Source organism: Mytilus galloprovincialis, chromosome 8 (genome assembly GCF_965363235.1).
Source record: "Mytilus galloprovincialis chromosome 8, xbMytGall1.hap1.1, whole genome shotgun sequence".
Lineage (NCBI taxonomy): Eukaryota > Metazoa > Mollusca > Bivalvia > Mytilida > Mytilidae > Mytilus > Mytilus galloprovincialis.
In genome coordinates, this window is record NC_134845.1 from 4751218 (window position 1) to 4823306 (window position 72089).

Consider the following 72089-nt stretch of genomic DNA (forward strand, 5'->3'; position numbering starts at 1 on the left):
ACTTACCATTTTAATCATGTGAATATCCATTATCAGGTCACATAGTTTGGCGTCTTCCGAAATAAAAGCTTCGTCGAATTGAAATGCTGCTTTACTTCCAAGAATGGATGCGTGGTAATGTTTCGCTGTATATATACACCATAACAGTTAACTTGCCTTAGTTATGCCATATTAAAAATAAAGCTTTTAAATTTATACATTTTAGATAAATATAAAAAATAAAATGACTTAACTAAGTTGGATTTATCTATCATAAGTTAGTAAATGAACTTAATTAAAACAATTTAAGGTGGTACCTAACACTTTCACTAAAATTAATTTGGCTCGTTTAATTTTGATAAAATTTTGACAAAGTATTTACTTTGACCCTTTAACAAAAATATAAAAATTTCAAAAATTTTGAACCAACTGTTTTGTCAGAAAAATTACACTGGTTATATAGCAGTTTGACAAACTCTAATTTTGATCTTTCAGAAGCTTATTATTCCCTTTACAACACAACGTAATTAAAACGTTTAGCTGATTTTACAGAGTTATCTCCCTGTAGTGTTAGGTACCACCTTAAAACAGTATAATTGATGAAAACTCCTTAATTAAGTTTCCTTAACATTAAAGTGTTTTATTTAATGCAACTTAATAAATTCTAAAAAATAAAGATATTTAACTTAACATCCATAAAATTAGTAAGAATTAATATTGCCATAAATAAAGGAGTTAAATCTCTTATAAGTGAGTAAATTATCTAAATTAAAACAATTTAATGCATTATAGTACACGATATTGTATTAATTAAGTTTTCTTAAGCATTGTTAACTAATTAATATAAGGCCCCTATACGCTTCCGTAGTAAAATAGTTAGATAAAAAAAAAAACTAAACAAAAAAAAAGTATTACTAAATAAATGCATTTTTTTAAAGTTTCAAACATACTCTAGAAAGTTACTTTAAAAAAGTTGACTTTTCCAAACAGTGTTTATTATGCATATTGTTGAATGATTTTTTGTTTCGATTCGTCCATATTTAAATATTTTACTTCTCTGTTGAGGCATATGATAGAAAGATTTTATATCGAATGAACTACATTTGGAGTCCGACGTCCGTTAACTTTTCATTCTTTGAACTTATATTTGGGAATCACGTAAAAGGATCAATATATGAAGCTAGCTGTTATTTTTCTCCCTTGTTGAAGCAAACGCTCTTGTGCTGATTTGAACCTAGGGCTATTAATACATGCGATATGAAAAATGCCACGTAATAATCTGATAATTTCGAATGAACCATACATTTTTTGTAGTTGATTAATTTTGACATTGTTTTATCTTTTAGAGTTTGTAAAAATAAGATAAAAACTGTTTGTTTATATTTGTTTAGAGAAACAGTGAAGGTCATTATGGAGATACACAATTAGGAATGAAGGTCGTTATGGAGATACACAATTAGGAATGAAGGTCGTTATGTGGTTACACAATTAGGAATGAAGGTCGTTATGGAGATACACAATTAGGAATGAAGGTCGTTATGGGGTTACACAATTAGAAATGAAGGTCGTTATGGAGATATACAAATAGGACTGAAGGTCGTTATGGGGTTACACAATTAAGAATGAAGGTCGTTATGGAGATATACAAATAGGAATGAAGGTCGTTATGGAGTTACACAATTAGAAATGAAGGTCGTTATGGAGATACACAATTAGGAATGAAGGTCGTTATGGGGTTACACAATTAGAAATGAAGGTCGTTATGGAGATACACAATTAGAAATGAAGGTCGTTATGGGGTTACACAATTAGGAATGAAGGTCGTTATGGAGATACACAAATAGGAATGAAGGTCGTTATGGAGATACACAATTAGAAATGAAGGTCGTTATGGAGATACACAAATAGGAATGAAGGTCGTTATGGAGATACACAATTAGAAATGAAGGTCGTTATGGAGATACACAATTAGAAATGAAGGTCGTTATGGGGTTACACAATTAGGAATGAAGGTCGTTATGGAGATACACAAATAGGAATGAAGGTCGTTATGGAGATACACAATTAGAAATGAAGGTCGTTATGGAGATACACAATTAGAAATGAAGGTCGTTATGGAGATACACAATTAGAAATGAAGGTCGTTATGGAGATACACAATTAGAAATGAAGGTCGTTATGGAGATACACAAATAGGAATGAAGGTCGTTATGGAGATACACAATTAGAAATGAAGGTCGTTATGGAGATACACAATTAGAAATGAAGGTCGTTATGGAGATACACAATTAGAAATGAAGGTCGTTATGGAGATACACAATTAGAAATGAAGGTCGTTATGGAGATACACAATTAGAAATGAAGGTCGTTATGGAGATACACAATTAGAAATGAAGGTCGTTATGGAGATACACAAATAGGAATGAAGGTCGTTATGGGGTTACACAATTGGAACAGAAGAAGTTACCCAATGTTACACAGTCCATTATGTGCAGATGTTATAAAAACGTCAGAATGACAAGAGAATTAAATTGCATGTTACATATCGTATCTAGATATTAAAGTCAATGTATTGCCAACTTAAAACTATATTTGTTTTTGTTTCCAACATGGATTATTATATCTACAATGAAAATATAAAATAAAATGTGAATATGTCATTTTCTAAGTATGCAACAGAAATGTACAGAAATGTACAATACAGGTTCAATTAAACTCGTAATAGCTGAAGTCAGAACTAGATAAAAGAACGGATGATAGGATTGGATTTTTTTTTTTTTTTTTTTTTTTTTTTTTTTTTTTTCATGTATGAAAGGAATGAGATTTCGTATGATTGTCAAAGAGGCTATTATCTAGCACGTATGTTTAGAAATGTGGATTACCGAAAGCACGACTTCAACCATTTCTAGTTGCCTCTATAGATAGTGTTCTTTCGGCAAATTGTGCTCGGGTATTTTTAGGTTTCAATTTCCAATAATTTAATTGTACCTTAATAATGTAGTACACAAGTTTGGTTGTAGTAAGTAACTACACTTATCTTACCTCCTATACATTTCTAGGAATGTGATTGGTTAAAAGCGCCCTCGTGGAGACCGTGTATATTTCATATTAGGTTAGTAGGGAGGCGGGGCTTATCTCATACACGGTTAGTAGTGGTGTTACGTCCCTTTATATTCCACATAAGGTAGTTAGGTAGGCGGGGCTTATTTCATACACGGTGAGTATAGTGGTGTTACGTCCCTTTATTAAAACAAAACGGTACTGCGAAAAAATCCTTAAAGTTTCAACAGACGAAGAAATTGATGATAAAGATTGTAATAAATTCATAAAACACATTTAAACCTAAAAGTTGTTATTGTTGGTATCTATTTTTATAGGATCAATGGAAATATATAGTTTCTTAATGCTAACAGTATTGAACATTGTTGAAAACTTGTTCATTTTGATAGGTCACTAGTCAAAATTTCACACGTTAAGATAGTCGGTAATATAAATTCGTAACATAGTGTTCTAGTGATTTGATACGGTATATATGGGGTCAATAAATTCCATATGGGGATTCGAGCTTCGCTCTCACCCCATATGGAATTTACTGACCCCATATATACCGTATTAGGTCACTAACACACTATGTAACTAATAATATGTGTTGTTATTTGTTGTGTTCTGTATACTGTTGTTTATCTTGTGGTCGTGTTCTGTATATTGTTGTTTGTCTTGTGGTCATGTTCTGTATACTGTTGTTTGTCTTGTGGTCGTGTTTTGTATACTGTTGTTTGTCTTGTGGTCGTGTTTTGTATACTGTTGTTTGTCTTGTGGTCGTTTTTTTTTGTATACTGTTGTTTATCTAGTGGTCGTGTTTTGTTTTAAACCATGGCATTGTTATATCGTTTTCGACTTGGATTATCCCTTTGTTTTCTTTTGCCTCTCTTTTATTTTAAACGACACATAAGAAATAAACAATTGTAACAGTTACTGTAAGTTTGTAAATTAATGTACAAATATTGGACTGTATATGTGCATTACTTTTGAAAAAAAACCCAAGAAACTGAATTGCAATTTATTATTTAGATACACTGTCAGTAGTTTAGAGTACACATTAGAAATATTACGAAATACTCTAGGGCATGTGTGGCCGAGTGAACGAAATAGTTCATCTATAATAATCACTAGAGAGTCAATAATGAGATCATAGGTTCCTGCTAGTGTGCTCAACTGTAATCACTAGAAAGTCAATAATGAGATCGTACGTTCCTGTGGGTGTGCTCGACTGTTCTTACTAGAGAGTAAATAATGAGATCGTAGGTTCCTGTGGGTGTGCTCTTCCTCCTGGTGTGCTCTACTGTAATCACTAGAGAGTCAATAATGAGATCGTAGGTTCTTCCTGGTGTGCTCGACTGTATAAATCACGAGAGAGTCAATAATGAGATCGTAGGTTCCTCCTGGTATGCTCGACTGTAATCACTGAAGAGTCAATAATGAGATCGTAGGTTCCTGTGGGTGTGCTCGACTGTAATTACTAGAGAGTCAAAATTGAGATCGTAGGTTCCTGCTGGTGTGCTCGACTGTAATTACTAGAGAGTCAATAATGAGATCGTAGGTTCCTCCTGGTGTGCTCGACTGTAATCACAAAAGAGTCAATAATGAGATCGTAGGTTCCTGTTGGTGTGCTCGACTGTAATTACTAGAGAGTCAATAATGAGATCGTAGGTTCCTGTTGGTGTGCTCGACTGTAATTACTAGAGAGTCAATAATGAGATCGTAGGTTCCTCCTGGTGTGCTCGACTGTATAAATCACTAGATAGTCAATAATGAAATCGTAGGTTCCTGCGGGTTTGCTCGACTGTAATCACTAGATAGTCAATAATGAGATCGTAGGTTCCTCCTTGTGTGCTCGACTGTAATCACTAGAGAGTCAATAATGAGATCGTAGGTTCCTCCTGGTGTGCTCGACTGTAATCAGTACAGAGTCAATAATGAGATCGTAGGTTCCTGTGGATGTGCTCGACTGTAATTACTAGAGAGTCAATAATGAGATCGTAGGTTCCTGCTGGTGTGCTCGACTGTAATCACTAGAGAGTCAATAATGAGATCGTAGGTTCCTGCTGGTGTGCTCGACTGATATTATTATTAACAAAGGTTGTCAGTTTTGCTGCAGAAGATCGATGGCTCTATCACTATATCTCCTACAACATTTTAAATTGGACATAAGGCAAAATAATTTAAAAAAAAAAAGTAAAACGAACCGAAGCTACGGACAAAAAGCAAAAGTGTCGGACCAAAAGCAAAATAGTCGGACAAAAAGCAAAACGGACCAAAAGCAAAAGTGTGGGACGGAAGGCAAAATTATTGGTAGAAAATCAAAACGGACTGAAAGCAACGGACAAAAAGCAACGGTCAAAAAGCAAAAGTTTCAGACAAAAAACAAAACTATCGGACAAAAAACAAAACCTGACAAAAAGCAAATGTCGGACAAAAAGCACCGTATCATTGGATCTCTACACAACTCACTGTTAAATATTGAGGTATGATATGATTGACATAAGGACACCAAACCTTCTCTTTACTGAGCAAACATAATCATTTTTTTTTTTAATTTATATGATATAATAAAAGTTAGTGTACTGTATAAACGCAACATGAATACTTCAGTAGTAATCTGTAACACATGAATATAAAAATCCACAAACTAATATTAATCTTAATATGGTAGATAAGCTGATTCGAATTGGTCACATTTAAACAGTTGTATATTCTAAAGAAAACTTCCCTTCATCACGATTAAGATCGAGCTCAAGACTTATGGGTTATGATAAGATTTAACTTTAGACCTGACAGACTCCTTAAGTTGATCATTACATTATTTGCTGTTGGACGAGTAACTAATTGCCTTTCTTGATTTAGGTCAGAAATGTATCTTGGATTGTAAAATAGATGAACAAAAGTCTAGATTTTTAATTAATTGAAATCCAGGAGTGCAAATTACCAATAAATTGTTGATGTAAATGAACACAATTATGTATTGTTCAATTTTAAATGAATCAAAATTGTTTACGTAAAAAGGATATTTTTACTTGGTTTGATCTTTTATTCCTTCAGCGATTTGAGAAGAGGTAGCTAAAACAAAGTCTAAATTTCCATTGTATGTAACAGCAGGGGGAAAACGTCATGTGATCCTATGTTGTTCTTTAAATATTGTAAAAACATAAAACAATCTATCATCTGATATATGTTTTGGTTTTTGTTCTATTCATATAATTGATTCATATTGCATTGAAGACCTGTTGGTGACCTTCTGCTGTTGTCTGCTTTATGGTCGGGTTGTTGTCTCTTTGGCACATTCCCCATTTCCATTCTCAATTATAATGATGTTTTTTCACTGTATAATCCAAACAAAATGTGTCTTTTTTGTAGTATCTGTAGATTGGAATCAAACAAGATGACCTACCACTTTAATTATATCTTTGAACATAACACAATATGTATACACTAGCACGGTTTGATAAAGTAGGAAACAATTATAATTCATATTCTTGTATGTAATACAAGAAAAATAATATACATATAATGAATTTATAAAAAAAAATGAAAAAAATCATTTTTGTTTATTGTAACAGATATACAATGGTTCAAGTGTATCACACGATGATTGCCTTGGGCAAAAACGTTAGGTTTATGCATTGTTTTCCATGTGATTATGTTATAGTTCAAGTCATATCTTGGTGGTTACATATGCGTTTTTGGTTCAATTGATGAATACACATGGTCTTCAGTGTATTTGAATATAGCAATTTCCCCGCCATCAAATCCAATCCACACATAGTCCTGACTGCTTACAGTACAACAGACAGGGGTATTTCTAAGTTTATCCTTCTGAATACACTGCCCGTCAATGTTAACTAAATACTGCTCACGTTTTGATCGACTTGTTATGGTGAGCAAAGATCTATTTAGAAATCCGGCACCTGCAATATCGTAGTCTTCTGTTTCTCCAGGATTTAGAACCGAAGGAAAACGAAATCGCTGATTTCCATTTTTATCAACAACAAGGACCCACGATTCCTTTGCAGGGCGACATATAATGCAGAACAGGCCATCTTTATTTTCACTTATTTGAACAGGGTTGGTAATGTCAACTTTATCTGTGTAAAGGGAAAGTTCTCTAGCAACTGACTTTCCACTGGAGTGCCGCCGTATTACATACCTTCCACGATCACCTGCAGACTTGTCAAAAAGACATACTATGAGCTCGTCTTCGCTCGTACCAGCCTTACAAATGCAACATAAACTTAGCTCTCCTATGTTAATACTAGATGAAAGTGAAAACGAGGTTTTCCTTGTGACTGCTGAAGTAGAACAAGTCAACTGTTTTAAAGATTTCTTGTTCGCGAAGCCGATGACCAAACTATTTTTAGTATTAACACTAGCTGTGATTGGAACCTGGTCTAGGTTTTTCAATGTTTTTAAAGTTATATTGGCTCCTCTGCAATCTAAGTCATTTACTTCACGAGCGATCAACCAAGCGCATAATTCTATCTCTTGGGGGATAATCCAAACCACGTCTTTTCCACTGGCAAAGGACACCACTAACTGGAGTTCTTCCCTATTCCATTTAATTGCATTTACATAAGAGATGTTGTCTTCTTCGTTTATTTTTAATGTTTCGTTTTGAGGTGCCATAATCCCGGAATCCTCGCTTTTAACACTTGCCGTCTCTTGACTTTTGATAGGTTGTAGCATTTCATATATTCCAGCTTCAGTATGTCCCATAATGTGCCGCAGTTTACTTTTGGTTGCAAATTCTTCGTTAAACTGATAGATGGGTACTTGTAAGTTTGGTATGGTATCGGTATATGGGTCGTGTTCTAGCAGTTTCTTCAAAATCACGTGGTACTTAGCAATGTCCGTGTCGGGAATATCATTGCTATTCGTTTGGCAGGTTTCAAGTATTGTCTGAATATCGACTATACGTTTTTCTTGTGTTCTAATGAACCGTTTATACTCGTTTTCAGCAATCTTTTCTTCTGAATTTAGATTTTCAATTAATTCATTCTGTAATTCATCAAATGTATCATCGATCATCTGCCGCTTCGTTCTTATGAGCTCGACTTGCTCACTGACGGACGACTTTAGTATGGTCTGTACGTCTGATGCTTTTGATATTGATTCTTTTATTTGAGGAATTTTGGAATCTTCTGCATCTGTAATGGCCTTAAGAAGAGAGTTTCTGCATTTGGTTCCAAATTCTTTCAGTTTCATGAACTTGTGACTTTTATGCGGTCCTGTGATGCAGTCATCACAGACCAACAATTTACAGTCCTGACAAAAGAAACGAACTTCTTCATGTTCGTGTTGCTCACAACCGGAAATTAAAACCGACATGTTTTCTGAAATAAAGTTTTAAATTTAATACAAAAAAGTAATCAAAACGTCTTGTCATGCATATTTAAATTTGATACGAAATATAAATCAAATTTTAGATCATATAATTTATAAAATATAGTTTTTGTGAGAACTAGTGATGCAACAACATTGACGATAGCTAAGGTCTCTTCAGACATGCACGAGGCCAAAATAATTGTAAAAAAAAGAGCTAAATTAATAAATAAACAAAATTTGACAAAAAGTAATGCAAAGCTGTGAAGGAAACACGATCTTTGTATGCTGAGAGAAATAGTTTAGTCGATTGAACATTTTGTAACATTGTATTAACACAATATCCGTACTTTCGCGTCAAAAGTGCAGTACTAAAATTACTGGGCTGATAATATCATTACGAGCTTACAGTCCACTAGTAGAAGAAATGGAACTCTTTAGAAATACATAATATTCTCTGCAAAAAACCGATAAATCAAATGTAATAAATTTAGGCAGAAATGTTTCTGGGATGGGCCTTCATACAATGTATAAATTGGTTGAATATCTAACATAGGCACAATGACCAATAATTGGTACTGTTTGGCTAATACTTCAAACATCTTATCAGAAACCATACAATTTAATAGACTTCAAATTTGCAAGCATTATTATATTTACCAAAAATGTAATTTTCGTGCCGATTGATAATTTAAAGTTAGGTACATAGTCAACATATGAACTTATGAGAAATACACACACACAACTGTTTCTTCGAAAACATTTGACAGATTGCAGTGCTACATGTACAAAATGTATATGCCATGATAAATGCATTATGGTCCTGTACTAAGTTTTTTGTATGTTCATGTTGATTGGAAATTAAAGATAGTTGCAGGACATGTTTCATTTACACGGGACTAACTTAAATATTCAATTTCAAATCATCCCCTTACAATGATTCAGATGATTGGATGGATAAGTTTGTTTGGATGATCATATTGTAGTTAACTACTAAATGTATAACTTAATATAGTAATCGGATATCAACGATGACTGTACATAGTCAACATAGGAGAACCAAGACCCTATTGGAAGTTCCTACTCATTTTTCAGTTCATCACTGTATGACAGATTTAATTGATAATGTCCCTAAATTACCAGAATTATGTTTTTTCGTTGATCTAAAGTCTAATAAGATTGTTACAACTGCAAAGTAAATATTAAACATGAGCTGTATGATACCATGCCTGAATAGTTAGATCAAAGTTCTGAACGATATTTTACTTTTTGTTGGTATTGATAACAAAATAACCAAAACGACTGCCACTATCTTACAAAAGTAGCATAAAACCTTTCTTTTTGCATTTCAATCTTCTTCCCCGTCAACACTCGATCAATTGAAACGAAATTGGTTTAAAAATTGTTTCCGAAAGCACCACTCCTCATTTAAAATTTCGCCGTTTATTAGAATACATTGTTTTGTTTACAATTTCCCTTCACAACAAGACTTGAAATTACAAGTATTTTTGCGTTGTGTATTTTTTTTAATCAGTATGAAAATTGTCTCATAGTTGTTAATTCAGTTGTATTCTAGACTACTGCGAATCAGTTGAGCGATGACAGACTGAAGGAAGTCTATGGTTCAATGACAACATGTACGTAATAAACGTGAGAATACGTAAATCTCGTTTGATTCCAGTTATTCAAGCAGTTAAAAAAGAAAGGACAAAAAAGTAAAACATAAAAAATGAACAGATTGAGACTAAAGTGACTGATGGCGTGTGTGCTTGCATAAAAACAATTTGTTAAAATTCACATGCTGTGACTACTTGTTAACGTTGTTTGTTATTGAGTCTAACTTAAGGAGTAGAGTACTCGTAGTTGGTGTCCTGTGTTGGACTGTCCACTACATTGGTTATTCTTTTAATTTTTTTTATTGGTGTACGATTTTAAACTTATAGAACACTTTCATAAAAAAAAAAGTAAAAAATACAACTGAATGAAAAAACCAACCTTATAGAGTTAATCTGTCATCGTATGATATCAAATGGGACAAGCGAACCTTCGATCTTCCTCTTTGATTATAGTATTTGTTTAAATAACGTGTACAAAATGTTCATCATTATGTAAGTGCAGATAAAGACAGATAGTGCATTAGTAAAAAGACGTAGAAATTGTACAAAAGTTTCAATCGGAAAGAATTCTTTTTTAAATTGATTTCATGTTTTTCTAAGGTATACGTATTTGGTTTAAACTAGTTATCTTATTTAAACAAATTAATTTGACATTTTTCATAAACGACGAACGTTAAATACCACTTGCAGGAATAAATAAAACAAAGAGCAATTTCATTTATATATTTGAGTTCTTATTATTTATCAAGCAAAATTAAAATACAATGTTATTGTCCTCCGCCTACCTCTTTACCACTGAGGCTTATAACGCGAACGCACGTTTCGCCTACAATAAGAAACAATAATGTCTTAAATAGCATAAATTATTTAAAATCAAAAGTTACAAAATGTGGCACAATTACAGATAAGACCATATAACTGGGGTAGAAATACCTTTAGTGTTTGATAAAACAATAACAATTCTATAAACAGTACAAAGCTTTTGTAATTTATGACTTGTTATTCATACAAAAATACCGCCGGGAGATCCCGAGGAGGTAAATAAAATACACTTTCCTTCAGTGTCTTACCATAATACATTTGCAAGTATCTTTGTAAAGGTACACGGGAGATAACTCAATTTGAACAATGTACAAATGTTTTTACTATAGTTAAATATTGAACCACTAATTCAGGCCCGTCGGAAAGAACATACAAGAAAGTAATACATGATATTTCAAACAAAATAGTTCCTACATGTACGCATATCTGTATCTTTGTCCATAGTGGGAATATTTGGGTAGTTTTGGTATCAAATGAAAGTTTTAATTCGACCTATTATAGTTTATTTTTACAAAGTGTGACTTGGATGTAGAGTTGTCTCCTTGGCACTTATACCACATCTTATATCTATAGAAAACTAAATTCTGAGAAACAAGAATGCCCACCAAATACTTCAGAAGGATAGCCAGGCCAGGCCCATTCTCTTAATGTCACACTCGTCTTTTTCCACGGTAATAAAAACATAACTGACATTGTCAATTGTTTTCTGTCAAGGATATAGTAGACTACAACCGAAAAGTAATTACGTGAATCATGTATTCTAAGTCAGGAACCTGATGTCACTTGTAGTTTTTTGATGTGGTTCATAAGTGTTTCCCGTTTTTATATGGATTCGTCCGAAGGTTTCCTGTTTTAAAATGGTTTTACGTGAGTCATTATGCGCTTTATAGCATGCTGTATGTGTGAGTCAAGGCTCCGTGTTAAAGGCCATACTTTAGGTGTCAGACCACCAATTACTCCTTCCAATTTAGAACGTAAAAGTAGCCCTACTCTGTCACGAAAAAGTGCCTCAGATGTCCTTGTTTACTCAAACTAACCAACAAATTTGCAGAAATGTAATTTTTGGTGAAAGAGAGATGTATTTAGACCATTTTGAGCAAAAATTTACTTGTCTATGAGTTTGCATTAAAAAATGAGGATTAATGCGCTACATAGTATAATAATTTAAGATTTCCAGAAAACCAGATGTCAATTTTTTCTAAGAAGGTTTTAAAAGTATGTTGACAATTGGCATGTAGAAATCTGAAATATGTAAAATTTAGGATATACCTGGTTTCTATGATGTTAAACTTAAGGTAAAGTATTTAGAAAACTGTGAGAATATGGTTAAACAGACAGGGATTTTAAATTGGTGGTCTGACACCTTTAAACCTGTTATGATTTAATTTCACAAATTCAGACTTGGATGGAAAGATGTCTCATTGGCACTCATACCACATCTATTTATATATATGCACGCGACAAATACATGTAAGTGAATGTATCACACAAGTTTGATCAAACAAATGAAAATAAAGAAAAAGTCGGTCGATGTGTTCACCTTTATTAACTTAGATAATATAATTATGATTATTGTACCACATTACAGCACGTGTCTTGATAACCCATAAATTGTATTAGAAAAATACTGCACCATGACCGAGGTGTTCTTACATCTAGACTAACAATGTTTCGCCAATATCGTTAATTTGGTTATGATTCATTCTAAAACCACCAAGAGGTTGTCTTGATTACAACAAAATATAACAGTGGGGAGTTGTAAGCATGAAAAACTGCATATGACGTCGATTTATATATATATATATATATATCCTTGTTAGTCAAACCTCTATTGGTAAATCATGCAATTCGAGGAAGCAAATATATTATCTATGACTTTTAAGAGATATTTTTCAAGGTCGACTGAGATTTACCGTAGTGTATTTGAATAGCCACATGAAACAGAACCTTTGTTTGTTCCACTCTTATAACACCCTCAACAACGCTTGTAGTGGCTTATCTATACATCCTACAAATTAAAACGAATGCCTCTCAGAGTAGATCTATTACAGAAGGTGACAACAATTATGAAACCAGTCAACCTTCAGGTTATAGAACTTTTACTATTAAATAATGTTTACATCTTTTTAGAACGAAAACATCTTACGTATGCAATTGGTGTACAATAGAAATTTGGAAAATGTCCTTCTGCTTATTCCCAATTCTTTTTCTTATAACTAATTGACAATCAAACAACTTAAGTAAAATTCTGTAAAATTACTTCTGACGTTTAATTTTTATCTAGAATTTAGAATAAGCTGAGTTCTTAGAATGCAATAGAAATAGCAAATAATTTCCCTGTTGGTAATTCTAGATTGGATCCCAGATAAATAAGAATTTAAGTGTACAAAGCATTTAAACAAAGGCAACAGTAGTATACCGCTGTTCGAAATTCAGAAATCGATTGAGAAAAAAAATCGGGGTTACAGACTAAAGGTGTAAGACATCCAATTAAAATTCCTTATCTGTTCAACCAAATTTTGCAATTTTCACAGCTTTCTAAATATTTCACCTCAAGTTTAACTTCATAGAAATCAGGTATATTCCGAATTGCTAATATAACAGCTTTCTTTATGCCAATTTTCAACATATCTTTAAAGCCTTCTAAGAAAAAAACTTACCTTCCAACAGAGGTACTCCAAAAATAACCTCTGGTTTTCAGGTACTAATCTTAAATTAATCCTCAATTTTTAATGCTAACTCATAGACAAGTAAATGTTGGCTCAAAATGATCTAAATATATTTCTCTTTCACTAAAAGTTCCATATTTCTGCAAATTTGTTAGTTAGTTTACGAAAAAAAGCACAACAAAAGCACAATTTTGTGTCAGAGTAGGGCTACTTTTACGTTCTAAACTGAAGGAAGAAATTGGTTGTCTGACACCTAAAACTGAGGGAAACACATTTATTATAATTGGAGAACAACGACACAACAGAAACACTAAAATAAACACACAGAGAAACGAACTCTAATATAACAAAAGGCCATGTTCCATGTTAAATAATTTTTTTTACCTTATATCAAATTGCATATATTTACAACAAATACTGTTCGAAATACATATTGATTTATAGAGTTATAATCATGATATCATAAATGACACATACCATGTCTGTATATTTAATTAAAATTGAATACAAATATTCTTAGTCTGATCGTAATAAGGAAATCCTATTGACGGCACGCGACATGTTTGGTACATTTTATAACCGAAGTCAAGTATCACAGATCTTATTCCTCTTCCTCTTCCACTGACGGCATTAACGATGTTTTAGGAATGTTTTGTCTATGAAAACGAACTCCTGGTTTTCCTGGTTTTAACAAATGTCTGGAATTATGCAGAAAAGCTATCCATTCCTCGGCATCTGATTTAGAATTAGCAACAAAAGTTACTTTTCCACCGTCAATACTGTTCGGCACTATCCTGATTTCATTTGTATCTCCTCTGGAAACCTGACAGTTTTTAAGACTTAAGTACAATCCAGAATTGGTGAATAATTGGTCCTTATGTACAATAGCATAATGTTCAAATCTGGTCTTGTAAACTCTGAGTAACACTGGTACCGTCAAAGCTGTGTTGTTATAAGTATGCACCATATGTAACCGTCCACTTTTAATTTCCGATTCTCTCTGGTCACAATCTGAATTCATACCAATGGTATTGTTTTTAGCTGTTAAAACCATATTTGATACTATCCTTTTCTTGTGAAATTCAAAGTAAGGTTAAATAACCAACAAACGTGTGCTTATATATCATATATGCACTTTTCACTGACTATTTACATGACATATATAGATATGTGGTGTTGTAATCATCGAGCGATTGATACCGACTACACACAGTGACACAGAGTTGATCAGAAAGTTTAATTAACATTTTGAAAGAATAAAAAAGTCTTTTACACAATGCAATTAAAATAGTTTAATGATTAAAGAAATGAATGTTTTATGTGAAAGGTGAAATAGTACCTGTAACATTTACAATACATTATAAAGAGGGAATTTCATCCATGTAAATGTTTCTCTCTGATAGGTACACATCACTGTGTAGGTTGTATTGTGTGGTGTTGTTGGCTTTTAGGAAATTATTCCAAAGTGTAAAAGTTTGCTAAAGTGTTTGGAAAACCCCTAAATGAAAGACTCTTTTTTATCTGAAGATGTCTAAAGCGGTCATGAATAATTAAAATTATGTATAACAAGTCTTTTCATTTTTTACAGGACAGTCTGCTTCATCGGACTACGTTCTAAAGTTGTACCATTGTCAATACCGTAAATTAAGTAACTATTCCTCAGAACCAACACAAAATTATTGAAACATATTGGTTTGTATCATTGTTGAAGTCCGTATGGAGATCTATAGGTTTCTTAATCTGCTTCATTGGACAACATTGTAAAGTTGTGTCATTGTCAATCATAACATATACATGTATATCCCTATTTTATGTCAAATAACTTTTCCTCAGAGCCAATACAAAAAATTGGGAAACCATTTATTTCTAGCTTCAAAATCTTTGAACAATGGCTTACTTTTACGTCACCAAGTTTTACTGAAAGGGTTGTAACACCAACGAATGGTTTGGTTACATTAGAGTTAATTTTTGGTGCTGCTTCTTATTATTTATTGCATGCTGCATGCCTTGTTTTATTTGTTATTGCATATGTTTTTATATTCGGTGAAAAGCTCATTAGAGCTTATGTTTGTATTGTTTGTAAATATGCCGAATCCAAATAAAGTTTTACTTACTTACTTACTTACTTATTATCAAATGTTTTCCTCTTTTTTTGTGAATTGTCTGTATTAGAATTTTACATGCACTCTTTTTTGAAACATAATAATTTTGACGTTTACAGAAAAACAAAAGGTATATATATAGAGAATATTTCATGTAATTAAAGGAATAAATTGTAAGTTGAATAGCGACACATAACTGTTTGCTCTACAGGGATTACAATGAATGTAGGTACCTTTTGCTAGTACTGATTCTTCGCTTCGAGGCTACTGATATCCGGAGGTGTTGCTATACAGTGTTAACTTGTTTATATTTGAAAATTCAGAGACACATCGTATCGTTCAACCTATGTGTGATGTTGACCAAAAAACTTCTGAACAGTTAATTTCTGGTAGTTTTCCGCAAAACCAACCTGATGAAGTTTTAGCATTATAAGCACACCCCTGTTTAAGAAGGTCGTATTTTTCTAAAAAGAAATGAGAGAATTTTGCAGCTGAACATGTTATATAATATGATAATTATATTTCAGTAATTGAGGAATAATATCGTGAATATGAAAAAGAATATGCGGTATGATTGCCAACAAATGTCCGTAATCTAGAGCTTGTCCGTGATACAGTATAATTATGGTAGTGTTTATAAATAAATATGTTGGTCCTTTATTTATCATAAGTTACATATATGATAATTTTTATGAATCAGTGTTACATCATATACAGGTTACAATGTATAACAAGAATTCAATTTAGTCTAGATACTATACGACAGCCAGATGATCGATTTGAACAGGCGCTGTCACATGAACGCCTTTCATAGAGGTTTAAATGTTGTGAAGCACAATATAAAAATAAGAAGATGTGGTATAAATGCCAATGAGACAATTCTCCACAAGAGACAACTATAGGACCTTTTATAATGATTAAAACCCTTTTAAAAGCAATAAACATTTATAAAAAAATCATGCATCTAAGACTAAAATACCAATCAATACAAATCCATCATCAAAGGAATAATCTTTACGTCTTTCGTTAACCCGTTCGCATATTGGACCTTCGACCACACACACTGGCGACATCTACAGAACACCGAGGTGGTTTTTGTAAAAATAATATTTTCGTAATACTTTGAAGGAGACTAACATGAGTGACAAAGAATCATGACGTACATGTACACCACGGAGGTGGTTTAGGTACAAACAATAGTTCCTTAATGATTTGAAGGAGACTTAAATGAACGCTAAAGATTCATATTGTACTGCAAAGTATATAGCTATTACTTTAAAAACAAATTTGCAGTTACCACGATGCAATGTTACAAACATTACAACGCACTATTTAAACGCGGCCAAAATAATTGAAGCGGAAGTTGGCTAATAGAATGATAATCATTTTATATATGCGTAATACGGGTAGGCAAAACTGTGGACGTCGGATATGAAGGTTAAAAAAAAAGTGTGATCAGAGATAAAAGAGTGGAAAAAGTGAGGAAAAAACATACAATGAAAAAATAGCAAACCCATTGTTTTTCCGCTTAAAAACGCTTACGTTTTTGAGTCAACATTAGAACATTACATGTTTGACATGAAGTAACTGACCTAGGCGTGTTATCACTAACTAAACATATATAATTCTTCTATAACCATAAACAGAAGAAACGGTCTTGATAAGATGGGATAATGGCGACCGCCATGTATTTGACTAGGATTTTTTCTTTTGTTTTATTTTCATCAAGTAAGTTTGTTGTGTTATAGGTAATTTTCTTATTTCGTACATTTGTATGTTAACATTATATAATCGCATACCGACATGTCATAGCTTTAATTGTGTATAATTGTTTGTGTATGCTACATGTAAAGAAATAAGCACCTTTGAACCTTCAGGGCATAGGCACTGATGCCAATTGTTAAATATGGCCACTATAAACCCACTGAAAAATCCATTTATTGCCTTGTGTCTCTGTAACCGAGTTAGACAGTGCAAATCACACAATAATTGGAATGTAAAAATCCACCTTTATTTCATTTATACACTTCAAATATCAGATTGTTTATAATAGACTGAAGTTATTTACCAGGTAAGAGGATGTTTTACTATTTTTTTTAGCATCAATATTTTACATGACATAGGTAGAAAATGTGAAATACGTATAGATTATAACATGCCCTTTTCCATATTGGCCCTGGTATCATCCCGAGACTCTCATATCGGCCTCGAGGCTTTAGCCGAGAGCCGATATGGGTCGAGGGATGATACCCGGGCCAATATGGAAAAGACATGTTATAATCTTTTTATCACATGTTTAAGTGCTGCAGAAAACAGAAAAAAGGTCAATATTATAACAATTTAAACATAAATAAAAGGTAAAATCTTAAGCAATTTATCACAAACGTGTCGTTAAGGATGCAATGACGTCACTTCATTAGGAACAATATCAATATCTCTTTTTTGTCCCGGGCAATTTTAAGGTTATTGCATATGCAAAACCTAAGGTATTCATAACAAATATGTGATAAATGTAGTTATTATTTATTCTAATGCAACAACGTTTGTTACGTTCATTTTGATTGGATAACGTCACTTTCTTACATGGCATCAATTGACAATTGATATTGGTGCTATGGGACGTACGCGCAAGCGCAGACGGCATATGACAGATTTTTAATACATGTTTTAACGTTTTTTTCTGTCAGTTTCATTAGAATGAAGATAACAATATTGTATTTTAAGCTCCGACGGCATCAATTTAGGATTTGATGGTCGTAAATACCCGTTTACTGTCTCCGCTAACGCGTCGCCAGTAAACTTAATTTGCCACCATCAAATCCCCAATTTATGCCATCGGAGCTTAGAATACAATACAGTTATCTCCTAAGCGTAACCATTTTATAAGATGATTTCTTATATGAGTTATGGCCCCCAAACATGCTAAATGACGATTTATTGTCAATTACATTTTGTACTTATATCTCGAAAACTATAATATTTATAGATAAAAATTGTAATCACCAAAAAGAGACCTTTGATTATATTTTCATGTTTTTACTGGTAACTCGAATATTGTTATATATATGATAGATACTAGATTGATTGAAAAGTTATTCAGCTAAAACAGAAAACAAAACAAAACAAAAAAACAACAAAAACGATACAAGTGAAATAAAGAAAAATATTCGGCGATTCCTTATTATCTTTATAGCCCTTAACTGATAATTCAGGAACAATATTCGCGTTTTTGCATATCAGATAGACAACTATATACTATATATAGATTGTAAGAATCTGTTAACAGTCCACTTGTAAAATGATCAACATACAAGAACTGTAAAAATACACCACAGAATGACTCCTTTAGCATGTTTAGGAGTTATTATACGACGATTTTGACTAATCTTTTGATTAATCATTAGATCAAGACTATGATGGATATCAACATGACAAATTATACGTTCGACAAATTATGGTTGCTAACTTTTATCTCATATTTATCAGTGCATTTTTTATGAAGTACTTAAATATACTAGTAGTTAACATCGGAAACTAATAAATTTAACAGAAAAAGTTAGAATTTTTAATATGTATCTAATAATCTGTCAGATTAAGACAATCGTTAAATAATAACGAAATAGGCAATCATATGTTAAGTTATAGATATTTCATATCTTTTGGATAGTTTTGTGGTGTATCGTAAATTATACCATAGCTTTTGTTGAAACCCCCGGCAATAACCTCACGAGACGAAGTCGAGTGAGGTTGCCGAGGGGTTTCTACAAAAGCTATGGTATAATTTACGATACACCACAAAACTATCCAAAAGATATGAAATATCTGTTTTAACCTATCGCATATATTGCTGTTAAAAAATGTGTATTTCATATATGTTTGTTAGTTTACTTTAAAAATACTTTTATAAGAATCAGTCAAATTACCCTTTTTGGACCTTACACATTAAGCTCCGCCTTCTTTCTAAAATAAGCCCGGGCTTCTGAAACAGCGGGAACATCAGTAAGATAAGATTTTTCGACAGCGATGGATGCACATCTACATTGGTGACGGGTAAAAGAAATTGGATGTTCTGCATATGGCTGCAAGAAATATTTAAAAAGTTTTCCGGAACCCCAGATTAAAAGTTGAACTGCAAAGGGTTAGTGTATTTTTTTTATTTTATCAAAATGTTAAATGTTCGAAATGTTAAAATTTTTATTGTTAATTAATTTTATAATTCTGTGGAAATTTGAATCTCAAGAATCTTTTAGTGAGTTTGGATGAAAAATTCCACGTTTTAATTTGTACCAGAAGCCCAAGTGACGCATTAATTAACAAGGATTTCAAAATGTCGACGATTAAAATCGCATGTGATGTATATTCTAGAAAATTTAAACAAAATGTTCAGCTTCATTTAAAGAAACCTATGTTCAGCTTCATTTAAAGAAACCTATGTTCAGCTTCATTTAAAGGAACCTATCTATTTTTAATTCTCAAACATAATTGTTATTACTTAAGCAACCTCGTTTAGATTTATATCAAATCGGATGAGAATCCAGGATTTTTTAAAGGGGGAGGGGTCTAGCAAGTCAACTTTATTTTAAAAAAAAAAATGGACTACGCATCAACCATACATGAAGCTCCTTGAAAAGGGCGTGCCTTTCGCTCCCTTTTACCCCAAAAAAATCTGCCTCAGCAATTTTAAAACCTTTTACGCAATATATTCATGTAGTGGAGGCTATTGGACTACAATCTAAGTAGACATCTGAATCACCGAAAATCAACTTATATTTTCATGTATAATTTGATTATTAAATTTTAACACATTTGTACCTTTTTTAAAATTTGTTCTTGACAATTTTTTGTTCATTTAAAAATATAGGGACAACGGAGTTGGTGTACGTGGGTTCGATTCCCACCCTAGGCATTCATTTATATCGGCTGGTGCAAAGCGGGCAGTTTAGCTTAGTGGCCCCACATTGACTCTGTTGTTCATATGTCAATTAAGAAATTCAGGCGGCCTCGTTCAGGTCTTGCCATCTTTGTTTTTCTTTCGAAAATAATACACAACAAAACCATGGTATAATTGTGAAAATTATACCATAGATAGCTATGGTATAATTTTCGGTTATTGAGATTTATACTCTTGTTGCATTCTCATAGGTTACATTGTACAGCTATAGGTTAAATAAATAAAAATTAAAACTAGAAAATAAGAATTCGTGTGATAGAGACAAAAGTATGCATTACACCATACCAGTTATGGACTTACCCGATGGATTAATTTAACTACACGAACCATTGAATTCACGTATACCTAATTCGTCCGGACAAAAACTTATATATTACTCCTTTACATTGGCGCCTGATTTAGATAATCCTCTAAACATTGGCGCCTGATTTAGATATACCCCTTAACATTGGCGCCTGATTTAGATATTCCTCTAAACATTGGCGCCTGATTAAGATATACCCTTTAACATTGGCGCCTGATTTAGATATGCCTCTAAACTTTAGCGCTTTATTTAGATATTTGTCAAACACATGCGCCTAATTTAGATATTCTTCCAAACATTGACGCCTGGTTTAGATATACCCTTTAACATAAGCACCTGGTTAAGATATTCTTAAAAAAAATTGGCGTCTTTTTTAGATATTTGTCAAACACAGGCACCTAATTTATATATTCTTCCAAACATTGACGCCTTACTTAAATATACCTCTAACAATGGCGCCTTATTTAGATATTCCTCTAAACTTGGTGTCTGATTGAGATATAAATCGTGTAAACATTAGCGCATATTTTAGATATTAAGAGATGATATTCTAAATATTAGCATCTGATTTAGATATTCCTCTAAAACATTGCCTCCTGATTTGGAAATTTAAATAAAAACCTCAATTGTTACTGCATTAGGCGTCAAAATTAAAAGAAGCTGGTTATCAAAATGAGTAAAAGTAAACAATGTTTTAATGGTCGCTTTAATTCTATTTCAGTTTCAAATGGAGATGAAATATTTCCATTAACTGGTAATCCTGTGACTAGAGGTGAAGACAAAATAAATCACAAAGTCACACTTCCGTCTAACATCAAATTTCCATTCATGGGAACCATATACAAAGATCTTTATGTATGTTTAAACACATTACTATCTTTAATGATATATTTGATTTAAATAGCATATTCGTATGCTGTAATATTAGAACATATTGGACATACATGTATTCAAAATATCTTCTATATGCCATGGCATTGTCAGTTTATTGTCGATTAATGAGTTTGACTGTCCCTCTGGTATCGTTCTTCCCTCTTTTCTAAATATGAACAATTCGGATTAATTCTCACCTGGAAATAAAAGGCACATTTTCCATTTAAAAAGGTGTTTTAATGAAAGAGCAATTGAAGATTAAACGTAATACATTTTCTATATATATAACATAAAAAGAACAACACTAAAACAGACCACCACCACCGACTCCTCTAAGCAAATGAACCTACAAACAAAGTTGAAGAAAACATCGAACAAGATATGGTTTAGATATGTTTATTTGACAAATTCACAACATATGGGGTTAAATCATTTTTACGTCATTCTTATATCACCTTTGAAAATCTAGATCATGTTTTGTAAAAGTAAAATTTACAATTTAAATCTAGATGTGTACCTTAATCTTTGTAAACAGCTTTTAATATGATTCTGAATTTGCTTTCATTGTTTACATTTTATTCTATTAAGGTATCTAAAGATGGTCTTGTTGGATTTGCTTCCCAGACACTTCATCAAACCGAAATATTTACTGAAACTCTGACCAAAGATGACCCGGCTTTCGCTGCTCCGTATTATTTTCCTGCCCAGGACATTGGTTCTAAATTGAATAAAAAGCCGTACGCTGGTCAGGTTTTGTATAGAGAAGGATCTGATATACCTGCAGGGGAATTATCAAACTACTCCTCTATCATTAGGGAATCTATGGTGGGGTTGGAATACCAGTTCGAGGCTTCATATGCTTTGGTGGTCACGTGGAAGGAAGTCATTTCTAAAACTGACGTTGTTAAAGGTTGTAGCTCGTGCAAGGTACTTTGGGAATTAGCAAGTATTGTACATCTATTATGATACTTTTCAACCAATTAAGTGAAAGGTTACATCGTACAAGAAGCAAGGTTTATACCAACAAAAAAGCCTTAAAGGGTGATGCAGATGGCATATTCATAACAGAAAACTTAACACAGTACAGAACTGGTCTTACACAAAAGTTAGCCGATCTCAAGTATAACCATAAAATTTTCGCATACTGGACATCCGATGGTCGCATATTTGCCAAAACAACAGATAGAGGCACCAAAAAACTAATCAAAAACTATGACGACATAACAGCTCTTGATACAACCACAGACGACGACAATCAACATCTATCCCCAAGTACCACCAATCAGAACAGCGATGAGAACCACAGTAATGGCACAGATTAGATTACAAAAACATAAATAGTGTAAATATATGTATCTTAGACAGTTGTCACTTGTTCTTTAAATGTCTCTAATGTACATTTTAAAAATTGCTTCATGTGTTATTAATATTGCTAGCAAGTAAATCTAGTATAACTTACTTGCATCAAAATGTGTCAAACAATTTAAAACGTCTGAATAAATTCATAAACTCGGGTTACAATAAGTCCTATGGTATGGGACTCTGGAGGTTCATGTCATTTGCATTCAACGTTTTTTATCTGGAGTTCAACATTGATAGTAAAAAAAAAAATACAGAAAGCGTCGAATGTAGGTGATGTGGGCCTCCGGAGTCTTATCTTATAGGACTAGGTTACAATGAGAAAATAGTATATAAAAAATCAAGTTATACGTTTTTCTTTCTTTTTCCATTTGACATATTTTCCTAATATCGATTTTGTTGTTGGTATTTCTTTTATTTTCTATTAATTTAATCAAATATATATAATTCTTGAAACCTCGTTTAAAGAATATTTGAAATGGCATCTGTATGTCAGTTATAGTTTCTACAAGAAGCAAATTTAAATAAACAACAACTTATAATTGTCCCAAAAAATTTATACCTGTATAAAACTATTATACTGCTATCAAATATTGCAATTGAGTTTATCATAGTTGTAGGAAATCAATTTCAAGTCATGTTATCAGATGTTATATGTATATTTCATGTGCAGCTAAAGAACACCCCTTTTATATATTAAAGCTTTGATCAAAATCAAATAATCAAAAAAGAGATTTGCTATAGATAATAGCATAAAGTATTGAATAGTTTTGTTAAAAAAAGAAAAAAAAAACCCGGAATTTATATTTAAATTTTGTTTGTGAACTAATTTTCCCATTTTATGAGTCGAAAATTATTTCCTTCAATTTAATGTGTTTTACAATGTACTTTTATCTTCTTTGTGTATATATGTTTAATACCTGTATGACTTTGAATGATGATGTGTGTGATCTATTTTTTGTGTGTAACCTGAATGGCAACCTGTCTTATAACATGTTATTGTTTGTTGTACTTTTACCTAATGGGTAACTGTATCGAACAATACAGGTTAGCCATAGGGTTATTTAACTCAGGTAAATTTCATTTTTCCGGATCAGATAATTTTTGTAACGGAGAAACTTTTTCGGAAATTCTACTTACCAATTGTCGTTGTTCATTTCTCGTCGTCTCCTTGTCGCTTCTTCAAAGCCTTGATCCAAACATAAATGTTTTATTCCTTCTATTTGTGTTACATTTTATCCTTATAATTGGAAGCGTTGAACAAAATCCTGGTCCAATTGAACATGAAAACGATTTTTCTCGTGAAACTGATAACTCCATATCAATATGTAATATTAACATTCGTAGTTTACGAAATAAGATTGATTTCATTCAAAATTTCGCAGAAGAGTTTGATATTGTTACAGTCACTGAAACGCACTTAGATCCAAACATAAATAACGAAGAATTAATGATAGATTCATTTTCACAAAATATATTCCGTAAAGATCGTAATAACGCCGGAGGAGGCTTACTCATTTATACAAAAGATGATATGTCAGTCACCAGAAAAGGTGTACTCGAAAACCACATTGACGAAACTATCTGGGTGGAGATCAGAGGTAAAGGTCAAACTTTTTTATTATGTTGTACTTATCGACCGGAATGGTCAGGTGTTGAATATTGGACACGGCTAAATCATGCTATAGAACTTGGTTATCAGTATACAGAAAACATTGTGATTTCTGGAGACTTGAATTCAGATTTATTTTCGTATAATAATAATAAGTTATATGATATAATTCATCAATTGAATTTAAAAAACGTAATTAATAAACCAACAAGGGTAACTGATCACAGTAGTACTTTGCTTGATCCAATCATTTTAAGTGATGCTATACAATTTTCTTTTTCTGATGTACTGAATGTACCTGATAACATCAGTGATCACGATGCCTCTATTATTTTTTTACAATGTCCAAAGTCCGAAACAAAGTCGTTTAAACGGGAAATATGGTTATATGAAAAAACAGATGTTGAAAAGTTTTCAAATATGTTGAATGCAATTGAATGGAATGAACTCTTTTCCAATGTTGAGGAAGTAGACGAAATGGTCACTATATTCACTGAAAAAATCCTCAGCATTGCAAGAGAGAGCATTCCAACCAAAATAGTAACTATACGTGGTAATGACAAACACTGGTTTAACAGTAATATCAGAAAAGCAATTCGAATAAGGGATAGATTACGAAAAAAATCAATTAAATCTAAAAAAGAAACGGATATTAATAAATATAAGAAACAGAGGAATAAAGTGAACAATATGAAAAAGGAAGCGAAAGAAAATTTTGAGAAAAACTTGGAAAATATAATACTAGATAACGCTTCAGATTCTAAGACTTATTGGAAAATTATGAAGATGCTGATTAAGCCAAATAGAGGATCTAATAACATACCCCCATTAAAAAATATTCTTAATGACAATCGTTTTGAGGAGTTCGCCGATAGAGACGACGAGAAATGCGACATTCTAAATAAGTATTTTTGTTTCATTTCATCGCTAGCAGATGTTGATGCTCAATTACCCGATTTCGACAAAAAAACTAACAATTTATTGAATGATATAGTGATTAGTACTAGTGAAATTGTTGATATCATAAAAACTATAAATCCCAAAAAAGCGTCCGGCCCGGATGTCATTAGTCATAAGATGCTTAAAATTTGTCCCGACAAAATTGCAATTCCATTATGTATTATATTTAATAAATCCTTGCATCAGTGCAAATATCCTTCCAGCTGGAAAATTGCAAATGTTATAGCCTTATTTAAAAAGGGGGATAGTTCATTACCTTCAAATTATAGACCTATATCACTCATAAGTTGCATAGGCAAAGTCATGGAACGTGTAGTATATAAATATGTTTACAACCACTTACAAAGATTTAAATTAATTTATGAGTATCAATCGGGTTTTCTTCCTAAATGTTCAACGGTTCACCAACTGTTAGAAATATATAATTGCATATTGAACTCACTTGAAAAGAAAGAGATAAGTTGTTTTGTTTTTTGCGATTTCTCTAGAGCCTTTGATAAAGTTTGGCATGATGGTTTATTACATAAAATGAAGGCTTATGGTATAAATGGAAATCTGTTAAAATGGTTTAGAAGCTACTTAAGTGATAGAAAACAAAGGGTGGTTATCAAGCAATCTTCTTCAAAACTTTGCAGTATTTCAGCTGGAGTTCCTCAAGGGTCGGTCCTTGGACCATTACTTTTTATAATATATATAAATGATATTGCAGAAAGACTTATTTCACTGTGCAGACTCTTCGCAGATGACACATCGTTCAGCTGTGCGGATCGTGATGCTTTTCAGATAGAAACTGTGATAAACCATGATCTAGAACAGCTGAACGAATGGTCCAAAAAATGGTTAATGTCTTTTAATCCAGATAAAACAGAAATTATGTTATTTTCTAATGTTGAAACCCCAGAAATGAACTTTATATTCAATGGTAAAAATATACCTATTACAAATATGCATAAACATTTAGGGGTTACATTTAGCAACGATGCTAAATGGAATGCCCACGTTGATAATATTATCGTAAGCACGTCTAAACATATAAATATGCTAAGGAAGTTGAAATATAAACTGAGCAGGAAAAATTTAGAAAAACTCTATTTAGTTTTTATAAGACCTTTATTTGAGTATGCAAGTGAGGTTTGGGATAATATTGGGGTAGGTTATGTCAATAAACTGGAGCAATTACAGCTCCAAGCTGCTAGGATAGTTACGGGCTTACCTATATTCACAAGCTCAAGGGTTATCTATGAAGAACTTGGATGGGAAACATTAGCTGAAAGAAGAGAGAGAAGAAAAATCCAAATGTTTTATAATATTCAAAATAATAATGTTCCAGAATATTTGTCAAATTTAATTCCCCAAAAAATACAAAGTATGACGGTCTATCCTCTACGCAATGGAAATGACATCATTATTCCATTCTGCAGACTAGCATTAACTAATGATTCTTTTATTCCATCAACCATACGTCTTTGGAATAATCTTGATGATTCAACTCGTGATGTGGAATCAATTAATAAATTTAAAACTGAACTAAAAAACCGTTATCCTCAGAGTAATATTTTTGTACCGAAGCAATATGAATTTGGAAATCGAAAATTGAATATAATTCTCACCCAACTTCGATGTTTTGCATCATCCTTAAACTATGATCTATATAGGGTCAACATTATTTCTGACCCTTCCTGCCGCTGTGGTGTTAATCGTGAAGATTCCTATCATTTCTTTTTTAAATGTATATTATATTCAGACATACGAAATAAAATGTTTGAAAGTCTTCGCTGGCTTCCAAATGATTGTAAAATTAACATAGAACTTCTTACCTCGGGTAGTTGTCTTCTTTCTCTAGAGCAAAACCAAAACATTTTCAAAAATGTCTTTGAGTTTATTAAAAGTTCGGAAAGATTTCAAATTGTCTAGGTAGCAAACCATGATCACACACACATCATCATTTAAGTAAGATTTCTTCTCCCTTTTTTTTGTCCTTTTTATTTTTATTTTTTTAATTTGGGTTTTGTTTTTTTATTATTTTTTTGTTTTTTGTTTTTTTTTCTGTTTTCAAAGTAATTTATTCATTTATATATTTTTATTTTTATTTATTTTTTCTGTATTATTATTGTTTTCTTTTTCTTCAATCTTCAATTTTCCGTCTTTTGATCCATATTTATATATATATTTACTAAATTAGATATACCATTCTTTACATGCATGCTCATACATATATTTTTGTATTATATTGCTATAAATGTTAAATGGAGAAGACTTCATAAGTCTGTTTGACTTGTGTCTTATCCAATTTGTACTTTAACAAATAAAATATGTTTAAACTAAAAGGTTACATCAGTAGTCCATTTTAAAGTTAACGACTGTATTTTATATTTTTAACAGATAGAAACGTTTCTTTGTATCACAAATTTCGGTCCTGCAATATATAGAACGATCAGGCTATACTTTTCAACTCAAATAATTGAATATATTTAACACACTTAAACGTGTCTGATTCACGCAAACGTGTCCGATTCACGCAAACGCTTCTCACCCCCCTCCAAAAAAATACCCACCAAAAAAAACCGTCACCTTTAAATTTTATATCGCCCAAACGTGCCCGATTTCATACCCCCCCCCCCCCCCCCCCCCCCCCCCCCCCATGTCCGATAATTGTCATTCGCCAAAGTGTTTCGGTTGAATTCTAATTCAGATAGAAGCCGCATTCAAAAGACATAAATCCTGAAGTACAAACAATGTATTTTGGGCACAACTACCCAAACGTAAAAATGGAATAGAGTTGAAAGAAGAAAAAAATTCAATATTGATTACCATAAGCTTGTTCAATGGCAATTTGTTATACTAAGCATAATTGCAAAATTGATCAGCAAATATAAAAAAAAACTTGACTATTGCTTGCTTAATGTCTAGTGTCAAGTATTTCATGTATATTTATAGAGAACGAGAACGTAACAAATAATTTAGTATAGTTCAATATATCGTTTACTGAGTAATTTTTTTAGTACTTATAAACCGCGAAAATGCCTTACTATATTAATCACGTGTGATGACATTTCTGCGTACTGTATACACCTTTTTGCGAATGACTATGTTCGCGCTTTTTTTTTTAAATGGACACGATCGGGCGTTAATAAAATCTGACATGCTTTTTAGCGCCCTTTTACAACTAGATATATTATGGAGTTCAGTGTCGTTATATGGACACGTTTGGGGGAATCGGACACGTACCTGAGTGTATACTGAATCTTAAGTTACCGTTTGATTTACATGTTATATCTACTAGCATTTTTATGAATTTTATTAGCAACTATGTTACATACCTTTGCACTTCTATATCATGTGCATATTAAATTTGCGTTATCTCGGAAATTACCTACCCTTTTTAATCGATATCTATATGGCATCCTGCATTCTGTAAAATCTCATAACATCTGTGAGATGGTCAAGTCTTGGAGTCCAATGCTCTTATTTATTACATGATGAACATAGTTTATATGCAAATAAAGGTATTTTTTCAGAATAATACATTTCAATTGGCAATGTTGACCGATGGTACTTCGAGTTTTGCTATGTTTAACTATGTGAAAATGGATATAACAATGGATAAGTTTACTCAGGTAAGAATTGGCAATATTTAACAAATTTAAACCCATAGCTTAACTCGACGTGCACACACGGTTAAAAGTAAAATAACATTTAGAATGGAAACGAGGAATGTGTCAGAGAGACAACAACCCGACCAAAAAGCAAAAACTATTATAAGGCCACCAATACATCTTTAACGCAGTGAGAAATGCCCGTACCTGATGGCAGGCAAAATTGTTTTGTGAGATTTCAACCCTCCTCCATACCTCTAGCCAATGTAGAATAAACACACATATACATGTACATGTAGCAACATAACCCAAATCATGCCAACAACTGGTTTTAGAATAAACGTGTTTATTTCCGATGCAAAGACCCAATAAATTAACCAACTTATGTCTATTACATGTATGTACAAGGGAAGTTACCAATTTGGTACTGAAATTTTCAAATTTACAAATTATGCAGCATGCGGTATGGGCTTTGCTCATTGTTGAAGGTCGTACGGTGACCTATAGTTGTTAATGTCTGTGTCATTTTGGTCTTTTTGTGGATAGTTGTCTTATTGGCATTCATACCCCATCTTCTTTTTTATAACTTATTCATCAATTGAAATAAAAAAGATAAGAATATGTACAACTGATTTTAGCGCTCTGTTATGAAAGAAATGTTTATAACTATAATTCAAATAAATATACCACTAGTACAACTGGTACAATTTGCTCTGTTTTACACTTAAAGTAATAGAATCTTATAAGAAGCTACAATCTCAATCTCTAATATCCACCTATCTTTATCACGTACAGTTAAAGTCTTATGACCATACAAAAAGAGTTGTGACTACTTATAAACCACAATGGTAGCTTTACCATGATTGTTCTTCGAAGTGTCGCATTTCTCATATTAGAGTTAGTCATTTCTTTAAAACATTCCCTCACCTTTGACCAGACACATAAGTTTTCTCGCCGAATATCTTATCTTTCTATGTTTTATTAAAGTACTAAATTGTCTTGTTTGAGAAAGGCAAACATTAATACTTTGTGAAAGGAAACGGTTATTAAGATTAACAAATCTCTGAAAGTGCATTACCAATACACAAGATTTTGTTATTCACTAAACATAGGTAACAGGTTTTGCACCTGTTGTTTTTTTCAACAGAGAAAGGAAACATGATAAAAGTAGATCACTAATTAATAATTTTGATTTTCTTATGGTAGTCCGGTTTTAATGCTGGTGAGGGAAGGGGATACACAACCGCCTTAAATGATGAACAATTGAAATATGCTGTGAACAATTATGGAAGTGATACAAAGGGGAGGTATATCTACAGAATAGACGGAGAACAAATACAACATGGGGGATGCTCTAACGATTCACGTGGAGGTAATATATACCTATATATTTTCTTAGGTTTATCAACAAATAAAAACCATATCTGATGATATCAACTAGTTCTTGGGTTGCAAAAGTCATTCTTATTAAAGTAAAATGTGATTAATTAAGTACACTGACTTTATTGATAGCATTTCTTGTCATCGAATATACCTAAATATACAATAGACTTCATTTAAATAGAATATATCCACGGCCGACACTCGGCTAACCGAGAGATTGGTCGGTTAATCTATATTGAGTATGCGGCTATATGGGAGATTGGTCTGTTAATCGGGTTGGTTATACGTCTGTTAAGAGTAAAACGCACAATTTAATGTTAAACTCTATTAAATATAAAGATTTTTGGCATATTATAAGAACCAAATCAAAAAAAGAAAACTGTCTGACAAAATGATATCTATCATAGAACATTTTCCACTTGTAAAAACATTTCATAGTCTCATACCTGTCAACCTGTGACGATGAAAATGCAGGTCATGACCTGCATTGAAGAATCAAATCTCAGGTCATAACGCGTACGAACTTTTTCGAGCTGAATTTCAGTATTTATGGTACATTTTCTTATAATGTATATCAAAGATACCAAAACATAAATGCATGTTCACTTGGTTAAGTCATTTTAAAGGGAAACTTCGCAAAAAAATCAAAAATTGATATTATGTTTATTCTGTATAAAAATTCTCAAATTCATAGATATTAAAGTTTTATTCTGCTAGATAAGAGATCACCATCGATTTTAAATTTAGAGTATCAATTCTCTGCGGTCGGCCATTTTGTCACCTTCTCCGATTTGCAGTCAAGATATGTCTAAGGACCAAAACTACAGTAACCCGATGTAGTCGTAATTGCGTGTCGATATCTCGTCAATCGTGCGGTTGTTTTATCCGACTAGTTAACTAACTTGATACGGAAAATTTTATTCTTTTTTTTTAAATAACCAGGATCTGTTATTTTAGACTGATAATATAGGAATTAGTGAAAAAGTCAAAATTTCAAATCATAAATAAGTCTTCCGTGAAACTTGAATTGTTTTCGAAAATCTAATTAGTTCATAATTCTTTTATGTAATAAACTTTATTCAAATAAATTAGGATCTTCGCTCCACTGATCACCCGCATGGCTAAAGGTACTACTCCCAAAGGTATTGGAGGGGGTGTGAGGTGACACGTCCAGGTATTCAAGCGATTTCCTGTCGAGTTTGCAAATTCATGCATCGTTTCACTTCTTAGTGTATTGATAAGTGTACACGGCCGATAACTTATAACTTTCCATTTTGAACTATTAGGTGTATAATATACATCTCTATCTTGCGTGTCCGAAAGTGATATTACTAAACTCATACGCTTGTTTATGAATAACATTTCTGGTGAAAAGAAATTTATTTATAAAATATAAATAATACCAAAAAAACAAAAAAACAGATTTGATGAAATAAAAATCTATATACGTATTTTTTCCAAGTGTAAATTTGGTAAAATGTAGTATATACTCGTTGTCAATGGTGAAGGCCAGAAATATTGATTTGAAAAAATGTACGCACTTGTCGACCATTCGTATATACGCCTGGATTATAAGTTACGGAACTATAGCGCAAATTAAAATATATACATGTATACATAGAACATAAGAAAGAAACATACATTTTGCGTAAATTGGGGTAAAAGTTTTGTAAAATGACAAGTTCACGTATGCCAACAGTATGTAATCATCAAATGTCGATAGACTATTGTATACCAAAAGAAGAAGAAGAGATTTAAATACTGGTCGATATATTACTGTATTTGGCTCATCGAAGTTATGGTCATTTATATATCAATTAGATTGTTCTCAAAAAAAGGAAGAATTTCGCCATCATCACAATTGTGTGTGTGGTGGTGTTTAACGACCTTGACTGGCTATACAGCCCTCGCACGGTCGGCTCGGTGCCCGAAGGCGATTGGTGAGCGTTTGAATAATTTCTGCCGTGGGTCAGGAACAAGTAGTAAGGAAGCCGAATGGAGGCCGCCATCTTGGTTTTGGTGAGTTGATTTTGGTTTGTTTACTATTTTGGATTTTACTTCTTCACAACGGCTGCTTTCAGGGCCAGTTTGGTCAGCTTGGCAGCCCGCTAGCCTCGATGATGGAGTACTGGTAGATGATCTCGGACGTAGTTCGAAAGATGACAGGAAGCATTATCAGGACCAAAGCCGTGAGGCAGTGAAATGAAGGTCGTATCACCCAACAGCCTAGGATACAGCCCTCGGACGTTAATCGGCATAACACTCCCCATAATACAATGGTTTTGGAGTGCATGTTAACGCGGGTACGCCAACCGCTACGTCTATCTGTACGGCATGGATCGGTTTCTGTCATCTTAAGTAGTAAGTCGTTGATATCTAACTGTAAACCCTCATCGAAGATAGCGGGTAAAGGAGAGCTGGCCCAGCACGTCCGTTCAGCTGTAATGACTGAGACGTGACTGGATTGGATTGCATTTGTTCCGACATGTATGTAATATATATACGCAACTGGAACTACACTAATACCGAGGGATGTGAATATTTTCCAGGAGTATTAAAGTTTCAAATCAATTTCGGAATTTATTTTCTCTCTTGATATTCAATGACAGCAATTTGCAGAATAAACTGCTTGTCCGCTTTACTGGTATTCTTGCCAGTTGAAACAGAATTATAATTACATTAAAAAATAGGGAAAGATGACATTTAATTCGTTCATTTTTTTTTATACATCGTTGGTCAAATAGCTAAAGTATTATATATAGTTACGGTGTGAGACGAAGAGTATTTTAAGAAGGACATTCCCGATTATGTATAAATTTTGTTGATGTTTTTCACACTTGAAAAGCATATCTGTTCGTAATTTGTTGATTCCATTCCAATTTAGATCCTTTAATTTCCTGTCAATTTTTTAAAACATCTTTTTTCAAATATCTGAAGTATTCATGTGTTGTGAGATTTAAAATATTTTGATGAGCACATTAATTCCTAAATAGGTAATTAAAGATCACTTTGGATTGACTAAAATATATAATTGCAATTGTTAATGATCTGTTTGAAATATTTAAGGCTGCCGATCCTAATTTGAAATAGTACAATTTTTAGTTCATAAACTCGTGTTTAGAAGGCTATTTTTATTTATAAATACTTCAATTAAAATAATTCAGTATTTTATCGTTACTTAAGTATTCAAAAGTCATAATTCATTAAAAGTGATCTTATGCAAAATATAAAAATATACAACAGCTATCCAGTTATTGTGCGATCTTATTATTCCCGTTAATTAATTTTAATTATTTTTTTTTACATTCATGTGTCTGAAACTTTGTCTGACTCCCGTTTACAATTGATACGAAATGTTATTCACACCTGAAATGCCAGTGAACCGTGACGCCTAGATTTCACTGAATGATGATCAAAAGATTAGAATTACATAATGCTAATCTTTTAATTACCTTGAGTTAAACTACGCATTCCGCATTCTTTAGGTGTCACAAAACAATACACATTTTATTGTTTCCACCGTACAAGTAAGTGAAAATGATTGCTGGAATGAAGCAAAAAGGTCAGAATACAAACATGTATTTTTAATACACTATCGATCATGTCAGTTTCATATGTTTGTTTAAAGTATTTTTAGAAAAAAAAATCATAAAAATGTTCTATTGTATGATTTACTTTTATTATTAAAATTCGTTTTAAAAAATCCACACGATCTAATTTTAAAAGTTGCATGGCTATCACTTATTTCTCGTTGGTTAATAGTTACACCAAAAGTCGTCGATGCGCTTTAAATCGCGTTATTAGATGGTTAACGAACAAGACTTAAATGAGATATTTTCACTCCCGGCATGCATCAAAGACTTAAACTACGTCACATAAGTCAGGAAGTTTCAAAAAATAAAATTAATACTTCCCAATTTTCTTCTTTATTAAATTTCATATCAAAATAAAACTTGTGAATATGTTTTTTATGGTATTATGAACATAATAAGATGAAAAGTGAAAAATCGCGAATTATCCCTTAAAATCTTATTTATTATTATTTCATTACACTTTTAAAGATTTTTATTAACTTGTGTATCACAGTCTTATGTCCTTTACTTTTGTCATCATCTAAAATTTATTTTTCAATTGCATTTTTAAAATGAGTCTACTAGCCTTGAAACATACCATGTAGAGGTATTACATGAGTGAACATCTCTTAATTAACAAGGAAATTAGACTATGATAAAATATAGTAATACAGTTAAAGGAAGTATAAATGTGAAAAATAATTTTCAACTTTTTTTTTAAAAATTGTATAAAAGTATAAAAATAATGAAAAGTTATTTTTCAATATGTATTTGAATTTTATATTATTATGATTTAATCTTTTTCACCCATAAAACGTTAATATAAGGAATAATTTTGAATGGTGACAAATAAGGGGAAGTAACTCTTAGTTGAAATATCTTTGTAAAACAACAGGGCAATTTATTTACGACCTAAAGCTAAGGTAATTGGTGTTAATCAACAGTGTGTTTGACACCAAAGCTGTCAAGTGAAGCCATGCACTTAATGGGTCACTTAATTTGACAGTTTACATAGCTAGATGAACTGCATGTTGATGGAAGAATTACGAATTTGCCGGTATTTCAAAGGAATATTACTTATGTCATGAAAATCACTCTCAAGGCTAAGAAATACGGGTGAAATCGTGTCATTTTCGGAATTTCCGGGTTGTTTCAATGACCCGGCGGGTGATCCGGGTGATCTACGCAGTTTTCAGTTAAATCAAAAGGCGTCGCGCAAGTATGTAGTATTTATGCTTATACGCATAGCATTTTTTTTAATAAAAGTCGGAACAAACAATTTTAGATACCATTTAAAGGACACAAAATAGTACTTTGGTTCTAAAACATAAATTTACTTTGGTAAATATTTCATAATTGTAATAAAAAGTGAATATTACCACGTTTTAGCGAAAATTATGGGAGTAAAGTCTGTTAATGGGTTGGACAATTGAAATTGTGTCAGTTAAGAGTAATTTAGACACAGTTATTTTTGCTACCTTTATATTTTCCTATAGAAAAAGTTAAGAATGAGATGTTCCTGAGTAAAAAAAAAATGATAATACGATGCAACAGTATCCTACGGAAGCGAATTAGCGCAACACATTTTTTTTTAATTTTTCGTCCTATATTTGCGTTACAACGCAAACCTTTTGCGTTATAATGCAAACCTATGCGATAAAACGCAGACCTTTGCGCGTTGTAACGCAAACCTTTGCGTTGTAACGCAAATCTTTGCGAAATAACGCAAACCTCAAATATCTTGATTTCAATTGTTCATTAAGTTTTGTAAAAAATGTCCGTCTGTCATTCATTTCGGTTGTGATTTACTAGTAAGATCATTTTTATTTTGACTTTCTTTGCATTTTATTGAAGGGTCTGTCACTTCAATATAGTGTGATATGGATTGGCCGCTGGAATACGCATGAATTGAATTTCAATCAGCCTCATTTTTTGTGTCTGTTCAAAGTAGCACGTTCTCAAATCCGACTGAAAGTGTCTTTCTAATACAACACAGGGTACATATATATAGCATCGTCCAATTTCTGTATTCTTTAAATTGTTATGTCACGTTTCCTCCGTGACTTTTTTTCCTTTTACCTTTAATTTATCTTACTCATTATTCTTTCTCTATTCTTTATATTTTAGCATCGCAATATATTTTACTTACTGATGTTTAGTTACATTACGATGTTTATCTCTGATCTATATACTGGTTACCAATGTAGATGACAAATTGGTGTCATTCATGACAATTAAACAGAATCCACATGACATATGCGACCATTCTTGGATGAAATTAACATTACTTTAATATTACACTTTTTGAAACCGTTTTTATCAATTTTCAATTTCCATTGTTTAAATTGTTCATTGTTCATGTGTTGTTTCCGTATATTTTATGTTTCATTGCTCATGTGTTGTTTCCGTTTATTTTATGTTTCATTGCTCATGTGTGGTTTCCATATATTTTATGTTTCATTGCTCATGTGTTGTTTCCGTATATTTTATGTTTCATTGCTCATGTGTTGTTTCCGTATATTTTATGTTTCATTGCTCATGTGTTGTTTCCGTATATTTTAGCCGCTCGTCTTGAGCCTACCCATTTGATCCGATAACACCCCATATAGCAATAAAATTATACTTTTATTGCCATTCATAACTCTTAACAGACCAATTAACAGACCGGGTCTTATACATCCGACCCATTAACAGACCAGGTTTTAAATAAAGATTGATTTATGTCACCAAAATACAGATTTTCGTGAAGATTTTTCACATAATGATTTCATTATGGTTAACAAACATAATGCCTGTCTTTTCTCGATGTTCAAAATATTGCATGCACGTAAATTCAACCAACGTGTCATTTTGTGTACAGTTTGTGAGTGTAAAATATGTATAAATTTATTGATGAGTAACCCGTCTTTTCATTTTATACATCGTACATTGAAGCTAGAAAAATAATAATTACGCCACTGGATTCAGCACATTGAATTGTTTTGTTAGACATGAATATTTTTTATGATAAAAATATATTTAAAAAGTTATACAATGAAACATGCTGAACTTTCAATGATTTTCTCGATAACACCTGATTAACAGACTTTAGCCAACCCAATTAACAGACCAACCGCCGATATAGCCGCATACTCAATATAGATTAACCGACCAATCTCTCGGTTAGCCGAGTGTCGGCCGTGATATCGTATATGGAGAATTCATTAAATTGTTCATGTCTACAGGCCAAAGCATAATTTTATTTTTATGTATGGAAAATTTCCCCGAATTTGTTTTTTTTTAAATGTGATGCGGAATTACAAAATGCTCACTTTGGATTAAAGATGATGAACATTTTTAAGAAGAATATTTTATTTTTTTGTATATAATATTTACTTATATATTTTATGCCATATTTGAAGGTGTCCTAACCATTCATCCAGCATTCGCCGGGATGCTTGGTGGTAAAATGTTAGATATATCTGGTCCATGCATGCCACCTAGTTCACTTCTAACACAAGTTAAGTGTAGATTTGGAGGCAAAGATGATTTTATCACATACGGCTATAAAGTTAATTCTATGAAGGCAAGGTGTTCTGTTCCAAGGATGTCAATACGTGGATGGATAACGGTAGAAATGTCAATTAATAACAGACCATATTCACACAGTACTAAAATCCTAATAGGTAGGTTTAATAGATACGAATAGACAACATTCACACAGTGCAAGATCTTGGTATGTTCAGCAGATAAAATAAACATGATTGTTATACATGTCCTTGGCATATTTAATAGTACACTTCAGCTGTTGAAGACTATATTGTGGCCCTTCTCTGTCCTGGACATCTTTTTGTTATTTCATTTATCAATCTCATGAATATTTGATAGGCCCTAGCAGGGGTGCGGATCAAGCCATTTTAAAAGGGTGGAGTTTAACCCAGGACAAAGGGGCATATCATTACAAATAAGATTCCTAAATGTATTCCAACAATTAGATCGGGATTCACAGATACGTAAATTTATGAAAGCTCTGGGACGAACATTAGAGGAGAATCTAATTATACCAGATGTGTGTAAACTAGGTAGGAAATGGGAAAATGTCATGGGAAAGCTGCGTTATATATCTGAAATTTGTTCATCTAAAATGTATTTACTTGAAAGAACAATTACGAAAGACACGTCTTACCTACGGTCCATGTCGTGTTTCTTATTAAAAGTTTATATTCGTGTATTAGTTGCACTTCCATTCGGAGATGAATGGTATAGTTTAATAGTTTAAACATATTTCATTGTTCAAACATGACAAATGGATTAGACACAAGTTATACAACTTTAAATAAACGTTTATTTCCTCAAAACCAACAAATGTTTTAAAATAATAAGTTTCGCTAAATCTAATTTCAAATATCTACATATTAAAAGGATCGTCTTACGAGACGCCAATTGTATACTAGTATCAAAAGTATTGATAATTATTCAAGAAATTTTGGCTAATCATTAACACAGACCACACAAACTACAAACTTAATATAATACCACATTTATACAAATCTCAGTTAGAAGACAATTTGTATATAGTCACATAGGTTTCCTATCAACTTTTAGGTTACTGTTAAGACATATTTTTTTTTTACTAACACATTTATAAGATTTACCATGCATGCATTAAGGTGTTCTTTATTTATTTAGCACTGTTCGTATAAGTCAACGTATACTATTTACAGTTCATCCTGGCAGAGTATCAAAAAAGGAGAGATTACATTTACTTTACATGGGAAAGAGACAGGGGTGGAACGAGACAGCCACGACACAGCTAACGTTGAAATGGAATAGTTCTTTGTTGACAGATAATAGAAATGCAAACATCAGTATTTCTTTGATGGGTTATAAGGAATATAATAACGAGGTGAGTCATGGCGCGTTTTTTCAATGTACAATATGATGAATGTATTCTTCCAATTCTATCCTTTTGGAACATAGATGGACATATGTAAACGTCAGTTGACATGTTGATGCTCGAATCCGACGCGTCCCTTGGTATTTTATCTGTTTACATGAGCATTAATATTCAATGTAAAACCTTACTTATATTTCAAAGTAAGAACAATTTATTGTGAGTCTGAAAATGTTGATATGCCAGTGTCAATTTGCAAGATTTATAAGTACTTGTACTGGTTTATAACTAAAAGAAAAACTGCATTCCAAAAACTAAATACAAATGTAATATACATTATAGTGATGCAAAATTGAGAATGGAAATGGGGAATATGTCAAAGAGATAACAACGCGACCATAGAACAGCCGAAGGCCAACAATGATGTAGTTTATTTTTTAAATTTAACTTACACAAAATATTGTTGTCATTTTTAAACACCATCTAGTATGGTGTATAGCTATTTAATCATTTACATCTAATGTAATCTATTGTATAATTAATATTATATATATTATGTATATGCACGGAAACGGGGCTTTTAGTTGGATTTAATAAAAATTCTTATTCTACCGCGTTATGATACTTACTTTTATCAGAATTGTAAGAGATCAAATACATTTATATATATATATATATATAACAATTCAAAAAAGGTACAACATCACCATTAAATAACTATAAAATGAACAAATATTAGATATTTCGGATAACAGATATCCTTCTTCAATAATAGCACAATGTCAAATGAATTATGTCAATATATTCAAACTGAGAAACTATCAACATCTTGAAATTTATACAATTTAAGCGAACACCACAGACGCTGGTACAATTTTAAAATTTCCAAACACGGCGCAAAGATCACAAAGATATGCCAAATAAAAATAGTTATTTGCGAAGTGAACTGGCACAACTCTAAATTACCAAAAGTTGTGACGAAAAGCAGTTTGATAATGATAGAAGAATAAAAACAGCACAAACAACATTTTCCAAAATACCAAAAAAGTGAAAAAGTATATATTCAAACAAAACGCATTTGACTAACAGGTCGAACAACTGATGTTCTTTAACCCTGCTGACTGCCATTGGCGATTGCCAAATAAAATTGATCACAAGATGTAACAAAATGGATCTTAATATAAATTTAATACTAAACAGAAAAAAATTAACTTGTGGCCACGATGTTATGCCACAAACATACGGTGTCAATATTTTTTTAGTACACCAGATCCAGATTTCGACAATAAATGTCTCTTCAGTGATGTTAGGTATCGAAACGGTATTTGGAAGGCCATATAAAAAGTACCCTCATTTTTAGAAAAAGTACCCTCATTTTTAGAGAGACTCTTGAATTGTAAGAGTCTTGTAGGATGAACGGATCATATAAACCGGATGGAAAATATGATACAAGCCCAAACGAAAAAATATAAACGAGTCTAAATTGAAAACTACTTTCAAACATAAAAATATATTATGTATATGCTCGGAAACAGGCCCTTTAGTGGGATTTAATAAATATTATTATTCTACCGCGTTATGATACTTACTTTTATCAGAATTGTAAGAGATCAAATACGTTTATTATTTTTTTAGAATAAATGCAATGAGATTAAAAATACCATGTTCAGCTTTAAGCATAATTTTGACATTTCAGATAACCTGGTCCAATCTAAGAAATATAGGAACGATTCGAGCATCCGCTGGGCAGTTTACATTTCAGACAAGTAGTATAACTTGTATAGGTTCTATTTGTGATGAGTATGAAATTGGAGTTGTAATGGCTGAACTTCAAGACCAAAAACAGGCTACATTCTTCAGGTATGAAGATAACAACTATCATATCCTTGACTTGGTACATGCATTTTCGTATGTAGAACACGTTGGATTAAACAGGTTTTATTTTTTTTATACACATACATTCACCGTTTTTTGGTGAAGAAAAAATCCAGCATTTGTTTTTAAAGACTGCCAGTCGTCTTAATTCTATTATCAATGGACTAATATATAAATCATTTCGGTTAGTAGTTACATAGATATTTTATACAATTCACACAGAGCCTTCATCTTTGGCTACAGCGATTACACCAATCGTCGCAGTATTGTTCGTGAACGAGTTGAACACTTATCTTTATCTGTAGCTACATGGGTATGTGGTATATATCAATACCCAGGTAGAGGAAATGTCAAAACAGGGAGTTAGACTAGAGCAAAAAAGTATTGTCACGACATTGTTCCAGAAGGAGTCCTGGTGTGCAGTTGATCGTTACATGTAGTCGTACCAATTAAGTGATTAAGGAGTTTACCTAGCGAATGTGTTGTTTATATACATTTTGAACTAGTATATATCACACGAGGATTCTCCTACCTGAGTTTGTATAAGTTGTCATATTTTATAACTGCACTCCTTAATGGAGGATTTATAATTGTGAACGACTTTAATTAATGGTAGAATGATCTGAGTAGGATGCCAGGTTTTATGAATTTCGAACAGTGGTATACTAATGTTGCCTTTATTTAACATATTTAATGGTAGTGTCCCATATTGAGCGTTGTTGCTTAGTCTTTTAATTTCTGTGTTGTTTCTTGTGTACTATCATTTGTCTGTTTGTCTTTTATTATAATTAGCGTTGTCAGTTTATTTTCGATTTAAGAGTTAGACTGTTCCTCTGGTATCTTTCGCCCCTCTATTTTTTGCAAACGTTGTTTATGTTTGTTATAATACTGTCTCGGCATATACAAGTATTCTGCTCGAATACAACATCAGTTCTGCTAGCTGGAGTATCTAAAAAAAAGTTATGTCCCACATTTCATAATAGTGAAAGCGTTTGGCCTAAATCTGTATTAAAGTATAATGAATTATTACATGATCAAAAGGTCTTCCTAGACCCGTTCAATGAACTGTTAACATATTCAACTATGATGACGTGATAATAAGTCATTTTAAATTTTGTATTATAAATTTTGCACATTTTCAGATCTATGACAAGTAACGTAATAACACTTGGATTTTATGTTAACAAAGCCATGGTCACGAAGCTTGGTGACAATTGGCCGAGCCAAAAATGTAAGACTTGGTATGATCAGGACAGGCGAGATATGAGTTGGTTGAACAGCTTGGAGGATTGTCCTTGTACACTGGTACAAGCACTTAGTGATATTGGACGTTTTCAGACTGATTTTGGCTGTTACCTGTATGATAATAGTACCAGTAAATGTAAATATCACGTGGGAGCTGTGCATTGTGTTCGATCAGTCCAACCGTCGTATGTATATATGTTATAGTTTATAAGTAAAGAATTGTACCAAATAAGCAAAACTGTAATCGGTTAAATAAATATATGACTATTGAGCAGTAGTTATCTTCTATTGCCTATATTTATTGATCAACAATTGATAATGTGTGATTTTTCTTTAAGTTCAAGAGATTTCTTTCAAATCTTAAAAATGATAATTTTACCAGAAGCCGAATTAAATGTAAACGACTGCTAGAAAATACGGAACAAAATCGTAATAAGACAACTAAGTAACATGAAAAGTTATGTGTTCAACAAGACGGGTGTCACATGTGAAGCAGGATCTGCTTACCCTTCCGGAGCACCTGAGATCACCCCCTAGTTTTTGGTGGGGTTCGTGTTGCTTAGTCTTTAGTTTTCTATGTTGTGTCTTCTGTACTATTATTTGTCTGTTTGTCTTTTTATTATTTGCCATGGCGTTGTCGTCAGTTTATTTCAATCTATGAGTTTGACTGTCCCTCTGGTGTCTTTCGACCATCTTTTATATAATGGTTAGTTTTAAAAAGAATAAAATCAGTTTATCCTTCGAACACAAGTAGAGACGTAGACATACAAAATGTTATTTTAATTCGGCAAAGTATAAAGCATTGACACATAAGATCTGGAGAGGTGTTTTTATGTAATTATTTAACACTTTAAAAGACAAATTTGCTTTGTTCTAAATTCTTTTATTACTTTTGAATTATTCCACCAGAAAGACTGGTTCTGGCAACCAGTGCTGTTATGATGCCGGAGGAAATCTTAAGTACTCATCTGATAGTTTCCAAGGCAGTACGCCAGACAGAAGTCATGCTTGGGGTGGTTATCCATATGGTAGGGTTGACCTGGTTCCTCACATGTCCCATTGGCTTAAAGATGTTGTGACGTTCTATCAATGTTGTTTGTGGACTGACTACATAGGTTGTGATTATTACATGGATCAGCGATCAACCCGGGATTGTAAAAGCTATAATCCACCAACACCAGGTACAAAAAACGTTAAACAAGCATTAGTGCTCAACTACCCTATGATTACTACAAGTAGTCTGTAATGCACTAGTCAGCGTAGAATCTAACTTTTTAGTCAAGTTGTCTGTATATTCTTTTTGCCTATAGTCTTTATTATACTTGGAAACATATAAGTTCCGTGACAACATGGTTGCTTAGACTTTATGGGAGACAAATACAAATGTCTATACTACTAAAGGAAGAGACTGATTTCATTGAGCCGCATCTCCTCTGAAACCATACAGAGTCAGAAATATTTGTGATATGACGTACAAATGAAGTGTATTGAACTTTCTTAATTTGTTTTGAAACAATCTTTTTTCCACCGAAAACGCCAATTTTGGAGAACACATCTAAATTCGGAGACAATTATCGACCTGTGTGTTATATGCTTTCGCGTATGCTTAATCGACGACTGTCCTAAAAATAAAAACTCTTTGATTCAACGCTTGCCCAACTGTACCGCGATTTTGTGGGCATCTTCTAGTAAATATTTAATTAAAATGTATTGTTTGCAATACAGGATAAACAATTAGCTGTTAGAGTTTTGACTTGATAAACGCAATTTGCAGTTATAATTATTAGATGCAGCAAGATTCAAAACAGCACCAGGCCATTATCTTCGGCTTATTTTCTATCCTCGTCCGGACGTTTTCTATTGATTCAGAAGTATTTTAGTACATGTAAATAATTTGTATTGACTGTTGGTATATTAATTTAGTTCATTTTGGTGTGTTTTCATAAGTGAAATCCTTTACCTTTTTCATTGATTAATAATGCATTTATATTCGACGTTTAATCTATCTATGCATCATTTATATTTTTTTCTATACAGCAATGGTTTTTGGTCAAGGTCATTTTGAAACATTTGATGGTATGTACCAACGAATGTGTGGTCCTGGAGATTTTATTTTGATGAATACTACATTACCTGATGGAAGTGTTGTGACCGTTCAAGGACGATTTTACGAAAACGTTTTTCCAGAAATTTTCGGTAAGCATTATAGTAATATAGTTAACACAAAGCGTGTTATAATCATAACTTATATTAGAATACTAAAAGCAAATTTGTAGAAACAAATTGAGTCTAGTGTGTTAAATGGAGATAACCATATTACACACCATGTATCCTCCTTGAGTTCATGTGAATCCTTGAGTTTTGTTTGTTGTTGCCTTGATTTGTCTCTGCCTGATTAATTTGCGAATATCGGTAAAAAAAAATAATGTCGCCTTATTTTATTTCTTTTGGAATTGTTTTCATTCTTCCTTCGCTTATGATGGAATGGAACAATTTTGATGATTTTATCCATACCCATTACTGAATATATTTTTTTTTAGTAAAGACCATACATAGACATTCATGTAAGGCCAGTGGAAATTGAATGTACCATTAACAAAAAAAATCAGATATAATCAAAAGAGCAGTTTGTATGTACATGCAGTGCTTCTCGCGAGGATTCATGTTTATTATTTTTCTTCTTTTATTACAAATACATCGTATTCTACGAAAATGTAATAGTCTCTATTTACATATACGATTATTTTTCTAAAGGGGTAGGAGGTAATACCTCTGTCATGTTAACCAATGTAGGAATTCGTGTTGTTCGTGGTGGTTCTACGGAGACTGCAGAAATAAGACTAAAATTACCATCAGCAGACAGGAGTGCACGTAACCTTGATGTTCTTGTCAATCAGCAATATCATGTTTTCGAGGATAAACAAACTTTCTGGCAGGACTTCAACTGTGAGTTCATCTTTATTGATTATTGAACATCTCATACTGAACACTACATGTTTGTAGTATCCATTATACATCGAACGATTTTAAACAGTAAATTGTATTTGCAAAACTTGTGGTTTGAATGAAGATTCACATAGGCAAAGCACACATAATTTGGAATCAAAATTTGCGAAACATGCGGAATCTATTAGAAAGTATTCTCATTGGAAATTATTCAAAACCACCTAATCTAAATATATATTATAAATTATGAGAAACAGGGGTCGATTTCATTAAAAAAAACTTACGACTAGGATTGATCGTAAGTATAATGAATCGTTTATGACTTACTTTCAATCTTACTCTTAAGTATTTTTGTGAAACTGATTCCAGACCACTCGATAAATGATATCCTCGTGGACTGTTAATGCTATTATTTTAAGATAGTCGGTTTCCAAATCTTACAAAATGTTCAAGAGTGTGTATGTATGTGGTCTTAATTTCTATTATTCCACTATTCAATAGACCATTTGCCAATTACCGATTTGATTCTGTTATTACACATTATTAAACAAATTACTATGTCAATCGTAGACTGGTTCTTATCCGAACAAAATTGGCATTTGCTAATACAAAGCATGAGTTGAAAGTGATGTATCGGCGGTTTAACTAACATTTCATGATAAATAATTTCTACTGTCAAAAAAAAAAAAATATTGTAATAAAAAGATTTGAAAACCTTAAAGAGTCCTCATATTACACACAGGTAAATTAGCTCTTTCTGCTAGCTCTCTGTTGTAAACAATAATTAATGTCACTCTTGAGGGAGAATTACTGAACTGATAAAACATGAAATACCATAGACTATCTTTTTCATCAGAATTGTTATTGTTTATACATACTCATTTTGACAATTTGATAATTATGTCACATTCGCTCTAAGATTTCAGTGTGGTGAATACGGATGAGACAGGTATAGAATCCAACTTCACTGTCATTCTACAGGATGGACTTGCTATCCAAGTAGCTGATTGTGACAGAGTATTGTGTGTTGTAGTTGTCGCACCACCCTCCCTTCAGGTATGTCAAACAGATTTGTCAAAAATAAACTACATATCAGAATAGAAAAAGAAAAGAAAAACAATTTAATATTACAATATTTAAAACATAGTCATTATTTATGTATCATTGTCATGTGTTTGCTTAGTTTTTTGAGTAAATTATAATGACATCGGACTTGTTACAAATATTTACTGTGCTTATTGTTGTGTGTTTGTTCATTCTACATTGGCTAGATGCATAGGTGAGGGTTGTGATCTCACAAAACATGTTCAACTTCGCGTATTTGTGCGCCCGTCCCAAGTCAGGAGCCTCTGAGTTTTCTTTTCATTCCTTTATGTTTTCTAATTTTAGTTTGTATGTTTTTGGAGTTTAGTATGATGTCTATATTTACTGAACTAGTACACATGTGTGTTTAGGAACAAGATAAAGACGGCCTCCGGATATCGAATTTTCTCGCTGTTTTATGCTAATTGGTCGAATCGTTGTCTCTTTGGCACATTCCCCATTTTCATTCTTAATTTATTCAGATTCTGAAACAAACAAAGATCGTGATTTCGTGAAAACATTTAATAGGAATACGACAATCTAATCGATAAGTTATTAGTGTATGAAAAAGACATCATAAGACAAATGTATTTATTTATAGAGAAACATAAACATATTTTGTTATCATTGCATGTGGTACATTACAAATGAAGCACAACACAGCTGGATTAAATTGTTTGTGTCTTAAATACAGCAACATCATGGTAGCTGCCATTGCAAAAGAACGCAGCTCACCTTGAACATGTTTTGATAGATAGGAACACATTTTGAAAGTAGTTTCAAATCTTCACATCCACAAGATCTGTGATATATTTGCAGGGGAAAGTACAAGGTCTCCTAGGAAACTTTAATGGAAATGCTACAGACGACCTACTTAATGTCAATTATACCGTTGCTGCACAGATTGATAATAACTCATTGGATGATTTAACGCTTTATCAGTTGTTCAAATATCCATGTAAGTATCAGATACAAGTCTTGCTCTTGAGGCAGCAGCACCAAAATTGCGATATTGATGTGAACTCATCATTTAACAATTTCTAATTTTTGTTTTGATTCCGATTTGCTGATAATATGTTAATTATGATGTTACGCCACTGTCTCAGGTTAGGAGGAGGGTTTACGCCTGCTGACAAGTCTAACGGCACCATTTTCTGTATGTGCTGGTTAAAATTTATGAGCCTGTAATTCCGCAGTTGTGGTTAAAAGTCGTAAGGTGAACTATGTAATTGTTATTTTAAATGAAAAGGATCCGTGTTGAGTGTACTGTGACCTATAATGGTTTACTTTTACATATTATGACTTGAATGAAGATCTAGAATTGTCTCATTAGCACTCATACCACATCCTTTCATATCTATTTGACTAATGGTGAAGAGCTATCTAAATGACACTCATAACACACCCTCTGATTTTTTTATTTACATCCGTACAAACTTTATTTTGAAAAATTTGCTATCATATCCAATCCTTCGTATTGTTTTATAGGGGCAACACAAGAGATGAATAGCATATTACCAATATATATCGCGCCAATTAACCACCCACCTATTTGTTCAGTGAAACAGCCACAGAGAACAACTCTTCAGGAATGTAACAACAATAAGCCGTGTATGTTTGACTATACAGCTATAGGTAATAAGGAAATAGCATTGAAATCTAAAGCAATGTCTATGAGAATTCATGAACTACGACGTTTCCTAGCTCCAGGTAAATATTTTTTTGGTTAAATTTTACGTGTGCATTAGATTTAAACGAGAGAAATTTATGTATTACTGAAAAATTATTACACCAGGGTTTTCGATATCACAAACTAGTCAAAACATTTACTAAATTTTATCATCGGTATAAGGACATCATTCGTAAATATAGCTCAACATGCAGACTTCTTATACGTTCAGGTATTTCACATCCAATTTTTTATTGAAATATTCTTTATAAAGCCCAAAGGTGTCAGTATTCACCTCAAAAACTAACAAAACCTTTGAATAGACTTATTAAGAAGGGATATAGTTACGATACTGTTGTCAGGTCATTAAATATTGCATATTTTGGGGTTAATATTGATTCACTTATAGGGTCTTTGCATCGGAACTAAACACATTTATTCAAAAACCAGTTGTTGGCATGACACGGGTTATGTTCTTCTCATATATGTTATGATGGTATGATACTAAACCCCTAATGGGAAGGATTGTGCCTGATGTTCATATGATGAAATCATAATCTTTCAGTCAGTTTAATGGAAGTCTGGAGCTGGCATGTCAGTTAACTGCTAGTAGTCTGTTGTTATTTATGTATTATTGTCATTTTGTTTATTTTCTTTGGTTACATCTTCTGACATCAGACTCGGACTTCTCTTGAACTGAACTTTAATGTGCGTATTGTTATGCGTTTACTTTTCTACATTGGCTAGAGGTATAGGGGGAGGGTTGAGATCTCACAAACATGTTTAACCCCGCCGCATTTTTGCGCCTGTCCCAAGTCAGGAGCCTCTGGTCTTTGTTAGTCTTGTATTATTTTAATTTTAGTTTCTTGTGTACAATTTGGAAATTAGTATGGCGTTCATTATCACTGAACTAGTATATATTTGTTTAGGGGCCAGTTGAAGGACGCCTCCGGGTGCGGGAGTTTCTCGCTACATTGAAGACCTGTTGGTGACCTTCTGCTGTTGTCTTTTTCTATGGTCGGGTTGTTGTCTCTTTGGCACATTCCCCATTTCCATTCTCAATTTTTTGTATATGGTTGTTTTTAGTTTAATCATATTAAATTGATATCAGTTAGCATTCCCTTTGCCAATTTTTGTAATCTATCGAAAAATCAAATGCATTTTTTAAAAAAGTTTTGAACGCCAGAGAGACCTAAAAGAGGGACGAAAGATACCAAAGGGACAGTCAAACTCATAAATCTAAAACAAACTGACAACGCCATGGCTAAAAATAAAAAAGACAAACAGAAAAACAATAGTACACACGACACAACATAGAAAACTAAAGAATAAACAACACGAACCCCACCAAAAACTAGGGGTGATCTCAGGTGCTCCGGAAGGGTAAGCAGATCCTGCTCCACATGTGGCACCCGTCGTGTTGCTTAAGTGATTACAAATCTGGTAAATAGTCTAATTCGGTAGGTCATATTCATGAAAGGGAAGGGGATTGTAGTTACGACGTAAGGAACATATCCGATATCATTTGTGAAACGGTTATTCCATAACGGTCAACCAACTCGTGATGGCGTCCGTAAAATTTACGAAGGGATGATTTCAACTTTACCATTTGGAACTCTTGGTTTAATAGCTTCCTTGTGAGCAGCAAACCTCTATCAAGAAAATCATGATAGGAAATGCAAGCACGGGAATATCGTATCAATTGGGAGATATATACCCCGTATGCAGGTGCTGCTGGAATGTTGCTACTTAGAAATGGAAAGTTCACAATTGGAAAGCTGAAATCATCTCTTTTGTCGTAAAGTTTTGTTTTCAACCGACCCTCATTGTCAATTTCTAGATGTAAGTCAAGATATGAAGCCGACTTAACTGTATCTGTAGTATCCTTTATCTCTAGTTCGATTGGATAGATGCGTTCCACATAGTCACCAAATTTTGAATTGTTTAGTGAAAGAACATCATCTATATAGCGGAAAGTAGAGTTAAAGGATATTGCTAACTTCTTATCTTTCTTCCTAAGAAGTTCCTGCATGAAGTCAGCCTCATAATAATAAAGAAACAAGTCGGCGAGTAGAGGGGCACAGTTTGTTCCCATTGGAATGCCGACAGTCTGTTGAAAAACACGTCCTCCGAACGTAACAAATATGTTGTCAATCAAGAAATCAAGCATCTTGATAATATCAGTTTCAGAGAATTTTTTGTTTGAATCAGAGTGATTCTTTACAAAGTAGGATTTATCCCTCCCTAAGACAAGATACTTGTATCTACGTTGGCCATTCTTTTTTATGAAGCAAAGTAATATCAACTCTTTCAATTTGTCTTTTAGTTTGGAATGTGGAATACTTGTGTACAGGGTAGAAAAGTCAAATGTTTTAATACTGTTACAAGATGAAAGAGAGTTAGATTGTATGTACTCTAAAAGATCTTTTGAATTTTTAAGTATCCACATCTGATTCACGCCACCTCTAGAATAGGCAGTTTCACAATAATTTTGAAGCCCGTCTTTGATTGCTGATAAAATAGATGTTAATAATTTAGAAAGAGGTTTCGTGGAGCACTTGGAAGACCCAGCAATATACCGTTGTTTGTAAGGACACTTATGTAGTTTAGGTATCCAATACAGTGATGGAAGATCCAGTTCTTCATCTTTGGTTGAAATTCCAAAGGAACATAGAACAGACCTATGATTATCCAGGATTTCCTCTTTGGTAAGTGTCGTGAGGGTATATGTTGAGTTACCAAGTGAATTGTCAATACCTAATTCGTTTATCAAGCAGTTGATGTAGTGACTTTTACACACAAAAACGATGTTATTTGGGGCTTTATCTGCAGGGACAACAACATATTTGTCATGAAGGTCGGATAGGTGTTTTGCAACATTTGGGTCTTTAAAGATTGACGTAGCATGGGCATTGATGGACCCATTCAGTTTCTTAATTCTGATTTGTATCAACGACCTCACTGCCTTAATCCATTCGGAAAGAGTGTCTACGTCTTCCTTCTCGCGCTTAGCCCATTGCCTGGCATAATCCTCGACTGAATCCATCAAAATTTTAAAGTTGTATTTCCAATTGATGGATTTAGGCTCACGATATTTGGGACCTTTCGATAACACATTTCGTAGAGAAGTGTTATTAACAATGTTAAGGTCACCGGTAATAACGTGGCCAGCAGGATTATATGTGAATTTGGAACTAGCACAAGTGCAATCAGGAGGTTTAGACTTGAAGTCGTCAATATCGAGATCCTGCAAAACGCGTTTGTAATTGAAAATTTTAGTTGCAATAGGTTTGGTATAGGTATAAGAAATTATTGGTACAGACTGGTCTTTGAAATAAGGAGGTATTTTCGATTGCACTAATTTATGATGAAGGATATTGCCTAGGTTGACGCCATCGAGACCTTTGTTGGCAAAGGAAAGATTAAGAAAAGATCTTTTCTCTTTTTCATCTTTTCCAATGCGAACTGGCTTGAAAAGTCTGTGACTTGCAATATCCGAAATTATAGCTTCAAGTTTGTATTGGTTTGAATGAGGGTTTGTAACAGTGGATTCCAAACATAAATTGAACAGAGAATGAAGTTTCGAAAGGGGTAATGAATAAAGTTTCGTGCGAATGTGATGAATACCTAACGGCTTTTGTATGAATGGCAGCAAGTCATTAATAGAGACATCATGCAGAGAAGGTGATGTATAATGACGATGACCATGACTGCGTCTACGTCGAGGAGTCGAGTTGAAAATATTCATCACATTCACCGAGTTACACGAAGGACTAGATAGAATACCTATACCATCAATTTTGTCATTGCAGCCATAAGGTGTTGCAGTTCCCAATTGTCTAATCCAGTAGTCTTCTTTTTGTCTACGGAGAGTCGTTGAAAGATTAGGATTGTTTGAGCTATGGTATATCTTTTCGATAATGCGAACTGTCATAGAAACGATGGAATGATCGGGCTGATTGAAATGCTGGTATAGAATGTCGTTAGCATTAAGGTTAATGTCTGATCTATGACCGCACATACGTTTGTTAAGCCTTCCTTTCGTTTCACCGACGTATACCAATCCGCAAAGGTTGCACTCTAATCCGTAGACGACATTTATCGATTTACAATTCAGATCATCGTAACTTCTGGTAAAATATGACTTCTTGGTCAAATTGCTAGTGAATTCAGCATCTGTAATTAAAATAGCACAAGTTTTGCAGCCTTTGGTCTCACATTTCGAAATGCGACAGTGTTGTACTGTGTCATCAAACACCAAAATGTCTTTAAGGAGAACTGAACATGGCTGTATATGTGTAATATTGCTATTGTCACTAGGACGATGATCTGAATGAGTCGTGTTTGAGATATTTGTCATGTCTGGTGATGAGGGGACACCTGCCGTATCAGACGACACCGTGTCCATGGTGACGTCTGTTTCGGACCTTTTTATACTGGGCGACGTCCGAGCCAGTTTCCTGTTTAATCTTCGTAAGTTCATGCAATTGTAGTTTTGCTACTGGGCGGATGATGTCCTCGGGGACAAAATGTCCACCAGCAGAGACATCGACCCAGTGGTAATAAAAGAGGGACGAAAGATACCAAAGGGACAGTCAAACTCATAAATCTAAAACAAACTGACAACGCCATGGCTAAAAATAAAAAAGACAAACAGAAAAACAATAGTACACACGACACAACATAGAAAACTAAAGAATAAACAACACGAACCCCACCAAAAACTAGGGGTGATCTCAGGTGCTCCGGAAGGGTAAGCAGATCCTGCTCCACATGTGGCACCCGTCGTGTTGCTTAAGTGATTACAAATCTGGTAAATAGTCTAATTCGGTAGGTCATATTCATGAAAGGGAAGGGGATTGTAGTTACGACGTAAGGAACATATCCGATATCATTTGTGAAACGGTTATTCCATAACGGTCAACCAACTCGTGATGGCGTCCGTAAAATTTACGAAGGGATGATTTCAACTTTACCATTTGGAACTCTTGGTTTAATAGCTTCCTTGTGAGCAGCAAACCTCTATCAAGAAAATCATGATAGGAAATGCAAGCACGGGAATATCGTATCAATTGGGAGATATATACCCCGTATGCAGGTGCTGCTGGAATGTTGCTACTTAGAAATGGAAAGTTCACAATTGGAAAGCTAACAGGCACATTCGCCTATTCGCTTGGACCCAATTGCAACACATTGTTGTTCTGCACTACAGAACAAAACACAATCTTTTATGTCACGTCTATTAAAAAAATCAATTACGAAAGTATATTATTTCAAAATCAAAATGTACAATGAAGAGTTTAACTATAATTATGTAGAAGAGATGATACTATTTAATATCTTATAGTTTATCTGTCTGAAATAATATTCTGTGTTTACTCTGAGTAGAACTCAAAACCACATTCATACCACATCTTTTTATATTCATTTAGCGATCCAGGTATAATAAAGGTTGATAACATGTATGTCAAATAGAAATATGTATTGCTTCATCTAGTATCAAGCTTTATTTTGGACTATTCATTAATTGTAGTTAGGACTTGTGGACTACTAAATGTTCCACGAAGTGTTAAGAGTAAAACGAATTACTTACTTGGACAGACAGTTACTATAGATAGTTGTAGACAGGGGCACTTACAGGGTGATACCATGACATACAGATGTTTACCAACTGGTAAGACTACTCAGACATGGTCTCCTTCGGTCAATGCCAAATGTTCAGGTAATCACTTAATATTGTTATCAAATTGTAAATTATGGTGGTGACAAAATGAATGTAAAATGGGGGAGGCCGTGTAACAGAAAGTGTATACAACCGCATTAACATTTATTGATAAGAATAAAGAAAACTATTTTTAAACTGGAAACCAATTATTGTGCTCGCAACTCGTGTTTTTCCATTTCATAAACTGATAACCACCTTACTAAGAGAAAATATATAAAAAAAAAAACTGAATTAGTTTTGGGCGCATGTGTGTTTAATTATATAATGGAGTGTAACTTTGTTCAGTGGAACACATAGCTCGTTCTCCGAACCGAATTGTCCACTGGTTACTAACTTAAATCCACAGCACAGAATTTTGTATTTGATATGCATCCATAAAAAGTTTTGGAAAGATATTTAGCCAAACTTTTGAGCTCGTTTTCTTTTTAAATATTTGTACATTACATTACAGCGAAAGAAGAAAAGGCTAACGCTGCTCTTTTAATTGGAATTATAATTGTTGTTGCTGCTTTCAAGAACTTGTGAGTAAGAAAACCCTTTATTTTGTAATTTAAGACTTATAACTTACAAACGAAAGCAAAATGTATGTTTATCAAACCTTGACGAATAATATAATTTCCTTTGAAATATTTCAAGAATGTGTTATAGCTGAATGTGTTGACAAACAGATTTTTTTTTATCCCCGCCAAATAATTGTGGGCCTGTCAAATGTCAAGTATATTTTAAAAAGTAAAGCTAAGACACATTTTTACAGCTATTTATAGAGACTAACAGGTTGATGGGTTTATTTTATTTGATTTGCTATCAACGTGTATTGAATCGAGATGATGTAGATCAGTATATATTTTAAAGCCACATTCTTACTGTTGCATTCCAGCAGCACCTGCATACGGGGTATATATCTCCCAATTAATACGATATTCCCGTGCTTGCATTTCCTATCATGATTTTCTTGACAGAGGGGTGCTGTTCACAAGAAAGCTATTAAAGTAGGAGTTCCAAATGGTGAAGTTGAAATCATCCCTTCGTAAATTTTACAGACGCCATCACGAGTTGGTTGACCGTTATGGAATAACCGTTTCACAAATGATATCGGATATGTTCCTCACGTCGTAACTATAATCCCCTTCCTTCCGTGAATGTGACCTACCGAATAAGACTATTTACCGGATTTGTTATCATATTAGCAACACCACGGGTGCCACATGTAGAGCAGGATCTCCTTACCCTTCCGGAGCACCTGAGATCACCCCTAGTTTTTGGTGGGGTTCGTGTTGATTATTCTTTAGTTTTCGATGTTGTGTCATGTGTACTTTTGTGTGTCTGTTTGTCTTTTTCATTTTCAGCCATGGCGTTGTCAGTTTATTTTCGATTTATGAGTTTGACTGTCCCGCTCGTATCTTTCGTCCCTCTTTATACGATTGTATATTGTTATCGAAACGTCTATAGATAGCAAGCTGGTTTGGCTTCCGTCTCATTTGCGTATTCTTCATTCTCCTTTTTATTACCTTATTTGATTTATATCACTGATATTTCTGCTCTTTTAAGTGTTGAAACAGTTTTAAAATAATTATTTTGAACAGATATGACTATGCATTAAACATTCTCAACACAAAGTAGATGGAAGTCTTTTTTCATGTATATCTATATTTGGTACATGCATCTTTTAAAACTCCCATAATGGTTGATTAAACAACGTTTTCTTTGAAGTATTTGTAAAATTAACTTCTTTTTTTTTTACTTTTTAAAACTAGTATGTTTTCAAAACCAATGTACATGACTGAATAAGTTTTATATACATGTACTGATTTATTAGATTTATAGGGTACCTTGCCATATAATTTTAAGTGTGTAATTTGAAAACTCCTGAAAATATCTTTAAAACAATATTTCTTTATTTTTGCTTTCATATTATTGTTTTCAGTGTGTGTCTCCGTCAGCTTTCAACTATTAAATGTATATCATATACATCACAAAAATCACTTAATGAAAAAAAGTCCTAGTAAATCTATTAACGGGAAGTCCATATAAACTGACAAATTCAAACTATATTGACCAATATATAAGTGGCTTATAAACAATGCTGGTAAAGTTTAGCAAACTGGATGCAACACTTAGCTTCGAAACATACAAATGAACCACCAAAATTTAAACACAAAACACAAGACTAACTTCCTACATTCGCATAGATGTGTACTTAACCGTTCAAGAATTAAACTGTAAGCATTTAATCTCATTTGTTGTATTTTTCCTTTTTTTCAGTTCATTATGACACTCAAAAGACATTTTAAATCTTTTCATTATGTAACAAATCATGCAGTTTTGATTTATTTTTATACATTATATGTAATTTTACAAAGGCGAAAGAATGATATAAGCGGTTGTTGCTTGTTTTTGAATCCTATCGGTAGATATATTGTTATTTGTATAATTCATAATAAACCATTGTTTACATTAAAGATGAAACTACAATAGACAAATAAAAGGAGTCCCGTATTTATGATTGTTAAGAATAATAGTTTGGCTAAAAAAGATATGTTTCAACCAGACTTGCAATTTGATTCCGCAGCTGCGCGTCTTGTCCACAAAATACTCATCAGCGGTGCTCAATTCAAGGCCTTATCAGATGCGACGTTGTTTGACGGTAAAAGAATCTTAATATTTGTAGTAATTCAAGAATGCAGTACGTCGCAAACGGACTTGCATTGCGAAACAGAATTGCAGATTATCTTACAATAGAGTGAGTTTTAACAAGAAAGTGCTGACAACTCTCATATATCTTAAAACAAACTACAATGTAGTTATTTAAACAACAGTACAGTCTGTAGTAAATCAAAGTTCACAAATTAAATTGTATATAGTAAATTAACTCATCATAGATACAAATATCCAAAATCGAAGAATTGAAATATCAATTTGGTTATGGACGCAAATTACAATATATGACAAGTAGAAGTAATATCCACCCATGATTTAGGAGAAAATTGTATTGTATTTTAATCTCCGCAGTCATCAATTGGTGATTTGATATTCAAACATTATTATGTCTGGCATCGCGATAGGTGAGCCAGTAAAAAGGGTATTTGCGATCATCGACTTATGCAATTGATGTCGTTCGAGCTTACATTTTCATTGCATCAACTGCGTATAGATATCCGATGCCATGACAATTGGTGACGTTATTCATGATGTTGCATTATAATTCATGATTACAAATATCCAAAATCGAAGAATTGAACTATCAATTTGGTTATGGACGCAAATTACAAAATGACAAGTAGAAGTAATATCCACCCATGATTTAGGAGAAAATTGTATTGTATTTTAATCTCCGCAGTCATCAATTGGTGATTTGATATTCAAACATTATTATGTCTGGCATCGCGATAGGTGAGCCAGTAAAAGGGGTATTTGCGATCATCGACTAACGCAATTGATGCCGTCCGAGCTTACATTTTCATTGCATCAATTGCGTATAGATATCCGATGGCATGACAATTGGTGACGTTATTCATGATGTTGCATTATAATTCAGGATTGAAATCAGTGTAGACAGGCTAGTAATACTATTTATTAAATAATACGATTAAAACAGCCCTAATACTACCAAATCGGCATGTGTCATACTGGTGACGTCGTCCTGGTCATATACATCATGTGATCTTTATTGCTTTTCGGCTCGATCCAATATTTCCAATACAGATTGGCAATGAATCCTGGATTACATGTAAACATATATTGTGCATGTTATTCAGGATTCATTGCCACTCCATATTGGAAATAGTGGCCCTATATTCACATCATTGCCAGTCCGTATTGGAAATATTGGCCCTATATTCACATTTGATGTATATAATACAGCATTCAGAACAAGTCTGTATTAAAAAAGTTGGATTATTTAATAAAAGTGTTATGAACCGGCTGTTTTTGTATTTGCATTGGTATACACAGGCAAACTTTGCTCACAAGAATTTCTCATGAATCTCACATGAAATTCACATGAAAAATTTCACGTGAGATTCACCTCAATCGAGCTTATACATGAATCTCACGTGAAAATTTTCATGTGAATTTCACGTGAATTGAGTTTCACGTGAATCTGATGTGAAATTTTTCACATGAATTTCACGTGAAATTTACAAGAACAAAAAAATGACATTTTTCATGATTTTAATTAAATTTGAAAATTTAGATATTATTTGAAATACTCTATTTTAAAAATTCATTCAAATTTTTTTACGTGATTTTCATGTGAAATTCACAAGAGTTTCACATTAGATTAACATGAAACTCACAAAAACTGATTTCACGTGAGTTTCACGTATAAGCTCGTTTCATGTGAAATTGACGTGAATTTCACGTGAGATTCACATGAATTTTAATTCACGTGAAATTCATGTGAGTGAAATTTGCCTGTGTATATTCTCAGTCAGCTGTATTGACCCCCGACCCTACGGGTCTCAAGGCCAATATAACAAATCTTGAATCTATACCAGTGCCAACACAGAAAAAGCCAGTTAATAGATTTAACACGTTTAATTTGTCATTAGAACATTTGAAACGTGTACATTGTATTTAAACACAATCGTGTGATTTAATTCACGTGTCCATTATCTTTTCATATACTGACCAGTGTAAATAAAAGTGCATAATCAGAACATGAGATACTATATATCGGTCATTTTGTTATATGATCGGCCCTTCTGATTATTAATATCAATGTAAATAAACACACAATGAATGCAATACTTAGTATATGGGTTAGACTACCTTCCTTTCGAAAAAGGATGAAAGAAGCATGGTACTGACTATGAAAAAAGTATAATCACGAAAAAAATGTCCCTAATCAAATGGTAAAATCAAAATCTCAAACATTTTTGTCGACCGGATGAGTCCAACTGATGATTTCCATGTTTAAAGAACATTTTGTATCACTTACGGTTTGTCCACACTGACATCAATCTACTATGTAATTATCCATCCAATTTGAACCACACTTGGCCACAATCATCGCTGGGATATTTAGTTTTAAATTGTATCCGATGATCCCAACTGCATGCCAGCCAACATGGCGCCAAGGCTAATTAGTGAACAAACGTGTTTGTTAATGTGCTTTGTGTATATGCCTTTTTATGTTTCTTTGATACATATATGACGTTGCTCTATACGTATATATCCTGTCATTGTATCATGGTCCTATGGTAAACTGGCGTATTCTTGTCTTTATATTTTGCTAATATGCTTGGTGTATATTCCATTTTATGCTTCTTTGTTACATATTTGTTTATTTTTTTATAGTGAATAAGATTAAAACCTTATGTTAACTGCTGAGCCCTATTTTTGACATTTTTACCTATTGTGTCTGTTTGTTTTGTTCACACATTGTTGTCAGTAAAGTGCGAAGTTTAACTAGCTTTAAAAACAGGTTTTATCCACCATTTTCCACAAAATAAATTGCTTGTACCAGGTCAATAACAAGTAAAACAGTAAAGGTCAACATAATGACGATTTAAACCAATGCACTGCGTTATCATCTATCATTTAAAACCAATGTTAGAGAAGACCTATAAACAGAAAATATGATAAATAAGACAAACCTCACAACATACTATAATAATGTAGAAAAAGTTGGTTGTACGTTTTGTAAGATTTGTTAACCTTAAACAAGTAATTTCCCATTTTGTTTTTGCGCCATTGCCTATTATTTTAAAACTGTAAATTTTAACTAGATTTAACTGTTATCATCCTTTAAAGTTTATATTATTTTTGCGAAAACTTTGTTGGAAAAACACTGCAAAAAAAATTGATGAACTGTTCAAGATCTATCGGCCTTGAAATTATCAGACAAATCGAACAACTCATTGTTGGGTTGCTGCCCTGCCACCGAATTGATAGTTTTAACAACGTTTTGCAGTTTTTAGTTATTATCTTGAATATTATTATAGATTGATATTATCGGTAAGCAGCAATTATGTTCAGCAAAGTAAGATCTAGGAAAACAAAACATATGACCAAAATTGTCAATTGACCCCTTACGGAGTTATTGTCCTTTAAAGATAATTTTACACAATTTTTTCATCAAGTGAGCTAACATTTAAAAATCTTCTCCTCTGAAATACAGGTGAGCGATTCAGGCTCTTGAGAGCCTCTTGTTTTATTTTGGGATTAACCTGATGTTTTCCTTCAAAGAACAATTTAGCAAGCAAACATCAAAGTTTAAGATGATGTGGTGCGATTTTTGACTAGACAGCTTTTTCTCAGAGATAAAATGATGAAGATTTTGTTATAAGTGCTATGAAGTTAAACTAAAACATAGCTTATTTGTTGTAACACGAAAAAGATAACATCAAGCATTGGCTTAGTATTAATTAATCTATTCATTTTTTAGATAAATAAGGCCGTTAGTTTTCTCGTTTGAATTATTTAACATTGTCTTATCGGGGCCTTTTATAGCTGACTATGCGGTATGGACTTTGCTCATTGTTAAAGGCCGTATGGTTCCCTAAAGTTGTTAATGTCTGTGTCATTTTGGTCTTTTGTGGACAGTTGTCTCATTGGCAATCATGCCACATCTTCTTTTTCATATATACACAAGCATGTACATTATATTTAATTTTCCTTTAAGGATTGTGGAAGACAGAAACATTTTGTTCTATCTTGTGTTTGCAAGCATCGAAAAGTGAATGTGTCATAAACTATGTACGAGTTTGATAAAATAAATGTAAATAGAGAACAATTCGGTGGATGTTATCACCTGTACCAAGACACATAACATATACTGATTGTACATTACTGTACTTGTCTTATTAACAAATAACATGCATGAGTAATATACCGTACCATGATCTACGTGCACTGACATCAGTAAATTTATCTGCAATTTGGGTTTGAGATGATTCATTTAATATCTCTGTTTCTCTTGTCTTAAATTGACGAAAGATATCAAGAGAAAAATATTTTGGCACAAAGTAATTCACTACATGTTGATTATTCACTGTTAGCTTAACTACTAGTTGCAAATATTTTGTGCATTTCAATGATTAGAATAAATAATATAATGCTCTAATTAAGTAGTCAACCAGGATTATGTGTTAATTCTAAAATAGCCATAAAAAAGAGAGTACGAACCCTGATTGCAGTCCGACAAGCGCTTTTCATGATTTTTTTTTATATTTTACATGCAACTATTAACAATTAAAACTTTCATTATTTACTAGATTGATTTGATTAAAGAATACAAGAACGGGTAGAACTAACTTCTGTAACAAAACATAATCTCTTTGTATTGTCTATTATAATATCATGATTGCTGTTAGAAATATTGTTATATTTGTGTTGTATTTAGTCCGAGTACACAGTTATTTCGTAGTGCATTTCTTTAAGACAATAAATGGAAATAAAAATATCCCACCTGCGCTTTCTCAATAATATTTTTACAGTGTTTTGTACTACTTTTGGGACAAATTATATCAAAATTATAGAAAACTTCATCGGCTCTAACTCAAAATATGGACAATTTTATGTTAAGGGGGTATTGAAATCTTTTGACAGCTTCCGAAGTGCTAATTTTTTACCTTTTTCAACTGGAGAAAATCACTACTTTACTTTAAAATTCATTTTTTGACAGTGTCATTTCATCCCTTGACTTACTATTTGAGGATTGAAACATGCAGAAATACATTTGGAAGGTTAACAAAATTGGCAAGTAACTCACTGTCCACACTAGGGACTACATTCGTGAAAATCAAGAGACGATAACTGTGTACTCGGACAATTTGATGGAGTGTTGACTCATTTATTTAATTATTATACTAACATGTTGATATGTGTTTGCAGTTTGTAGAAATATTTAACCATTTTTATCGGATGTCTTCACGCTGCATTTATCATTAAGTGCATGAATGCCTAAACAGATACCTTTCCTATAATTGAAGTACGCAGATTGTTACCATGTCTCTGTGCATTATATGCCAAATAATATCGTTAGGACTTTATTTAATCATTTCTTTCTAATTTCATATATATCCGGGTGCGGGATTTTCTCGCTGCTGCGAAGGCCCATTAATGACCTTCGGTGGTTATCTGCTCCTTGGTATGGTTGTTGTCTTTTTGAAACATTACCCATTTCAATTTTCAATTTTTTTCAAATCCCCGATTTTTGTCGTCTGATGCTTGGTCCGTTTCTGTGTGTTTTAGTTACATTGTAGTGTTGTGTCGTTGTTCTCTTCTTATATTTATGCGTTTCCCTCAGTTTTAGTTTGTTACCCCGATTTTGTTTTTTGTCCATGGATTTATGAGTTTGAACAGCGGTATACTACTGCTGCCTTTATTTACATGTATATAGTTAATATCTTGCATCAACGTCTTGGACGCTTAACATTAAAAAACAGTTTTCGTGTTTCTGATCTAAATGCAGATAAATTTAAACGCATACCCCCCAAACATGAATGAATTGTGATGGTTATACTTGTCTAAGTTGTGTACATCATTATTTCAAGTTAGCAGTTCAGTAAAATTCACAAAAAATTTTAAATAAAAGATGCTTTATGTATACTCCAATGAAACAGCCTCCACACAACACTTATTACTTTTCGACTTGGTAATTGATTAATCCTTTGCAAGCTAATTTAAGATGATAATATATTTCTCGTCAAGTTCAATTGAAGATGCATTGAAATGGTGTCCGTAATGTAGTACATTGCATTGATGAAAAAACTATATGTTGGTCCTCTCTTTTATAAAAGTTCACATTGTTATCTATGATAACTGTTTAACCATCAAATTACATCATTTCAAGGTTATTACAATCGTACTGGTACAGAAAGACAAACAAAGGAGTGAACAGTCGGTGTTGCACCAACTCATTCCAAAGATATATCAGATGCGTCAGTAGAACATTGGGAAAAGATCTTATCAATACATCATCCATATTTCATAAACAGTATCAAGTCTTAGAGCCAGAAAAAAAAATGAGAGTCGAAAAATTCAAAATCGACATTCAAACGCAAAGACATCTAAAGTAGAAAATAATTTGCTAATGACATGGAAAATGAGAAAATACCAAACGATTAACCAGTACACAAAATACAACATATACAATTAAAGGCTAAAAAGTAAAATCACAAAAATACTGAAACCCGAGGAAAAAGATTGGATAACAACTGTCATATTCCTGACTTGATACAGACATTTTTGCATGTTTAAAATGGTGTATTGACCCTGGTTTAATAGCTAGATAAACCTCTCACTTGTATGACAGTCTCGTCAAATTCCATTATATTGACAACGATGCTTGAACACAACAAACAGCCACAATAGTGGTACAGCAATCAGCAATGTGTTTTCATCTTAATCACTCTAAAAACGAACAAATGTAACACAGAAACACAAAAAGGCAATATCAAATTTAACAACCTCATTTTTTTTTTTATTATAGGATTTTACTAATTAACACGAACACCAAAAACGGCACAATGCTGTTAATATTCGACAATAGTTTTTGCTAGTTTCATGTTGTACAACCTTGATTCTTTTGATGAATGTCCTCTTTTGTTGTGTTTTTTTTTTTATTAGTGATGATATTGGAATTAAAAGATGCTTTATGTATACGCAAATGAAACAGCCACCAAACAACACATATTTCTTTGTCGACTTGCTGATTGATTAATCCTTTGTAAGCTAATTGAAAATGGTAATATATTTCACTTAAAATTCAGTTGAAGATGCTATGCAATGCTGTCCGTAATGTAGTTCATTGCCTTGATAAAAACACTATATGTTGATCATCTATTTTACCAAAGTTCACATTTTTTATATTTGATAACATTTTAATTACCGAATTACATCTTATCAAGGTTATAATAACAATTAAATCGTACTGGTACAACAGACAAACAATATAGTGAACAGCGGGTGTAGGTAGTACTAAATTCTACCAATGTAAAGTGATATCTGTTGCGTCGATAGGCCGTTTGGCGAAGATCTTATTACTGTATCATCCATATTTAGTGAACAATAGCAAGTTTCACAGCCAAAACGAGACTGAGGGTTGAAAGATTCAAAAGCCACATTTAAACGCAAAGGCACCCAAAGTCATAAAATGCCTATGACATACAATGGAGGAAATAGGAAAAACACCAAACAACTTACCAGTTCACACAATACAACATATAAAACTTACGGCTAAGCAACACTAACACCACAAACGTCAAAACACTGTTTTTTAAATTAGTGATGATGTCGGAATTAAAAAATGTGTTATTTATTTGCCAATGAAACAGCCACCAAACAAAGCAGATTTCTTTTTCGACTTGCTAATTGGTTAATCCTTTGTTAGCCAATTAAGGTTTTATTATATATTTGACTTTAAAAATACAATAATTCCCTGAATTGTACCAAACCAACATGCTCAAATGGATTGGTAACATGCTAACATGAAAGGTAAGAGTTCATGGACAGACATTTCCTCCTTTCACACACAATATTTGTATTCTGCAATTATCAGTTCTACACGCATGACACTGATTTTGTTGTTAATAAACTTAATCTATTGGAAGAAATTTCAATGATATTTTAGTATGGGATACATTATTTATTTATAAGATGTAATTGGCTTCGATCTAGCTTTCATTTTAATTTGTGTTTTGTACTGAATGGATTAGTCACGCCTTTTGAAATCATTAGCACCGTTTGTCGTACATGTATATACACATATGGTGTTACACTACTTTATTATGGCCAGGTTAGGGAAGAATAGAACGATCGCGACATGTTTGACCCAATTACAATTTATATAGCTTTCGTTTATTGTTTTGTCACAAATCAGGTCGTTGGTTTTCTCGTTTGAACCGTTTTACATTTTGCCATGTCGGGTCGATTTTCACAGATTCCTAAGTGTTATTAGTTTTGCTCGATGTTGAAAGTATTACAGTATCATGCCGTTGCTTACCTTTACGTTGTATGTTTCTGATGGATATAGGTGTCTCATTGGCAATCATACCACAAGTTTCATTTTAATAACCATTAAAATTGAGAAAGGAAATGGGGAATGTGTGAAAGTGACATCAACCCGAACATAGAGCAGACAACAGCCGAAGGCCATTAATGGGTCTTCAATGTAGCGAGAAATTATCATTATCTTTATCATTCCTCAATTTAAAACAAATCCGTTTTTGGTTTGACCCAGTCAAACTTATAATCTACCACACTCGAGGCTACCAAACTCCTACGAGAAAACTGCGGCAGTACATTATTTTGTACTGTTATTTCATCTCGCATATGTACTGTAACTTTCAGTGGTCTTCTTTATACAGATTATGAAAGTAAAAATATTTCTCTAGCATTGTCTAAATGACAAAAAAAAAAAAAACAGGTGTATAGAGCATTTACACATTTCATTTTTTATAGCAACTGCACATTAACAAAAATTCTGTTCCGCAGATACTATTCCAGATATACGTTGTTAAACAAACTTTGAACATCATTGTTTGTACATGGTAACGTTTTTAATATGGTCTTCTCGTAATAATGGAATAAATTTTTGTGTCCTAAGTAAAGGTTATAGCACAGTCACTACAAAATGGAATATAACAGATCTTATTCCTCTTCCTCTTCAACTGATGGCATTAACGATGTTTTAGGAATGTTTTGTCTATGAAATCGATCTCCTGGTTTTTCTGTTTTTCGTGAATGTCTAGAACTTTGCAATGATGTTATCCATTCCTCGGCATCTGATTTAGAATTAGCAACAAAAGTTATTTTACTACCGTCGATACTGTTTGGTATGATCTTAATTTCATGTGTTGCTCCTCTAGAAACCTGACAGTTTTTAAGATTTAAGAACAACCCAGAATTAGTGAATAATTGGTCCTTATGAACAATAGCATAATGTTCAAATCTGGTTTTGTACACTCTAAGAAATACAGGAACCGTCAAAGCTTTGTTGTTATAAGTCTGTACCATGTGCAAGCGTCCGTTTTTAACTTCCGATTCTCTCTTAGCAAACTCTGAATTCAAACAAGGGGTGTAATTGTTAACTGTTAACACCATGGTTGTTCCTGTTCTTCTCTCACAAAGTAAGGTTGAATAATGAACTATTAACAATTGTGTGCGTGTATATATATCTAATGCACTTTTCACCGACTAATTGTATGACATATATAGATATGTAATGTTGTAATCATCGAGCGATTGATACGGTCTACACACAGTGACACAGAATAGAACAAAATGTTCAAATTAACATTTAAAAGATTATAAAGGGACTTTCAATCAATACAATTAACATAATTATGTAAGTAAAGAAATACCAGGTGAATTAGTTGTTATCCGTTCGTTTGACGTTTTTGAGCTTTTGATTTGCCATTTCATTAGGGACTTTCCGTTTCGAATTTTCCTCAGCGTTCATTTTTTTGTAATTTTCCTTTTTAAAACCTGTAACTTTGCATTGCATTAAATATAGGGGATTTTATCAACATTTTACAATTTATATAACACGATGAAGGGATGGTTAAACATATAACCTTTCAACAGGCTACCAACGTACGCCTCGGAGACTTGTTCTTAGGGTTTTCGTAAGGGACGGTAACTTGTCCCTATACACTAGACATCGCATTTAACATTCTAATCAGACGGGGTTGCAAATTCAATATGTTTCTGACTTGGCTTTTTACATCATCTGCCGTAGAGGATATAAGTCAAAATGTAAGAAAGTATTATGTTAGATATAGCCCTCACACTAATTTGAGTACATTTACATTTATCTTTAATAATTCATAAACCCGACAATGCCATTTTCGGAATGAAACAAATAACAAATATTTTAAGCCTGAAATTCAAATTCTTCCACAGAATTAACCAAAACCATTAGTATTGAGTCTAAAAATTGTCGTTAACAGGTATATGTAAGATTAAATAATCAGTTGAAGATACTTTACAAGATTGTCCGTAATGTAGTGTATGACCTTAATAAAAACATAATTTTAGTTCTCCATTTTATCAAAGTTCACATTAATGATCTATGATAAAAAAAAAATTAAAAAAAAATCCGCCGAATTACATCACAACAAGGTTATAACAACAATTCAATCGTGCTAGTACAGAAAGACAAACAAAGCGTGAAAAGTCGGTGTCTCACAAACTCCTACCAATCCAAAAAAGATTTTCCGTCAAAAAACATTAGGCGAAGATCGAATAACTGCATCAATCATCAGTTCATATTCCATGAACAGTATATGTAGCTAGTATTATATATCCAGAAAACAACTGAGAAGCTAGAGATACCACAGCGACATTCAAACTAAAGTCGAAAATAAATTGCCAACGACTAGGCAAAAATTACAAACACAGTACAACAGTACCCAAATACATCATAGAAAACATAGTTTAAAGTGACTACCAAATTTCTTTTTTTCAAAACAGACTTCAAAAAAGATATTCGAGAAAAATTTACCAAATACAACCATTCGTACATGTAATGTTTTGAACATACAAGAGTAAAATAATCGCCAATGCAAATAATATGTTGAGACCGGCGGAGGAGGATGCCAAAACTATACGGTTTCCAACATTGAGCAAAATTTAACCCGTATAGTAAGTTAGAAAAGGTACAGGGTAGATAAAACGGGATACATTTCAATTAAATAATTCAATTAAACTAAACAACCCTGTAATATTTATATTTCTATTTATATCTACTGTTATCTAAGATCTAATATGAACTAAATTTAATCTGTTAAAATGATATTGTGAATAGGATAAATGCGACCACAAAAGTCTGTTCCTTGAACGTAATATATGATTTTCAATTAAGTATATGATAATATATGCAGTTATGTAACTTTGTTTCATGCCTCTATTGAAATGTTAGTAAAATGTCAAATACAAAAATGTTCAATAATCTACCTTTTTTCAATAATACATATATAATAAAATTGAGAATGGAAATGGGGAATGTGTCAAAGAGACAACAACCCGACCAAATAAAAAACAACAGCAGAAGGCCACCAACAGGTCTTCAATGTAGCGAGAAATTCCCGCACCCGGAGGCGTCCTTCCGCTGGCCCTAAACAAATATATACTAGTCCAGTGATAATGAACGCCATACTAATTTCCAAATTGTACAAAAGAAACTAAAATTAAAATAATACAAGACTAACAAAGGCCAGAGGCTCCTGACTTGGGACAGGCGCAAAAATGCGGCGGGGTTAAACATGTTTGTGAGATCTCAACCCTCCCCCTATACCTCTAACCAATGTAGAAAAGTAAATGCATAACAATACGCACATTAAAATTCAGTTCAAGAGAAGTCCGAGTCTGATGTCAGAAGATGTAACCAAAGAAAATAAACAAAATGACAATAATACATAAATAACAACAGACTACTAGCAGTTAACTGACATACCAGCTCCAGACTTCAATTAAACTGACTGAAAGATTATGATTTCATCATATGAACATCAGGCACAATCCTTCCCGTTAGGGGTTTAGTATCATACCATCATAACATATATGAGAAGAACATAACCCGTGTCATGCCAACAACTGTATTTAGAATAAATGTGTTTAGTTCCGATGCAAAGACCTTATCAGTGACTCAATATTAACGCCAAAATATGCAATCTTTAATGACTTGACAACAGTATCGTAATTATATCCCTTCTTAATAAGTCTATTCAAAGGTTTTGTAAGTTTCTGAGGTGAATACTGACACCTTTGTGCTTTATAAAGAATATTTCCATAAAAAATTGGATGTGAAATACCTGAACGTATTAGAAGTCTGCATGTTGAGCTATATTTACGAATGATGTCTTTATACCGATGATAAAATTTAGTAAATGTTTTGACTAGTTTGTGATATCGAAAACCCTGGTGTACTAATTTTTCAGTAATACATAAATTTCTCTCGTTAAAATCTAAAACATTGTTACATACACGAGCGAATCGTACAAGTTGAGATATATAAACACCGTAAGATGGTGACAAGGGAACGTCACCATCTAAAAACGGATAATTAACGATAGGAAATGAAAAATCATCCCTTTTATCATAAATTTTAGTATTCAGCTTTCCATTAGTGATATAGATATCAAGATCGAGAAAAGGGCAGTGGTCATTGTTAGTATTAGCGTTATTTAAAGTAAGTTCAACAGGATAAATTTCATTAATATACATACTGAAGTCGTCATTATTGAGAGCCAAAATATCATCCAAATATCTAAAAGTATTATTAGATTTGTTTATCAGATGTTGTTTCGATGGGTCTTTGCTTATTTTTGTCATAAATTGTAACTCATAACAATACAAAAACAGGTCCGCAATAAGTGGTGCACAGTTAGTCCCCATTGGAATTCCGATAATCTGACGATATACGGAATCCCCAAAGCGAACAAAAAAGTTATCTGGTAAAAATTCAAGGGCATATATAGTATCAAAGCATGTCCAATTAACATAGTTTTTTTGTGTATTGCAACTAAAAAATGACCTAAAAGAGTTTGAAAATATATATTCACATTCTGATTTTTTGAATGCCCATTTAATAAGGTGTGTGAATTTTTTCTTAATGAGAATGTGCGGCAATGTGGTATACAGGGTAGAAAAATCAAAACTTTGAACAGATTCAAAATCACCAATATAAGCATGCAATTTATCAAGTACTTCCAACGAGTTCTTGACACTCCAAAAGTAATTTATTCCACTATTTTCGAGGGCCTTATTTGAACAATTTATTATCAGGTTTTTAATTGTACTAAGTGTGCTGGTAAGAAGAATAGACAATTTAGTAGTTGAACAATGGCTTGAAGACGAAATAAATCTATATTTGTAAGGGGTTTTGTGTAGCTTCGGAAGCCAATACATAGTTGGGACTTCCATTGTATTTGGCTCTGCTTGTAAAGCGGTGGCTAAAAGTTTATGTTTGTTACAGATTTCGTTTTCTGAAAATGGAGTCAGTTGGAATGTTGGTGAATTGGTGATTTCCTTTTTCAGAACCTCAATGTAAAATTTACGTCAAACAATAATAATATTATTAGCAGCTTTATCGGCCGGGACAAAAACAAATTCCTTGGCTAGTTCTTTTAGTTTATGTTTGATACGAGAAATAGGTTTATTGTGGTTATTGTTAAAAGTAAAATGTTCTTTAAAATGTTGAATATGTATATCAACTATCTTCATTACTGAATTAAAAAAAGAGTCCAAAGATTTTTTGTCAGCTTTTTCCCGTTTTATCCATTTCATACAGTAAGTATGGAGTGAGTCGTGGATGATATTACGACACTCATTCCAATTAATAATTGACGGGGACGATATTTAGGTCCTTTACTGAGGAATGATTTTAACTCTCGGTCTTGAACGATGTTAAGATCTCCTGTTATAACATGGGAAATGTTATAACAGGACAATACATTAGATGTTCAACTATGTGTGTTGTGAAAAAACTAGAAATTCATCACAAACCCAACGATTCAGTATTGTTCTTTTCAACTTTTGAATTCTGAAGCAGATGAGATATGGTTTATTCTCATTAAAACAACATCGACAAAAATCGGTTGGTTCCTGTACTTTACTAATTATATATATATATTTATCAAAAATAAACAAAGATGTACTGAATGCAACCACAAGAGTAATATACGATAAGTAGTAAAGTATAGAGATGAAGAATGAATAACACGAAATCTATAAAACGAACAAACGAACCATAATTCAGCATAACTTGAATTCAGTGTAGGTACGTTGTGCTCGTATTGAAAAAAGGTAACGCAATTTACACTCGACTTTCCTCGTGGAAGAACAGAGGTAAAAAGAATCATTGATTCATGCATCAAAATTATAACAATTTTTTGTTCACCTTAATACTTAAAACATATAATAAAATATAGTTGTATTATTCTATTGCAACAGCTCAATTAAATGAATATATCTGTTGATTGATAGATTGATATTTTGAATTAGAATTTATATTGTAACTTGTATAATTCACAATAAAACATTGTATACAAAAACAATTAAACTTCAAAGCGACAAATTAAATAGAACATGTAGAAGGTATACGTATTTAGGATTGCTTAAAATAAAAGTTTGGCTACAAATGTTATGTTTTAACAACAACGAGGCTTTAATTTGATACCGCAGATGCGAGTCTCGTCTACACTATACTCATTAGCGGTGCTCTAATCAAAACAGGTAGAAGGCCAGATAAAAAACGATGTTGCAAAACATTCAAATTTGGATGTGGAATAGTTTCCTAATATCTTACAATAAAGTGAATTTCAACAAGAAAGTAATGACACACAAAACAAAAAAGTTATATACACAATAACACAATCTGTTACTTTAGAATTGGGGTTTGATCGTCTCGACAAAATCAGTGTTGACAGGCGAGTAATACTATATTTAGACGACTTTTATATACCCATTTGTCCTCAGAAATGTGTCTATAATATAAAACAAATTCGTGTGATTCAAAATCACGTGTCCATTATCATTCCGTATACTGACCAGTGTAAATAAGAGTGCATAATCAGAACACGTAATAATATATATTGCATTGTATTGGTCATTGTGTTATATGGTCGACCCTTCTGATAAGATTAATATCAATGTAAATAAACATACGATAAATGTTATGCTTAGTATGTGGGTTTGACTACCTTCCTTTCAAAAAAATATGAACGAAACGTGGTATTGAATATGAAAAAAAGTAAAATCACGAAAACAATAAATTCCGAGGAAAAACGCAAATTCCCTTATCAAATGATAAAATCAAAAGCTCAAAGACATCAAAGGAATGGACAACAACTGTCATATTCTTGGTACTAGGTATAGGCAGCTATAATTTTACACATTTTAGAATTTCTGATCACACTGCCATAAAAACACATCTAAACTGACTAGTTATATCAAGTTGCATACACGTGATTGTCAAACTAAAAAATTTTAACATTTAAAAATTCAATTTTCTGTTCTCTCTTTCGTTGATTGAATATGTATGTTGCTGTTCTGCGGTTTGTATGTTGTGTCGACTATCATACAACTTGGTTGTGCGTTTCTCTGTAATGAGTGTTTTTGTGTGTGTTTATGCTGTATTTCTGTCAGGTAGTGTTGTCATTTTAGCAATAATTTTCAACATTGTCATATAGGCCAGAGGTCAGGCTAGCCACACAACTAATTTGAATCTACCATATTTAATTAAAATGTCCTATACCAAGTCAGGAATATGGTAGTCATTATCTAATATTTCGTTTCTATTTAGGTTTGCCTTTGTTTTTGTTGCACATCACTGTCGCTTGTGTTCTTTTTTTCCCTCTGATATCATTTGTAATCCGGAATTTTTTTCTAAATCAATTTATGACTTTTGGACAGCGGCGTACTACGTTGCATTTATTTGTTGTTTTGCATGTATAATCTTGTTGAACATAATTTATTTCTGAATAAAAATATTACAATTATGCCAGATCGGTAATTCGCGTTTCAAGTCTTTTTGTTCTTTTGTATACTCTGA

At 32.8% G+C, this 72089-nt stretch overlaps 2 protein-coding genes and 1 long non-coding RNA gene across 5 annotated transcripts in view; 1 reads left to right on the forward strand and 2 right to left on the reverse strand.

Annotated features, from left to right (window-relative positions):
- LOC143043084 (uncharacterized) overlaps positions 1-275 on the reverse strand; it is a 3256-nt gene extending 2981 nt beyond the window's left edge. The window contains exon 1 of the long non-coding RNA XR_012968185.1: positions 7-275. This is a non-coding gene — a long non-coding RNA (uncharacterized LOC143043084). The remainder of the gene's footprint in view (positions 1-6) is intronic.
- A 6139-nt stretch (positions 276-6414) lies between these two features.
- LOC143084913 (uncharacterized) lies at positions 6415-10411 on the reverse strand. 2 transcript variants are annotated; one of them, XM_076260978.1, is made up of 2 exons: positions 10351-10411; positions 6415-8366 (listed from the first exon to the last, which is right to left on the reverse strand). In XM_076260978.1, the coding sequence occupies exon 2, from the start codon at positions 8359-8361 to the stop codon at positions 6706-6708; it is 1656 nt and encodes a 551-aa protein (XP_076117093.1). In that variant the 5' UTR covers positions 8362-8366; positions 10351-10411; the 3' UTR covers positions 6415-6705. The 2 variants fall into 2 exon arrangements, with proteins under 2 accessions (XP_076117093.1, XP_076117092.1); XM_076260977.1 differs by lacking the exon at positions 10351-10411 and adding an exon at positions 8757-8812.
- Positions 10412-17170: 6759 nt separating this feature from the next.
- Positions 17171-55984, forward strand: LOC143084919 (sushi domain-containing protein 2-like). 2 transcript variants are annotated; one of them, XM_076260984.1, is made up of 18 exons: positions 17171-17292; positions 21541-21674; positions 22281-22619; positions 29142-29240; positions 30426-30591; positions 37576-37839; positions 38878-39059; positions 40744-40907; positions 42065-42352; positions 43077-43348; positions 44205-44363; positions 44922-45113; positions 46033-46169; positions 47016-47154; positions 47685-47906; positions 53399-53587; positions 54042-54111; positions 55853-55984. In XM_076260984.1, exons 1-18 carry the CDS (start codon positions 17238-17240, stop codon positions 55860-55862), a joined length of 3081 nt encoding a protein of 1026 aa, XP_076117099.1. In that variant the 5' UTR covers positions 17171-17237; the 3' UTR covers positions 55863-55984. The 2 variants fall into 2 exon arrangements, with proteins under 2 accessions (XP_076117099.1, XP_076117100.1); XM_076260985.1 differs by having other exon boundaries at positions 54042-54115; positions 55853-55980.
- The last annotated feature ends 16105 nt before the right edge of the window (positions 55985-72089 follow it).

What these genes read in the sequence shown, in the direction of transcription:
- LOC143084919 (XM_076260984.1), top strand. Translation starts at nt 17,238, where the DNA reads ATGGCGACCGCCATGTATTTGACTAGGATTTTTTCTTTTGTTTTATTT. An exon ending in CCATATACAAAGATCTTTAT is followed by an intron (nt 21,675 to 22,280) that starts GTATGTTTAAAC and finishes TATTCTATTAAG; the next exon opens with GTATCTAAAGATGGTCTTGT. An exon ending in GGTCAATGCCAAATGTTCAG is followed by an intron (nt 53,588 to 54,041) that starts GTAATCACTTAA and finishes ATTACATTACAG; the next exon opens with CGAAAGAAGAAAAGGCTAAC.
- LOC143084913 (XM_076260978.1), bottom strand. Translation starts at nt 8,361, where the DNA reads ATGTCGGTTTTAATTTCCGGTTGTGAGCAACACGAACATGAAGAAGTT.